Source organism: Henckelia pumila, unplaced genomic scaffold (assembly GCF_033568475.1).
Source record: "Henckelia pumila isolate YLH828 unplaced genomic scaffold, ASM3356847v2 CTG_525:::fragment_1, whole genome shotgun sequence".
In the NCBI taxonomy this organism is placed as follows: Eukaryota; Viridiplantae; Streptophyta; class Magnoliopsida; order Lamiales; family Gesneriaceae; genus Henckelia; species Henckelia pumila.
This window is the reverse complement of record NW_027331855.1, coordinates 85461-156909: the sequence shown is the minus strand read 5'-3', so window position 1 is coordinate 156909 and position 71449 is coordinate 85461. Positions and strand designations below refer to the sequence as shown.

Genomic DNA, 71449 nt, shown 5'->3' with positions numbered 1-71449 from the left:
ATATTATTTCTATCATCCTACTGAAACAAAAGTGTTTGTTTCAAGGAATGTCACCTTCATGGAGAAGGAGTTCTTATTAAATAAGAAAGGCAAGATGATGGAACTCGAAGAAATTCGAGAAGAACCCAAGATACAAAATAACGATCCTACACCTCAGGAACCATTGATTGACACGCCTATATCTAGGAGATCCGAGAGGACTTCTAGACCTCCTATTCGATATGGTCTTCTTCTTGAAGGGGATCAAAGTGAACCCGACATCAAATGTGATCCAAGAAACTTCAAGGAAGCAATTACTGATGCGGATTCTAATTTATGGCTTGAAGCTATGCAGTCGGAAATAGACTCGATGCATACAAACCAAGTTTTGTCTTTAGTATATCCTCGCGATGGAATTGTTTCAATAGGGTGTAAATGGATCTACAAGAGAAAACTTGGGCCTGATGGTAAGGTACTTACCTACAAGGCACGATTGGTAGCAAAACGTGGTACTTGGCATCACAAATGCTAGTCTCAATCTCGAGCGATCCTTATCCTTCTTAGCGGACGGCTCAATTGACTAGAAACTGTTTAGAATATACAGTGACTATAAGATGTGTTTCATAATAGTGATCTCTCTTTATTCACTATCTCATCTTACTTACACTATAGTATATTCAAGGTCTTTATCAAAACATCAATAGTATATCACAATATAACAATATGAAGAAAGACAAAGAAAATGCCATTAATGAATGTAAATTATATTAAACAAAGATTGTTTATACATAGAGTCACAAAAACCCTTAGCCACAAGTTGGCTAACCGGGCACCCACTCTTTCACATATGATGAATGATCGAACTACCCTATTCGGACTTTCCAAGTGGTTATCACTTATCGAGTGGATAAAGTCCGCGGTTTTGGTTGTACACCATTAGTCCTTACTACTTGAAACATCATTGAGACTCTATATGCTAGTACTGTACTTTGACTCGTTTACCGACTCTATTGGGGTCATCAGGTGTTGGGATTGGGTACAGTTACGACACATATAGGAGTCGATGCTTTGTTGTCAAGGATTCACCACATACTTGCGAGTGTGGATATCCTATGCGATCTGAGGAGATATTAGTGTGACGAATCTCTGGCCAGAGTACATGATGTGTTTTAGGTTACTCGGTTTTCCTAGTAACACATGTGATGTCACTATTTGATATTCAAGATGTAATGCATAGTTATCGAATCTCGAACGACTCTCGATGCACCAATGGTTGTTGATTCGATCGGGATATATGGATGAAGGGACCGTACTGTACGCTAACCAAAATCTACTGGTTTTTCCAGGCACTATCAGTGATACCTAGGAAATCATGGGGCGATGTTGCTAGATGCTCTTACCATGATTCGTTGGGCAAGTCGGAAATTGTTGTTCCGAGTCACAAGGAGTTATGAGCCCACGGCTAGCTGTATCCCTGAACCATTGAGGGTCACACAAGTAATGGATTACTAAACCCCGTTGAGATAGTTAAATTTAAAGATTTAAATTTAATGAAAGAGAAGTTGGACTTCTTAACTAAAAGGGAGTGGAATTTCCTAAAATGACATAGGGATGGGCATTTTTGGAAATCACTGAATTCGGATTCAGAAAAATTATTTTGTCTTTAAAAGGTGCAGAAATGGTTTCTGTGCACATTGGTGAAATTTGTTTATCAATCGGAGTCATGATTTTGTATTAATTTCTATAATAACGGGCTTGGCTTGTTGGGCTTAAGTTATGGATTATGGGCCCTAAGGAGTTAGAGTCCTAACATAATTATAACTTAATCTAGTCTAGAAATTATATATATATACATATGAAGGGTTCGAAATTCTGACTGATTCCTCATTAGAAAATTCGAACACTGCATATTAATTCCAAGGGATTTTTCGAAAATTCCTTCTGTCCCTTTTGAGAAAATTCGGTCTGTGATTTTTGTGAAAAATTACATTCTGAATTAACAGATCAAATCTGTTTATTCTCTACGATAAACTTCTGATTGATTTCTAGTGCAATCAATCAGAGGGTTTCTGTTTTCTGTTCATGGACCTTATTCCAGAGATTGATCGTGAAGCCATCGGTTCCCGGGATATACAAGAAGAGCAGATTAAATTCTGTTGGTGTCCATAATCAAGCCGTTGCTTGAAGAGGTAAAATATTATTAATTGTGATTATTATTATTTTACTTGCATAATTTAATCGTAAAGTTTTGATACCCATGATATGGAATCGTTCCATATATAAAAATAAAATTTTTAAACTTTCGCTGCACCAAGTATCAATTCTTAATTGATCTGAACACGTTTTTTCCAACAGAGAGGACTATGAGGTTGATAACAATATCGAGTTGATAAATTTGATAAATCTTCTATATGAGAATAAATCAAGTGTGATTTTGAACTTTGGAGATCTCTGCATTGATTAGTCAGCGTATTATCTAGTGTAGTTGCAAAATGGGAAAATTGAACTTAGCTCCTATTGATTTGCTTCGTTGGCTAAACACTCTTAAGAACAGATATGCGACAATGTCAGGCAATACAATGAATGATTATGAATTTTGACTAGGGCATACAGATTGTGGATATTTGTCTGAGATTGACTGCAGGTTCAGCTCATGACAATGATGACGCATCGCCATAAACCTGAAGTATAAGCGGAAGAGCTTTTTGGCTATTGATGTCATGAGAATGAGATGACAAGGAGACCATCCTATATTGAGGGAGCTGCTCTATCAGCTTCGAGAATTTATTAAGGTAGGATTGAGGTAAGATTTAGTATTTTGCTGATTAGCAATACTTGACTTGATTTTGTCAGAAAACCTCGAATCTCTAGCAAAATAATGATAACTCCTCGATATGGATAATGTCAGAAATTTACAGTCCTTTAAGATATGGTACTACTCCGCCAGCTTTAAATGGAATTTCTATTCTTCTGAATTGATTAGTTCAGGTATAAGTTGTAGGTTTTGGAATAAGATGTAAAACACTCGGAGACCATAGCTAGCAATTTGCAACATTTTATCCTGAATAAATAAATTGACTTATCTCTCTTGCTCAACATTGAGATATACCCAGGTAAGGCATTGAATTTATGATGTCCTTGGGATTACACTAGATGTTTGTAGCAGTATGATGATGAAGATACGGATTTTGTTTAGCTACTTAGCTCTGAGATGAGTTGATTATACTAAGTTGATTGAATCTTGAGAAGTGATGTTAGTATGCAAACCAGGTGAAAGCTAGTTGAAATATCTTGAAATGTATTGAATGATGTGATATTGCTTTTACATGACGGATGCTAAGATTGGGTTTTACATGGACATGTATTAACTGAAATGACTCACAGAGATAGTGAATGAAATGGGAGAATGAATCTGACATGTTTCTCTTCTACTTCTCGAAAATAAGGAAATGAATTTTGATGTCCCTTGCTTAAGTGGTGACGATTGATGTGAAGAACAATAACGAATTCAATTTTAATTGAGCCTGCCTTTAATTATTTGACGATATTTGATGCAGGTACTTCTTGATTCGCATGCTATTGACTCATTGATGAATTGCATGATCTTAATTTTGAAGCTTCTTGCTATTCAGTATCGATTAATAAATCCTAATTCTGGAAGTTGATATGAAATGAGGTGAACTTTGAATAGTTGAATCCTTCAATTTGAATTCTTTCTGGTGATCTGGAGTTCCTGTTGTATTATCTGAATATGCCTTAGGACGGTGTCCTAATTGATTAGTGTGTGTAGATATCTCATCGTAAAACCACGCTGTCAACCTTGATTTGAGGTATATGGGGAATAGTACTGATATGGACTTGGATCACCGATGTGCTTATTTTTCCTTGCCTCGTATTCTTTGATTTCTCGAGTCTTGATTTGATTTTTTTCACCCTAAGTTTTGAAATGCAAGTGAGTTGTTTTCACTTAGCACAGATTGTCGTCTAGAATTTATTTGATTTGACGATCCAACTTTGGTCAATGTCCTTTGATGCTGTAACGCCCCGATTTTATCTTAATTGACTTTATTTGAGATAATCGGAGATTCCAGAGTTCAAGAGCCGACTTGATTTTGATCAGGGTCCTTTTTGCAAATTTTGGATTTTTGAGGGACTAAAATGCAAATATTGAGATTGTTAGATATTTAAGCTTGAGTTGACTTACCTTTTCACTTCATCCCCTTCCCCAACACGCCTCCTCCCTCCCTAGATGCCATGGACGTCTCCTTGAGCTCCCAGATTTCACCCCGAGCACGATCCGTCCGTTAGAAATTATTTCTGAAGGCAGATTAGCGATCACGGCTGAGAGAGCTTCGTTATGTTGTAAGTATTTCTCCGATCGGATATGTTTTGTTTTTCGGAGGTGGTTAGAATCGATTTAGATTCTAGTATGTTGTTCCTGGCGGAGTTCTGATCGTTTATTATCTGTCAGTTTTGAATTAGAGCGTCGTTGGAATTGTTATGAATTTTTAGGCTTTAATTCGAAAATGTGAGTTTTGGATTTGTTGGAATTGGATTGTTTTGGTTGAATGTTGGTTGATATGAGTTGCTTAGAGTGATATTATGCTGTTTGCATTTTCGGTTAGTTGAATTTATAGCCGTTATGCCGCCGGTTTGAGATTTTGGAAATTGGAGATTCGTTTGAGTTTTTGGGAGTTGCTCGTTTTGAATGGACTGATATTGGATTGATTTTATCTCCGCAGATTAGTTGAAGATCGTGGAGTTCCGAATTGGCAACTTTCGAATCGTTGAAGAGTTGATCGAGGTTTGGTATCGAGTTGATCCATCCTCGAAAGTTGAATTGAATTATCTTTATCGTTGAACTTGTTTTGGAATGGAATTTTGATTTGGAATTCTTGTATCGATGTTGTTTCCAGGTTTGGAGCATCGACGTTGTTGAAAAGAGGTATAAGATGACTTGGAATGGAATGGAACGAATGACTCGAATCCGACTTGATTCGAGTGTTCCGGAAAAATCACATACTTTCATGTTAATTGATTATTTGAGTTATGTTGCATTGCATTCATATTGAGCATATGAACCCTGATTTGAATAGCGGGCAGGACGGCCCTTTTGATGATAGACGTTTTGGGAATTATATTGTGAGTGGCCTGGGTGTAGCTGTTTCACCTAGTGCTAGCATACTCCTTATAGTTGCACCAAAGTCTAGAGGATGGAGATACGTAGCACCACCTCGATCGGGAGAGTCGGTGAGTTGTTTACGTGATCTCGTCCTCGGGATCCCAAAAGCAAAAGCTGAAATATTTTGATTATCCGACTTGATAATCTCAGATTTAAAGACATGCATTGCATTTATGCATATGAATTGAGTTTTAGACATGCTTGTGGAATTGCATGGTTGTTATTTGAATATGTAGAAGATGATGCATTTCGTTTGAGATGTTTTTATGATATTGCATGTTTGTCTCTTTTACTGGGAATATTATTCTCACCGGATTATCCGGCTGTTGTCTTGTCTTTGTATGTGTGCTTGGCAACAGGTGGGGCAGGACCGAGTCAGAGATCGCATGGCTAGGTGGTCGAGTTGATAGAGTGAGGCCTTGTTATTGTAGAAGTCGAATTTGAAATCTAACTTAGATTGTATTCGAACTCGATTTGTATTTTGGATTTTGGAACTTAGAATTGATGCATGTTCTACTCTTTCTTGTAATTGAATACTTCGTTGTTGGAAAAGTGTTAGTTGGATCATGTCGGAGCCTTTCCGGGTGTTAGATTGCACTTTTGGAGCCTTTTTTTGAGCTAAAACAGCAGGCCATGCGCGCCCGCGCCTGATGAGGAGCGCCCGCGCGTTCTGCTCCCTTTCTCGGAGGCCCGGGCAGGTCTGTATGCGCGCCCGCGCGTCACCCTGTGTAAAAAAAAAAAAAAAAAAAAAAAAACTTTGCTTTTAATCTTAGATCTTGTATGCGTAATTATTGTTTATGAGATTAGATGATTAGAATCAAGGTCTCACATTAAGTGGTATCAAAGCGATAAGATTCTTGGACTGAATTTAGAAGTGAGCGGGATAGATCGAGTCCGCTTGAATTGATTCTCGCATGTGATTGAGTTATTTAAATTGATTTATTTAAATACCATGCGAGCATGCTTTGTTGTTGAGAATTACATGATTTTGTGATTTGAAATATGAAGCATGAATTATTTGAGATATGAACTGTATTTCACCTGTATCCGGAATTCTGAGAGGTTGCAAGGGCACCGAATTGCAGCGATTGAGATATCTTGTGTCCTAACCTTTGATAATCAGATGGGTCCTCGACGAGTTATTAACAGGAACCCACCACCAGTTATTCCTGCTACTGAGCAAGCTAGTACTGAAACTGTTGAGATGGATGCTACAGCGACACCTATGGAAACCCTGCTGAAGAGGTTTCAGTCTTTTAATCCGCCGTTGTTGATGGGCACTGAAAATCCAGTTGATTGTGAGAGTTGGTTGGATGATATCGATCAGCTGTTTGATTCTATCGATTACTCAAATGACCGTCGAATCAGGTTAGTCATTCATCAGCTCCGTGGGGTTGCTAAGAACTGGTGGATTATGACGAAGAAAGCAATGGAGAGTAGAGGTATGGAAATTACTTGGGCTCTTTTCAAGTCTGAGTTCTATAAGCGGTTTTTCCCCGTGTCGTACCGAAAGGACAAGGGAGCCGAGTTTGCAAATCTGAAGCAGGGGAATTTGAATATTGAAGAGTATGTAGTCAAGTTTGATAGTCTGTTACGTTTTGCACCGCTGATTGCCAGCGATGAGGAAGCTAAGGCAGATCAGTTCATCAATGGTTTGAACCCTGACGTCTTCACGTTGGTAAATACCAACAGGCCTAATAACTTTGCGGATGCCATGAATCACGCAAAAGGTGCTGAAGCAGGTTTATGGAGACAGAGAGGAGGTCAGTTTGTGCCGCAGCAGCAGCAAGAACAGTTTCAGGCACAACCTTTTCAATTTCAGAATCAACCATCGAGTTTTGAAGGTGGTAGCAGTGGAGGTAATAGGAAGGAATACTATCTCCCGAAGGGAAAGCAGTTTAAGAAGCACGGAACCAGTTCTTCGAGCTCTAGTGGTTCGAGACAGTATGGATCGGGACAGAGTTCGGGACAGTCAGGCATGTCTTGTGCAAATTGCGGAGGTCGTCACTCCAGTGATCAGTGTAGAGGTATTTTTGGAAGCTGTCATATTTGTAACCAGGCGGGGCACTTTGCAAGAACGTGTCCTCAGCGTGTCCCTGAGCAAGCACAGAGTGGAAAATTCTTGAGACAGACAGCTCAGCCTCAGCAGCAAGCACCTTCTGTTCACTCTTTCCAACCTCAGCAGCAGAATAGGCAGGAAGGTAATCAGTATGGAAGCCAGCCTCCCAGACAGCAGGCACGAGTCTTTGCTTTGTTTGAGGATCAGCAGACTCAGGCTGCAGCCGATAATGACAGATCAGGTAACGTTCGATATTGAGTTCCCTATTCTTATTGGAATGTTAGATTCTGGCGAGTCTCTTGCCTTCTTATTGAAGAATCTGTTTATGTTTAACGTGCCTCTATTAAATTGTTGAATTGTCGAATTGATGAATACTCCAGTAGTGTTGTTCTATTAACCGGATCTTTCAGAAGAATTAGTAGAGGTTATGAATTCTTATCGTTGATTTCTTATCTTTGTGGAATGAGAATTATACTGATCTTTCGGAGCTTTTGAGAATTGGATAGCAGATTGTGGTACCAAGCAGTTGTACGTTATTCTTCGATATCTGAATTCTTTCGGATTGAATGGTCTTCTTCGATTGTATGATTTGATGATGGAATTTCTGTCGATCAGCGATCTCTTCTTATCGAAATTTACGGGATGTATTCTTGTTCAGAAGAATCACTTATTAGCTTGATACATCGAGACAGCTGAAGACACTCGAGACTCAATGTCTGAATCTGGACTTCGAGCTCACAGCGATCTTATTGATTTGAAGATCTGTTATCTTTTGTCTTATGAGGAAATTTACGTGATCTGTTATAATATTTGGAGTTGGAGAAATTGTTTTCACAGATGAAATTGATTTGGAGACAGAAAAGAAGATTAGATTGTTTGAGATTCTGACTGCGAATCTTTATCTGAGGAATTTTATGCAGCAACCGATGTTTTGAACTGTTCTTATTTTATCTACTATCTGAATTAGAGTGACCTATTGCTGGAATCTGCTATTATTTTCTGTACTGGATGACTTTCAGTCAAGATTAGAAGATTGATATATTGTCAGAGGTAGTCAGATGTCTTGTTTTTGCCGAAGTCTGTCATTTTAGACAGAGATTTTTGATGCACTCGTTCTTTCGGCATAGATTTCGATGAGATTTTGTTGTCTGAATTCAAATTTTTCAGTTCGATACCCTCAGAGCTACGGACAGCCAGAGCAGATGAGTTGAACTTTTGAAGTTATGCCATGACCTGTAGTGCTTGACTTAGCACTAGTTGACAGAATTCTTTATTCTTGGAGATTTGAACTGTTTTGGAGTATTGAACTTGAAAATTGAGTTGATCGCTATGTTGATCAGTTATTGTCTCCTTACAGATTTGTTTGGAGTTGTCGAGCCCGAAGTTAGCAGCAATTGTTCGTTTCAGAGATTTGGACAAAGAACGATATAGAAAATCAACCTAGTGACGTTGTTGTTGTTTAGATTGTATAGCTTTTGATACAATCTTTTGTTGTAGCTTATCCAGAGTTGGAGCTACTGCCTTGAAAGGTAAAAGCAGTCATCGTAGCGGGATAGCATACTCGGGACAGTTGGTTCTCGAGTTTCCCTTTCAAATCACATATCGCATCGATACTTGTTCTAGCTTGTGGAACTCGTATTTGGTTGATGGATTGAGTTTTGTTATGTTTTATTATGATTTCATCTTGAGCCTATCTTTGATTCAGCGGGCAGAATCGCCTTTTTTGTTTAGACGTTTAAAAACTATGGTTGTAAGATGGAAATTTCTTATCGAGATAGAAGATGAATCGAATTGTGACTAAGCAGAGGAAGATTATTCTGACGAGAATGAGTCGACTTTTGATTGACGGACTTGAAGGAATAAGTTGAGAGATACAGTTCGTGTTAGAACCGTGTTTGATTTCGAGGACGAAATCTTTTCTTAGAGGGGGAGAATTGTAACGCCCCGATTTTATCTTAATTGACTTTATTTGAGATAATCGGAGATTCCAGAGTTCAAGAGCCGACTTGATTTTGATCAGGGTCCTTTTTGCAAATTTTGGATTTTTGAGGGACTAAAATGCAAATATTGGATTTGTTAGATATTTATAGGAGCTTTTACTATTATTTTCACTCCATCACCTTCCTCTTCACGCCTCCCTCCTCCATTGTTGAAGAAATCGATTCTTCAAGCTTCCAGATTTCATCCCGAGCTCGATCCGTCCGTTGGAAATTATTTCTGAAGGCAGATTAGCGATCACGGCTGAGAGAGCTTCGTTATGTTGTAAGTTTTTCTTCGATCAGGTTCATTCTAATTTTGGGATGTCGTTAGAATCGATTGAGTTGCTAGTATGTTGTTCTTGGCAGAGTTCTGATCGTTTATTCTCTGTCGGTTTCGAAATAGAGCGTCGTTTGGAATTGTTATGAATTTTTAGGCTTTAATTCGAAAATGGGACTTTTGGATTTGTTGGAATTGGATTGTTTTGGTTGAATGTTGATTGATATGAGTTGCTTAGAGTGATATTATGCTGTTTGCATTTTCGGTTAGTTGAATTTATAGCCGTTATGCCGCCGGTTTGAGATTTTGGAAATTGGAGATTCGTTTGAGTTTTTGGGAGTTGCTCGTTTTGAATGGATTGATATTGGATTGATTTTATCTCCGCAGATTAGTTGAAGATCGTGGAGTTCCGAATTGGCAACTTTCGAATCGTTGAAGAGTTGATCGAGGTTTGGTATCGAGTTGATCCATCCTCGAAAGTTGAATTGAATTATCTTTATCGTTGAACTTGATTTGGAATGGAATTTTGATTTGGAATTCTTGTATCGATGTTGTTTCCAGGTTTGGAGCATCGACGTTGTTGAAAAGAGGTATAAGATGACTTGGAATGGAATGGAACGAATGACTCGAATCCGACTTGATTCGAGTGTTCCGGAAAAATCACATACTTGCATGTTAATTGATTATTTGAGTTATGTTGCATTGCATTCATATTGAGCATATGAACCCTGATTTGAATAGCGGGCAGGACGGCCCTTTTGATGATAGACGTTTTGGGAATTATATTGTGAGTGGCCTGGGTGTAGCTGTTTCACCTAGTGCTAGCATACTCCTTATAGTTGCACCAAAGTCTAGAGGATGGAGATACGTAGCACCACCTCGATCGGGAGAGTCGGTGAGTTGTTTACGTGATCTCGTCCTCGGGATCCCAAAAGCAAAAGCTGAAATGTTTTGATTATCCGACTTGATAATCTCAGATTTAAAGACATGCATTGCATTTATGCATATGAATTGAGTTTTAGACATGCTTGTGGAATTGCATGGTTGTTATTTGAATATGTAGAAGATGATGCATTTCGTTTGAGATGTTTTTATGATATTGCATGTTTGTCTCTTTTACTGGGAATATTATTCTCACCGGATTATCCGGCTGTTGTCTTGTCTTTGTATGTGTGCTTGGCAACAGGTGGGGCAGGACCGAGTCAGAGATCGCATGGCTAGGTGGTCGAGTTGATAGAGTGAGGCCTTGTTATTGTAGAAGACGAATTTGAAATCGAACTTAGATTGTATTCGAACTCGATTTGTATTTTGGATTTTGGAACTTAGAATTGATGCATGTTCTACTCTTTCTTGTAATTGAATACTTCGTTGTTGGAAAAGTGTTAGTTGGATCATGTCGGAGCCTTTCCGGGTGTTAGATTGCACTTTTGGAGCCTTTTTTTGAGCTAAAACAGCAGGCCATGCGCGCCCGCGCCTGATGAGGAGCGCCCGCGCGTTCTGCTCCCTTTCTCGAAGGCCCGGGCAGGCGCGCCACCCTGTGTAAAAAAAAAAAAAAAAAAAACTTTGCTTTTAATCTTAGATCTTGTATGCGTAATTATTGTTTATTCTGAGATTAGATGATTAGAATCGAGGTCTCACAACATGCGATGTCACTATTTGATCTTCAAGATTCATTGCATAGTTATCGAATCTCGAACGACTCTCGATTTACCAATAGTTGTTGATTCGATCGGGATATATGGATGAAGGGACCGTACTGTACGCTAACCAAAATCTATTGGTTCTTGCAGGCACTATCAGTAATACCTAGGGAATCATGGGGCGATGTTGCTAGGCGCTCTTACCATGATTCGATGGGCAAGTCGGAAATTGTTGTTCCGAGTCACAAGGAGTTGTGAGCCCACGGCTAGCTGTATCCCTGAACCATTGAGGGTCACACAAGTAATGGATTTTTAATCCCCGTTGAGATAATTAAATTTAAAGAGTTAAATTTAGTGAATAAAGAAGTGGGACTTCTTATTTAAGAGTAGAGGGAATAAGATTTCCTAAAATGACATAGTGATGGACATTTTTGGAAACCACTGAATTCGGATTCATAAAATTTATCTTGACTTTAAAAAATGCAGAAATGGTTTCTGTGCACATTGGTGAAATTGGTTTATCAATCTGAGTCACGATGAATTTTATATTAATTTCTGAACATGCGGGCTTTGCTTGTCAGGCTTGAACTTAGGACTAATGGGCCCTAAGCTGTTAGCAGCCCACATTATAAATAAGTTATTGCAGTACAGAAATTGCATACAACTTACACTCAGATTTTCGAAAACCCTAGCCTCCAGTCTAGGAATTTCGGCCGCCCCCCCCCCCCCCCCCTCTCTGTCTTAGAGAATTTTCAGTCTGTGAATTTCGAATTTGCAGTCTGAATTAGCAGATCATATATGTTCTATCTCTTCGCAGAAACTTCTGATAGACTTTCTAGTGCAGTCTATTAGAGGGATTAAACTTCTGTTCGTGGACCTGATTGAAGAATTGTTCGTTCATCAGTTCCTGGGATATACAACAAGAGCAGTTTAATCTGTTGGTGTCCATAATCTCGTTTCGAGATTTTAAGGTAAAATTTATATTGTTTAAATTTTATATTATCAATTTTAATCGTAGGAATTTGATACCCATATGGAATCGTTCCATATAAAATTTTAAAACTTTCGCTGCACCAGGTATCACTTTCTTTTTCGATCCGGAGAACGACCGTGTTCCAACAGACTGACCACGTAACGCTTTTTAGAACATTGTAATAAAATGAAAATATTTAATTCATCACAAAAACTCCTATATATGATATTATATGACATGTCGATTTTGAATAATTAAGATGTGTCCTATTTTAGGAAAAATGTATTATTTTTTATGTTAAAAATATTAATTCTTACTTCAATATGACCGGATCGGCCCATCTCATTGTTATAGATCCGTGAGATCGTCTCACTGAAGACGTAGAACTACTCATAATTTATAATCATCTTTAAAAGCATTGAAGTTATTTCACAGATAAGTAATAATTTGAAATAAATTCTATTTAAAATCGTTTGCTAACTCTGTAATCGAATTGTCAATTGTAAACATAGTTTCATTATGGGAAAATTATAATTTTGGTGATGTTGCCTATCAAATTTCATTTTTAGTCCTTTAAAATTTCAAGTTAATAAGTTTTTTTTTGGTAAAAAAAAAACTAAATAAGTTTTTGGTCATCTCACTAACAAGAATATATTTGGCCGTAATGTGATAAATTGAATTTAGTTACACGTTTAATTATTCCAATATTTACTGGAGCTGAAATTATTGACATCATGATTCTAGATATTCTGATTCGTCAGATTAAATCTAAAAAAACAAAAAAACAAAAACAAAATTAAAACAAAATTAAAACAAAATTTATTGCACTTAACCTAAATTTCGATCATTTAGTGTGCCAAAAGTTTATTATATAGGTCAATCTACATATATTAAACATGCAATATCTGTCTCTCATATATATCAGTGAGTACTCGTGCGAAAATTGAATTAAATATAGTGAATTAAACTAATTTATTGTATAAACTAAACTATACGTACTTATGCCCTTTATAAGCTGGAGGTATATGTACAACATCATGGTTAACAGAAATTTATACGCATCAAAGCGGGCAAAAAATTACACCGAATTTTTTTTAAAAAAAAACAACAACAACAATAACAAAAAAGAAACGCGAACGACTAAACATCTCCTCTCGTTCTCTAGTCTACAACCAAAATGTTGTTTATGTCGATTAAGTGTATGCAAATATTCGAGGATGGTCGAAGAGCTACAAATTGTTTTATATTTTCAAACTTTGGATAGAACTCTAACATCATGGTTATTCGATACTCTCAATTCCAAGTATAATCACAATTATATAATCCAATTTTTATATTTAATATTATTTTATCTTTTAATTTAACCATATATTCTCATCATTAAATACAATATTAATTACTTCAAGCCTTTTTTATCCTATATATTAAAACATTCGTTCAATAAAGATAAAATGAGACAACGTTTGATATTTCTTTGTAAAATTTATTTTTTAAATGAATTTCTTAATATACGAAAAGATATATACATAAATCTAAATATATGAGACGGATATATAGAATATCATATATTTGTCTCTTCAAATCCTGGATCCAAGCGCGTGCAGAAAGTTTCCATACATTCCATTCCGGATTCCGTCAGTTGAGTGGACTGTGGACTTTGATTTCCAATCCAAGCAAATAAAGGAAACATCAACGTGTGACATTTCAATTTGAGGTCTCGAAAAGCAAGGAATTTAATGCAAGGGCGTGTAACATTAATTAACGTTGCCATCTAATTAATTACTTTTTGCTTACAAACTGAATATTCTCGGAGGTGGCCGGACTCATTTCATTTGCCCAAAAAAAAAAAAATTCTTGATTAGCAATATCAAATTAAACTTTTTAAAAAATAGACGAATATATATATTAATTGGTCGGTCTTTTGGGGTTAATCGTGTTTCATGGTGGGGTGGAGATTTGATAAGTTTTGTAAAGAAAAGAAACTTTTGGGCTTCTAAAATTAGGTGTATGAATGAAATGTTCGCAGCCTTGGTAGACTATGCGCTCTTTAGTTTAAATTTACCAAATGTTGAAAAGTGTCTCATGTACGTGTAACTCATCAAGTCAATTGCTAATTAATTTTGGGGATGAAAAATATACTAACATTGGAAAAACAATATTTCCGTTTCATCTTATTACTGTCAAATATACATTCATATATGTAACGGAACAAATCGTTATGAGAAACTATAATGATAAGTGTCATGTTTTTCAACTATAAAACATAAAATTATACGTCTTTTAGATACAACATTTCACTCCTTCAGCAGAGCCAACATTTTTGAATGTATATATAATTTATTTGTCGGTATAGCAAATTAATTCATATTTACACATGAATATAATTAGGAAAAGCTGCAAATTTGGTCATGTATGTTTGTCACTTTGCGATTTTGGTCCTCTATGTTTTCATATTTCAGTTTTAGTCCTGCATGTTTCGATTTTTGGCAATTTCGGTCCTTTTTATTCGAAAATGCTTACGTGGCACTGCACACGTCAGCTCCACATCAGCGCTGAATTGATGCCACGTCAGCGCCACGTCGGAAAAAGGACTAAAATTGCCAAAAAAATAAAAATAGCGGATTAAAACTGAAATCTAAAAATATAAAGGACTGAAATTCAAAGTGACAAATATATAAAACCAAAAAAAAACAATTTTACCAAATAATTACGAGCTACCATTCACTTTCTTAATATTCTCATGGACTGTCCCGACCAAAATCAGCCACGCATTATTTTGCGCCATCTTAATTCATCCGAAGTTTCAGACCAATTTCCCCGCGGCTGATTCCAAAAACCAAAGTCTCGTTGACCATATCACTTGCAAATGGTCATTCATTCAACCCCACAACAAACACAGCGTTGCAAATTGCGGCCCACTCGAACCCAACCAAGACTTCACATTTCTTTAATGCCACCCTTTTTTATGCACCAATCCAAGAACTTAATTCTGCCAATCAAATCTCATCTTGATCGAAGAGAGAAATAACTGTACGCACAGTTAGTTAAGATCATCGATGGCTAGTAATCTAACTCTAGCATATGAAGAACGCCTGCCGGCGGTTCCGGGTTGGCTGAACAAAGGAGACAACGCGTGGCAGCTGACGGCGGCGACGCTGGTCGGGCTCCAGTCCATGCCGGGGCTGGTCATCCTCTACGCCAGCATCGTGAAGAAGAAATGGGCTGTTAATTCAGCTTTCATGGCGCTGTATGCCTTCGCCGCTGTCTTGATCTGTTGGGTTCTTCTCTGTTATCGTCAAGCTTTTGGTGACGAGCTCTTACCCTTCTGGGGGAAAGGCGCCCCGGCTCTTGATCAAAAGTACAGTTAGATCAAAATCTTCGATTCTTTAATTAATCTTCAGTTCAAGATATCGATTTTCACCCATTTTTGATGATGAGATATTGTTTAATGTTTGAATTATCGCAGGTATCTGACAAGGCGAGCGGCAGTGCCGGAAAGCACGCATCTTTATTCAAATGGCACCATTGAAACGAAAATGAACGAGCCGTTCATTCCAATGGCTTCGCTTGTTTACTTTCAGTTCACTTTTGCTGCAATCACGACGATTTTGGTGGCGGGGTCGGTGTTGGGGAGGATGAATATTAAGGCGTGGATGGCTTTTGTGCCTTTGTGGCTGACTTTTTGTTACACGGTGGGTGCGTACAGCCTGTGGGGTGGTGGCTTTTTGTATCATTGGGGTGTGATTGATTATTCCGGTGGCTATGTTATTCATCTTGCTTCTGGGATTTCTGGTTTCACGGCGGCTTATTGGGTACAATTTTCTTTCTTGAAAAGCTTGTTTAGCTGCTTGCTATTCTAAGTTACTAAATTCCATTTCAAAATAAGTAGCTTTTCAACTAAAGAATGGCTAAATTTTGCCTAGATTTCATCTGAATGAGTCAATTGTTCATGGGTTCGCAATATCTTGTTTTCTCCCCTCTTGCAAAGCTTTCAAGTTCTTTTCGTTGCATTTTGATTGACAGCAGCTTCATGAATTTAAAATCCTTCGTCAAACATTTCTTTATCGATGGGAATAATATTGAAGAATATCTTAATATTTTTTTATAATAGTTTATCATTTTAACATGACTCGTGAATATGTTCCAAAAGATCATACCCTTCGTAACTCATTTGTAGAGAAGCTATATATTCATAGCTAGAACATATGCGCCACATATGATAGTTGTGAATTCCAATCAACTAAGGTTGTGTTTTGGAGAACATTTGTTAAGAAAAAACTCAGAAATATTTTCCACAAGTTCCCCCAAACGCTATTCAAGTCGCACAATCTCCTATCTGACTGGCAACATCATCCAATATTAATGTGAATTTGTGACCCCTAGCTAGTGGGGTCGATCGTCAAAAAATAAATCAAATTAAAGTACACTCATTGAATAGTATAACATGGTGAGAATTGATTGTGCATAACTACAACTGATCAAATTTTTTATTCAGTTAACTAGCTGAGTACCAAATAATACAGTCTCGATTATGTTATCATTAGTGAGTTTTTCACTAACTGTCTTTTTTTCTTTTTGTTTTCCCCCTTGAAATAGGTAGGGCCGCGGTTGAAAGTAGATAGGGATCGGTATGTACCAAACAATGTGTTGTTGATGCTTGCCGGAGCGGGGTTGCTGTGGATGGGGTGGTCCGGGTTCAACGGCGGGGCACCATACGCCGCGAATTTAGTATCTTCAGTGGCAGTGCTGAATACAAATATTTCAGCAGCCACTAGCCTTCTTGTTTGGACAACACTCGATGTATACTACTTTGGGAAGCCTTCGGTTATAGGCGCTGTTCAGGGGATGATTACTGGTTTGGCTTGCATTACTCCTGGTGCAGGTATACTCGACAATTTATCATATGGGCATTTTTTAAGATTTATATTTATCAATTTCTCGATATTATGTCTCAAATACACGAAAGAAAAAAGAATGAGATTTAGTGCATTAATCGGGTTCATATCTCACTAGAAATTTTGAAGTTATATAATAGTTTTAAGGGTAATAAAATGTTAGCCTTTATAAGGTAATAATCACACGAGCATTTTTCTTTTCTCGCCCTAAGTTATAGGTTATATTCCATCTAGCAATTTTAGTTTTCTATGTTTTCGTTATAGTCTCCTATCTTTGTGTCTTCTAATTCCGACATAGCATCAATGCTATGTTAACGTGTTTAGTGTCACATAATTATACATTTCAGATGAAAAATGATTAAAATTGTGAAAAATCAGAAAATATATGATCAAGACTAAAATGAGATAACATAAATTATCAAAATAATTTGAAAAAAAGCACACATACATACATATTTAAGTAAAAAATACAATGTTGTCTAATAAAAAGTTGGGGTAAGTTAGATCCTATCTATATAGGCATTGCCTTAACATGCATCTAATGGTTGATATTTATCAATAAATGCGGGTCCATTATTTTTTAGTGAACCCCGCATATATTGATAAATGATGACCTTAGATCGATAGATTTCAACCTAGCATATGGGTAATACCCCAATGGTAGATCTAATGTCTCATGATTTGCCACGTCAACAATATATAATTAATTACACCTATATGTAAAAATACGAACCGTTGGATCCATGATTGGGGTATTACTCATATGCTAGGATCTCATCTACCCCTTAGATCTATCATGAAGTAGTGCCTATAATTGTAGGTTGAAATGAACCAAAAGTTGACTATATAGATGGCTTCGTCATTCAATTGATAACATTGAGGTTCTAGGTCATTAATTAATAATTGATTATAGTTAGCTAGGTAGCTGATTATTAATAAATAATATACGTAAAACTATATTTCTTACAAAGAAAATTATCAAATTAATTTTTTTTTATCACCTTCTCTTGACCATTTAATTAATCAAGCCCTCTTTTTTAGCACAACTTTCAAAATAAAATAATTGCGGTATATGTTACTTTTGGAATTATTGAATAGTCAAGTAGAAATTAAGCTAAATTTCTTGTTACTGACTGTATAAATTATTGAAAGAACAGGAGTGGTGCAATCGTGGGCGGCTATAATTTATGGTGTGCTTTCTGGAAGCATCCCATGGTTCTCTATGATCATTCTTCACAAGAAGTCAACTTTGCTACAAAAGGTAACCATTAATCCCTCTACTTTACAATAAAGTCTTAATTTTTATATTTTATTATTACAAATTATTTTTTGAATCTTCGGTTCTCGATCTTTTCGCTTCTGCCCCTAAATATTTCTAGGATATTTGAAGAAATTCATGCAAGTGGTTATTAGTTTACATACAAGAAAATGAAATGTGTTTATTAATTTACATTTTTGATGTAGTATATACGATCCAACGATGCATGCTTCCAACTACTAAAGATTCCTCAAAACACTTGGCCTCTGTAATAATGGATGCCAAGCTGACATTTTGGAATTTTTAAATGGAATATAACTGTTTTTACTTTTCTAAAATATCGATAGACAGATTTTAGAAAGATAACAAAAAATGAAAATTATATTTTTCCTCCTATATTTTTAAAGTTTTTATCGACTACATTTTTCTCTTAGAAATGTTGAACGTATATTGTTAATTTCTTTGTAAAAGTGAAAACATAGAAAATTTGTTTGAAGGTATCTGTCTCTGGAAATTAATAAAAAAAAATATCGTATTCCCTTTTTCTATTTTTATATATCTTTAAGGCCATTTATTATTTTTAATTAAAATCCTAATCAATTCGATCCATTTTAGATTTATTTTTTTTTCTAGAAAAAAATGTCGTACGTAGTTCGATCAGACAGTACTAATGCTAAAATTGGGAAACTTGGTTTTAAAATTTTATATTTTTATTAAAATTCAATAATTGTAAGATGAGAAACCGAAATCTTTTCTCTTTGCAGATAGCTAGGATATGGATTATCATGCTTGTTTACCAAAATTATATATAATTGCTAGGTTGCAAAATCAAATGATATTAAAAAATATATATATGTGTTTACATAATTATCATGTCCCATAATGTTACAGGTGGATGATACATTAGCTGTGTTCTACACACATGCGGTGGCCGGAATTTTGGGTGGGGGGTTAACCGGACTCCTGGCGGAACCCACCCTCTGCAGCATGCTGCTGCCGGTCAAAAACACCAAGGGTGCTTTTTACGGTGGCGGAATACTGTTCGTCAAGCAAATAGTTGCAGCTCTGTTTATAATTGGCTGGAATTTCACTGCCACAACAATCATCCTTCTATTAATCAAGATATTTATACCGCTTAGAATGCCGGACGAGGAGCTCGTGATCGGAGACGACGCGGTGCATGGCGAGGAAGCGTACGCCCTGTGGGGCGACGGGGAGAAATACGAACCGGCTAAACACGGGTGGCATAACCCGGCTCATGCGATGGAAATGGGCGCAGGTGGGCATTTGAATGGTGCTAGAGGAGTGACCATAAATGTATAAATTAACTTGGAATCTAAGGTACGTAGAAGATGAAGAAAAAGAAAGGATAATGTGTGAAACTAGTGGGTATATATATATATATATCATTTGTTGATTGAGTTTTGAGATTTTTGTAACAATATCATATTAATTAGTAGTGTTACACAGCAGGATCTAAGCTAGAAAGTCGTCCGATTGAGTTATCTGAATTTTGCGAGTTATCCTCTCAACGGCCTAGCTCGAGTTCTCTCAAGTTTCTACATTTTCTTCAGCTAGCAGAGGCTCCTCGCATAGTACTGTTTGTCTTGTGTTGGCCTTTGGGAATGTATGATTTTTTTTTGCACGTAACGTACTAATGGTGTACAAATTCATGGTAATTATATATAACAAGGATATATCTCCATTTTGTACATTTTCTTCGGTTACAATTGTTTTTTTTTAAAAAAAATATTAATAAAAGATGATTTTCAATTGTATTTTCGATATGATTATCTTACCATTGTAATTTAGATTCTTCGGAGACGGTAAGAGCAATCACTATTCGATTGTAATTTTCAATCTTGGGAGACACCAGACAGTGAAAGTAATCACCATGTCTATTGAGAATTTGAGAGTTGACGGTGACTTGGACGGATATTCAATTAATTACTCACGGGATCATCAACCCTTCTTGTACGTTTATCAAGCATGTGCTCAGAAGTGGTAATGACGTCGGTTTCAACAAAAAAAAAAAAAAAAAAAAAAAAGAAGTGGTAATGACGTGGCTCATTATTTAGCCTCTTATTTCGTTATTTTATTGTGTAAATATTCCTTTATAGCCTATTAACTTTGCAACATCGGAGTTCAATACGTAATAATATATTGATGTTAGCTTTAAAGTAATACACATATTGATGTTTAGCTTTTAAAAAAACTATATTATCTACAATCCGCATCTACATCAAATAAAATCTAGGTCAAAGTAAAATTACATTCTAAATTTTGCAAGTTCACGGTAAGGTGGATGCTAGTACCCACATGCCAGATCCAATGATCCATTTTTCAATGCAAGTGAAATATTCGCGCGAACATTTCACTTGCATTGAATCTGTAAAAGGGTCGTGTCCTGATTTAATATTTAATCATCAAACATTTAGGATTAATTAATGTAAACAACGAAAACGAGTTAAAATTTGTGTTTTGGGCCTACAGAAAATTCGGCATGACCTATTCGTAAATAGGACATCCCAAAAATATATACAACACAACTAACATAATATACTCGAAAATAGAGTCACATCACCAATTTACAAACATATAGCCGCACTGGCCAGGACTAATCACATGCAGAGCCGGCAAGGCTCAATCACACAAACAACAATCCAAAATAAAGTAAAAACTATCAATACAGATACACAGGGTATGTCTCCGAAAAATATAAAACTCGCTAATATGATATATATACAAATATATCGCAACTCGACTCCACGCTCAACTCACTGGGTATCACTAGATGACGCTCCACCAGATGCGTCAAATCCCCCTGGATAACCTGCTATGGAATCACAAACAATCACAGCATAAAAGAAACAGAGGTTGGACCCCGATGAACTAGAAAAATTACGAAAAATATAACTTACATGAATAAAATCAAGTAAAATGCAATGAAATGCAATGCAATGCTTGACAGGTATCAATGGAATAAAGGATACCAAATGGAGTCCAAATAATCGTATCACAATAATCTCAGTGGTCACCCGTGCCAGGAACGCAGCAGACCTCGAATCATCACTGCTCAACCACGCACGTAGCATCGAGGGCGACGGGAGCTACCCGGCCTGCCTTATGCTGTCATCAGGAGCCCGAGGGCGACAGAAGAGACCCGGCCTGCCTCGTGCCCACATCTGGAGTGTGCTAAATCCTATATCACTAGCTCCAGAGATGACTCAATACATCTCAAGAGATCAATATAAATAGCAGTCAAAGGAGTCAAGGCTCAACGTGCTATGAAAAATTATCAACGTGCTTATTTGACCAATATCCCTTAATATTTTTCAATAAAAATGTATTTGAAAATATATTTTATTTTAGTAAAAGAAAATATAGATTATTCTCAAATCGACACATTAACAATAAATGTAAATGAGTGAATGCAATCATATAATCCACATAAGCACATAAAACACGTTATCACTCATTACAAAATACTTAATATCATTACATGTCATTACAGACGTCGTAATATAAACAGCTCATATGTACCTCAACCAACACTTAATTTACCACAGAAATATCTCAAGTATTTTTCAAATAGTCCAATCCTGTGAAAAAACCATTTGTTTCAAATTAATTCATATTCCCTTGTACAAATCTGAGAATTATCTGAATAATTCTAAAAATCAACTAATATTTCCAAATATTCATATTTCATATTAAATCATCATATCAATGTCCAAACAGTGAATAAACGACTCCTGAATGTCGAAATACCCAAATTAGAACAATATGAAAAAATTCCATTTGATACCTCGAATCCACGAAAATGTTGTTCCTACATCCAAAACACAAGAATTATCAATTACTTGAATCAAAATCGAACCGAAACTCGCATAACTTGAATTAAAAATCTGCTCACACTTATACAGCTTCTGACTATCAAGCTAAACTAATGATTCGAACTCCCGACGTCCCAAGAACTCAAGTACAAGTAACGGCGCTGGTTCGGTGCGACAGATGGCCGCGAACAGCGGCGACTGGCCGGAGGTAGGTTTCAGGTGATGCGATAAAACCTTACAAAATTGGTATCACTAGCTAGCTATCTCTCGTCGAGAGGATTCCGAATCTATATTTACTTTTGAAATCCGACCAAAAACGAAGAAGATACGAGCATTTAAAGTGACGGAAAAATTTTTGAAAAGAAAAGAACAAGGATCGGGAAACCATAGAAGATGACGATGATGAATAACGAGGAGAGAGGTTATATATATCATATAGCTATTAGATATATATTGGTTTAAATGTGTCTCTTATTTTATTAATTCGGGGTTGGATCTTGATCCGTTTTGAGTTATTTCAACTCTTGTGTGCTCTATAAATAAAATATGCATTTTAATATCGTCTATAAACCGATATTTATTAATACATATTTTAACACACAAATTATTTATTTGGCTTAATTATTTTAATTTTGCACTTTAAAATAATTAACACTAGATCTTGCCAAATTAATTCACAAATTAATATCGGATCCTTACATTTCTCCCCCTCTAAAAAAAAAATTTCGTCCTCGAAATTAACACACATCAAACTTATATACAAAGGGATCAAACATCTACCACTGATAGTACATAGGAAAATCAGAGTACATGGCATAATTCATAACATTGTCAAACAAATGAGGTCATTCTTGACGCATTCTAGACTCTAATTACCATGTAGCTTCTTCTCTCCCATGTCTACTCCATTCGACCATAACCAAAGGAATCGTCTTGTTCCTAAGTTGCTTTTCTTTACGATCAAAAATCTGCACTGGATATTCAATATAGCTAAGGGAACTATCCAATTCCACATCATCAGCCCTCAAAATATGAGAAGGATATAGTTCATACTTTCGCAGCATATATACATGAAATATATCATGTATCGCAGACAAACTCTGCGGCAAGTTCAAACGATATGCCAAAATACCAATCTTTTCAATAATCTCGTACGGACCGATATAACGAGGAGCTAATTTCCCTTTACGCCCAAATCTCATAGTACCACGAAATGGTGATACATTCAAGAAAACAAAATCGCCAACCTGAAATTCTAAATGTCTACGTCTGTTATTAGCATAGCTGGCTTGACGATCCTGGGCTGATTTCATCATTTTCCTGATCATTTCAACCTTTTCTTTCATCTCTTGGATAAATTCTGGTCCTGACAACTGGAATTCTCCTAATTTTTCTCAACATATCGGAGATCTACATTTTCTGTCATACAAGGCTTCAAATGATGTCATCCCGATAGATACTTGATAACTATTATTGTAAGAAAATTCCACCAAAGATAATGATTCTTGCCAACCACCACTGAAATCCATCACAACAGCTCGTAATAAATCTTCAAGCGTCTGAATAGTTCTTTTAGATTGACGATTTGTCTATGGATGATAAGCAGTGCTCATGGACAATTTAGAACCCAAAACTGATTGCAAACTAGCCCAAAACTTAGAAGTAAATCTGGGATCACGGTCTGATACTATGGTAACTGGCACACCATGCAATCTCACTATCTGATCAATGTACAGTGTTGCCATTTTCTTATATGTACAAGTACAATCATAAGGAATAAAATGGGAAGATTTAGACTATCTATCCACAATAACCCAAATGGCATCACAACCGCGATTAGAACGAGGTAAATGTGTCACGAAATCCATAGTAATGTGTTCCCAATTCCACTGTGGTACTTCAAGACTAAGTAACATACCACCTGGTCTCATTCTTTCAACCTTCACTTGTTGACACGTCAGACACTTGGCCACAAAGTCATAAATATCTTTCTTTATACCTTCCTACCAGTAATGGGCTTTCAAGATATGATGCATCTTTCTAATTTCAGGATGTACACTATGCCGACTACAATGAGCTTCTCGTAATATATCTTCTTTCAAATCTATCAAATTCGTAACCACAAGTCTACCATTATAACGCAGACATCCATCAGAAGCAACAATGAATTTATCAGACTGACCTGCTGTAAGGACCCGATTTTAATATGTTAATTAATTTGTATGTTAAAATATGTATTGATAAATATCGGTTTATGGACGATATTAAAATGCATATTTTATTTATAGAGCACACAAAAGTTGAAATAACTCCAACCGGGTCAAGTTTTAACCCCGAATGAATAAAATACGACACATATTAAACTGAAACATATTTTAATGGATATATATCTATATATAGATTTATAAATATAAGATATATATCATCACCTTTCTCTTTCTTCTGAAGTCGCGTCCGTTCTATGTTTTTTACTTTCAAATTTCTTCATCGCTTCAAATCGCCGTAACTTTCCCGTCGGTTATCAATTTTCAAAAGTAAATATAGATTCAGAATCCTCTCGACGAGAGCTAGATAGTGATACCGATTTCATAAGGTTTCTCGCAATCTGTTCAAATGCGATTTCCGGCAACCGCGCCGTTCGCCGCTCTTTGCTGCCGCCAGTCGCCGTTTAGACTAGGAAGAAGGTGGTTTATGTTGTTTAAAGCTCAAATTCGAATCTTTGAGGTAAATTTCGAGAGTAGGGTTTCGGAAATTTGGGAATTTCGATTCAATTGATGTTCAATAATTGATATTTGATTTATTCTTCATTGTAAGTATTAGACTGAAGCCGATTGACGGTATCGGTTAATTTTCAGAATTTATTTGGAATTATTTCGAATTTCCAGATTATTTTAGTTGGGATTTTTGAATTTTAGGGTTATTTAAATCAATGTTTAGATGTTTCGATGCGTTAAAATTGTCCTATATTAATTTTAGGATTTATTAAAAATTTTATGGAAAATTTCAGATTCTGAAAAGTTGAGTTTTTTTACTTTTAGCGTCGTATATTCGATATTTGGTCATTGATAGGATGTTTTGATATTAACGATGACTTTTTTGGAATGTTAATTTGATTTTTAAATTAGTTCCGTAATTCTTAGATTTGTAAAAAAAATAGGAATTGATATGAAAAAAATGATTTTTCCACAGGATTGGATTATTCAAAAAATACTTGAGATATTTCTGTGGTAAATTAAGTGATGGTTGAGGTACGTATGAACTGCTTATATTACGACGCCTATAATGACATGTAATGATATTAAATATTTTGTAATGAGTGATAACGTGTTTTATGTGCTTATGTGAATTATATGATTGCATTCACTCATGTACATTGATTGTTAATGTGTATAATTGAGAATAATCCCTATTTTCTATTAATAAAATAAAATAAATTTCAAATATATTTTTATTATAAAATATTAAGGGATATTCGTCAAATAAGCACATTGACAATTTTTCATAGCACGTTGAACCTTGACTCCTTTGACTGCTATTTATATTGATCTTTTGAGATGTATTGAGTCATCATGGAGCGAGTGACATTGTTTAGTGTACTCCTGAGATAGCATGAGGCACAGACAGGTCGCTCCTGTCGCCCTCCGATGCTACGTACCACACTCCTGATGACAACATGAGGCTGGACGAAGTCGCTCCTGTCAACCTCCGATGCTACGTGTATGGATTAGCAGTGATGATTCGAGGTTTGCTGCGTTCCTGGCACGGGTGGCCACTGAGATTATTGTGATACGATTATTTGAACTCCATTTTGTATCTCTTATTCCATTGATACCTGTCACGCATTACATTGCATCTCATTGCATTGCATTTTACTTGATTGTATTCATGTCAGTTATATTTATCGTAATTTTTCTAGTTCGTCGTACTGGGGTCCAACCCCTGTTTTCTTTTTATGTTGTGGTTGTTTGTGATTCCATAGCAGGTTATCCAGGGGGATTTGACGCATCTGGTGGAGCGTCATCTAGTGGTACCCAGTGAGTAGAGCGTGGAGTCGAGTTCCCAGATATATGTATATATCAGATTAGCGAGTTTTATATTTTTCGGGGAATGCCCTGTGTATCTGTATTGATAGTTTTTCCTTTGTTGGTGTGATTGAGCCTTGCCGGTTCTGTATGTGTTTAGTCCTGAACAGTGCGGTTATAGGTTTGTAAATTGATGGTGTGACTCTATTTCGAGTATATATTGTTTTGTACAGGTTTTTGGGATGTCATGTTTACGAATAGGTCATGCCGAAATTTCTGTAGGCCCAAAACGCAAAATTTTAACTCGTTTTCGTTGTTTACATTAATTAATCCTGATTTTTTGATCATTAAATATTAAATCAGGACATGGGCGGGCCCTTTCATTTGGTATCAAAGCATAAACTGGGATATGCTCGAATTAGAGTCTAGGACACTCTAGTTTAGACACTAACAAAATGGTTGCGTATGTGTGTGACTACTTGTTCTTACGTGACTTTTTTTGTTTGATTTGAACTTATCTCATAAAACTAGTAGTACTTGGCTTTGGAACTTAGTTTATGAATTTTTATTAGAACTCTGAGTTCGTATAATAGTTCTGTATTCGTTAAGATATTTCTGCCTGTATTTAAATCCTTGTGTCTTGTAGAATGACACCGGGAGGAAGAGGTAGAAAAGGAAAGGAAGTTGTAGAAGAGTCTGCAGCAGAAAATATTAGAAATCTTGATTATATTGGCAGAGGAAGACATGGTCGACCAGCTGTCCAGCCTCGAAAGGATGTGGAATTAGAGGTGGAACAGTAGCCACAGGTAAATCCTGACAAGGGAAAAGCTGTTCAGGCTGAGGCTGAACCAGAAATGGCCAAATTGATTGAGAAAATGGGAGGAATACGATTAATAATTTTTCAATTTCAGGAGTTGCGTCCTCAAAAGTTCTTTGGCAATAAGGAAGTGAAAAAGCTGCAAGCTGGTTAAAAAGTCTCAACACTATGTTTAATGGACTAGAGTATCCAGATGAAATTCGACTAAAATTAGTTCCTTTTCAACTTAAATACCGAGCGCAACTTTGGTGGGAAACGACGACAGAAACATTTTCTACTTCTGATGAAAAGATCACATGTGAAGTATTTCGTACTCAGTTTGCACAAGAATATGCACCACCATCCTATTATTCTGCTAAAGAAGATGAATTTAATCTGTTGGTGCAAGACAATAAATATGTTGTTGAATATGCTTCTCAGTTTTCTGCTCTTTTGCCTTATGTCCCACACGTTGCAAAGAATGATCGGTCAAAGCTTTCATACTTTCTAAAGGGGCTTATACTAACGATCCACATTTTGTGACTACTGGAACTCCCTCTACTTATATGAAAGCAGTAGAAAAGGCAAAGAAGATTGAAGCGAGTTTACTCAGGGGTGAACCACAACCAATCCCAGCATCTGTTCCTCAAGGAGCTGGAAGCAATTCGCAAACACCGGTGGGTTTAACTTCATATCAGCCTACGCAATCTGCTCAGCAAGCGAAAAGGACTTGGTTTAAAGCTAGGGGGAAGCCATTTAAAAAGAAGCCACAGTCCAGTTCCTCCATTTCCAGTGGTAATCGTGGTGGAAGTTCAGTTGGATCGTCTGGTAGGGTGTACTGTGACATATGTGGTGGTAATCATTTGAGTGCACATTGTACAGGATTTCTAGGGACTTGTTATACTTGTGGGCAGGCTGGACATTCATCTAGAGTATGTCCAAATGCTGGAAGACAGCAAGTGCAGCCACAACAATTTGGCCAATTTCCTGGAAGACCATCGTTCAGGCCATATGCTCCTGTACCGCAGTTTGCTCCTACACAGTCTTATGTTCCGGTACAGCCAACGCAGTAACCTAGGTATCCATCTCCTCAGAGTCAGCAGTGTTTTCCAGGGCCACAGCAGGCTCAAGTGCATGCCATGACTCAAGATCATGCACAAGATGCACCTGGGGGAGTCATTGCAGGTATTTGTTATATTTTTGAGTATCCTGCACGTATTTTTATAGACATAGGAGCATCTCATTCATTTTTATCTGTTACATTTGCTAATGAGCATGAGATTGTTTTTACTCCGTTGTTGGATATTGTGTCTGTAGCTACTACTGCTGGTGTTTTCTTGATGTCTAATGAGATAGTTTTGAATTGTGTGATTAGATTTGAGGATAAAATCATGATAACCAATCTAATCAAACTAGCTATGTCTGATTTTGACTGTATTTTGGGTATGGATACACTGATGAATTGTAGAGCTACTGTTGATTGTTTTTTTTTTTATGATGTGGTTGTTTGTGATTCCATAGCAGGTTATCCAGGGGGATTTGACGCATCTGGTGGAGCGTCATCTAGTGGTACCCAATGAGTCGAGCATGGAGTCGAGTTCCCAGATATATGTATACATCAGATTAGCGAGTTTTATATTTTCCGGGGAATGCCCTGTGTATCTGTATTGATAGTGTTTACTTTGTTGGTGTGATTGAGTCTTGCCGGATCTGCATGTGTTTAGTCATGGCCAGTGCGGCTATAGGTTTGTAAATTGATGGTGTGACTCTATTTTCGAGTATATATTGTTTTGTACAGGTTTTTTGGGATGTCTTGTTTACGAATAGGTCATGCCAAAATTTTTGTAGGCCCAAAATGCAAAAATTTAACTCGTTTTTGCTGTTTACATTAATTAATCATGATTGTTTGATCATTAAATATTAAATCAGGACACGGGCCCTTTCATTTTGCCGCCGATCGGCGAACGGCGCGGTTGCCGGAAATCGCGTTCGAACAGTTTGCGAGAAACCTTATGAAATCGGTATCACTATCTAGCTCTCGTCGAGAGGATTCTGAATCTATATTTACTTTTGAAAATCGATAACCGACGGAAAAGTTACAGCGATTTGAAGCGATGAAGAAATCTGAAAAGTAAAAAACAGAGAACGGACGCGACCTCAGAAGAAAGAGAAAGGTGATGATATATATCTTATATTTATAAATCTATATATAGATATATATCCATTAAAATATGTTTCAGTTTAATGTGTGTTTTATTTTATTCATTCGAGGTTACAACTTGACCCGGTTCGAGTTATTTCAATTTTTGTGTACTCTATAAATAAAATATGTATTTTAATATCGTCTATAAACCGATATTTATTAATACATATTTTTAACACACAAATTACTTATCATATTAAAATCGGGTCCTTACACGGGGTGGACTTATCGAGCTAAAGGTAAACCCATTGGTATATGTGAAGGTAAATTCATTGGTGTCTGTGAACTACTTCCAGCTCCTTGAGAAACAGATGCTGGGATTGATCACCCCTGAGTAGACTTGCTTCAATATTCTTTGCCTTTTCTACTGCTTTCATATAAGTCGATGGAGTTCCAGTAGTTACCAACGTGTGGATCATTCGTGTAAGCCCCTTTATAAAATGTGAAAACTTTGACCGATCACTTTTTGCAACATATGGGACATAAGGCAGAAGAGCAGAAAACTGAGAAGCATATTCAAAAACAGATTTATTGCCTAGCACCAACATATTAAATTCATCATCTTCAGCAGAATAATAGGATGGTGGTGCATATTCCTGTACAAATTGAGTACGAAATACTTCCCATGTGATCTTTTCATCAGAATCAAAAAGTGTTTTTGCTGTCGTTTCCCACCAAAGTTGCGCACGTTCTTTAAGCTGAAACGGAACCAACTTCAATCGAATTTCATCTTGATACTCTAGTCCATTAAACATAGTGTTGAGACTTTTCAACCAGTTTGCAGTTTTTTCACTTCCTTCATTGCCAAAGTACTTTTGAGGACGCAACTCTTGAAATTGAGAAATAACTAGGCGTATTCCTCCCATCTTCTCAATCAATTTAGCCATTTCTGGATCAGCCTCAGCCTGGACAACTTTTCCCTTGTCAGGATTTACCCGTGGCTGTTGTTCCACCTCTAATTCCACATCTTTCGGAGGCTGGACAGCTGGTCGACCACGTTTTCTTCTGACAATATCATCAAGATTTCTAATATTTTCTGCTGCAGACTCTTCTACAACTTCCTTTTCTTTTTTACCTCTTCCTCCCGGTGCCATTCTACAAGACACAAGGATTTAAATACAGATAAAAATATCGTAACTAACATATGACTATTAGAGGAACTCAGAGTTCTAAAGATAATTCATAAACTAAGTTCCAAATCCAATAATGACTAGTTCTATCAAATAAGTTCAAATAATAAACACAACAAGTAAGTCACGTAAGAACAAGTGGTCACACACATACGCAAACATTTTGTTAGTGTCTAAACTCGAGTGTCCTATACTCTAATTCGAGCATATCCCAGTTTATCTCTGATACCAAGTGAAAGGGCCCGTGTCCTGATTTAATATTTAATTATCAAACATTCAGTATTAATTAATGTAAACATCGTAAACAAGTTAAAAATTTGCGTTTTGGGCCTACAAAAAATTCGGCATGACCAATTCGTAAATAGGACATCCCAAAAACATATACAACACAACTAACATAATATACTCGAAAATAGAGTCACATCACCAATTTACAAACTTATAGCCGCACTGGCCAGGACTAAACACATACAGAGCCGGCAAGGCTCAACACACAAACAACAATCCAAAATAAAGTAAAAACTATCAATACAGATACACAGGGTATGTACCCGAAAAATATAAAACTCGCTAATATGATATATATATATATATATATATATATATATATATGGGAACTCGAATCCACACTCAACTTACTGTGTACCACTAGATGACGCTCCACCAGATGCGTCAAATTCCCCCGAATAACCCGATATGGAATCACAAACAACCACAGCATAAAAGAAAACAGAGGTCGGACCCCGATGAACTAGGAAAATTACGACAAATATAACTTACATGAATAAAATCAAGTAAAATGCAATGAAATGCAATGCGTGCCAGGTATCAATGTAATAAAGGATACCAAATGGAGTCCAAATAATCATATCACAATAATCGCAGTGGCCACCCGTGCCAGGAACGCAGCAGACCTCGAATCATCACTGCTCAACCACGCACATAGCATCGAGGGCGACGGGAGCTACCCAGCCTGCCTCATGTTGTCATCAGGAGCCCGAGGGCGACGGGAGCGATTTGGCCTGCCTCGTGCCCACATCTGAAGTGTGCTAAATCCTATATCACTAGCTCCAGAGATGACTCAATACATCTCAAGATATCAATATAAATAGCATTCAACGGAGTCAAGGCTCAACGTGCTATGAAAAATTGTCAACGTGCTTATTTGACGAATATCCCTTAATATTTTCCAATAAAAATGTATTTGAAATTTATTTTATTTTAGAAAAAAAAAATAGGGATTATTCTCTATTCGGCACATTAACAATCAATGTAAACGAGTGAATGCAATCATATAATCCAGATAAGCACATAAAACATGTTATCACTCATTACAAAATATTTAATATCATTACATGTCATTATAGGCATCGTAATATAAACAACTCATATGTACCTCAACCAACACTTAATTTATCACATAAATATCTCAAGTATTTTTTGAATAGTCCAATTTTTGTGAAAAAACATTTGTTTCATATTAATTCCTATTCCTTTGTATAAATCTGAGAATTATCGGAATAAGTCTATAAATCAACTAATATTTTCAAATATTCATATTTCATATTAAATATCTTATCCAAACAATGAATAAACGACTCCTGAATGTCGAAATACCCAAATTAGAACAATCCGAAAATTCCATTCGATACCTCGAATCCACAAAAATGTTGTTCCTACATCCAAAACACAACAATTATCAATTACTTGAATCAAAATCAAACCGAAACTCGCATAACTTGAATTAAAAATCTGCTCACACTTATACAGCTTCTGACTATCAAGCTAAACTAATGATTCGAACTCCCGACGTCCCAAGAACTCAAGTACAAGTAACGGCGGTGGTTCGGTGCGGCGAACGACGGCAACTGATCGGAGATAGGTTTTAGGTGATGTGATAAAACCTTACGAAATTGGTATCACTATCTAGCTCTCGTCAAAGAGGATTTCGAATCTACATTTATCTTTAAAATCCGGCCAAAAACAAAAAAGACATGAGCGTTTAAAGTGAAAGAAAAAATTTTTGAAAAGAAAAGAATGAGGATCGGGAAAGCAGAGAAGATAACGATGATGTTAACGAGAAGAGAGGTTATATATATCATATAGCTATTAGATAAATATTGGTTTAAATGTGCGTTTTATTTTATTAATTTGAAATTGGATTTTGACCTCAGCTTGAGTTATTTTAATTTTTTTGTGTTTTATAAATAAAATATATATTTTAATATCCTTTATAAATCGATATTTATTAATATATATTTTTAACATAAATAATTTATTTGGCTTAATTATTTTTGCAAAAAATATATATTTTTAGCACACAAATAATTTATTTGACTTTATTATTTAAATTTTGCACTTTAAAATAATTAACACTAGATCTTGCCAATTTAATTTACAAATTAATATCGAATCCTTACAATATGAACCATTGACTACACCATTGGCAATCGACAAAATCCAAGTTCACATTCAAAGCCGACTCCTCCCGTGTCCAATAAAATCTCGGTCAAAAGTGTTACGCTGACTATAGTCTTCCTCATGGGTCATGACAGTTCATCTATAGCTATTTTTCGATTCATCATTGATACGACAAATGTAATGGATCGTGCTTGTGAATATGCACCACATAATTGAAAAAAGAATATAATTTGAGCTATGTATTTACCGATGATGATATTATAATACGATTTGAAAATTCAGTTTCATAATAAATTGAAAGCGCTAGCTGTTACCGAATGTACAACATAAGCATTTTGAACCACTGTTGAGAGAAATAGCTTAAAATCGGTGAAAAAAAAAAAAATGTGCGAAAAGGTATATAACCTATTTTAATTTTTTGACTCTCGTATTATTATTCTTTAATTACAGCGAGAAAAACTCAAAAGAACAACAAACAAATACAAAAGGGAAGAAAATTAGAAGAAAGCAGTCAAGACAGCCTCCCCAAGGACATGCCCTTCAATGGCCTCCACCACCTTATCCTTTGTTACCTGCAAATTCAAAACAAATACAACTAATGAAGCAACCAAATCGCAAAATACATATGTTAGCTAGTCTAATTATATTTATTTCGTATTTCTCTGATTTTTTATTTTTTTTTTTAAAAAAAATTAAAATGCGGATTAAATTTCTTCTGACCTTATTACCAAGGTGCAATTCATCATCTAAAGCATATATCTTGAACTCGAACCGATGACCATGGTTAGGCATCTTAGGCCCATTCCAACCGGGCTTCTTCAAATCACTATACCCTTCTGTTATCTGAGCATAATCTCCCGACTCCTCTTTCTTGCCGGAGAATCCCTCCGGCAGCCCCTTCAGCGACGGAGGGATGTTCACCACCACCCAAACGGTCCACGGCACGATCGGCCCGGCGGGGTCCGGCGCATCAACGTCCAGCACGATCAGGGCCAGGCTTTTTGTCCCGTCGGGCACATTGTACCATTGCAGCGGCGGAGATATGTTTTTCTTGGCGCCTTGGCCCTCTTCCGTGTACTGCCTCGGTAGCCTCCCCTCGTCGTTTATGTTGGGCGACACCAGCCTGAATTCATCTGCCATTCTTTCGATTGAAAATATATGGTCTTGTTGATGTAGATGGGATTCAATTTCTTGATTAATTAAACCAAACTTCGGTAACTAGCTATTCTGGTCCGATTCAAGAAAAATATATATAGACGTTCAATTTTATTATAATTAGTTGAGGCGAATGGATATGTATAATCTGAATAAGTGACATCTGTGTTTTACGAGAAGGTTCGTTTTTGAAAAGCCAAGAACACGTGGTGCAGCTTGATGACACTGCTTCATAGATGTCTAATTAACATAACATATTATAGCTCCGACTAAAAATGATTAATTAAAATTGCTTGCACATGCTCTTGCTAATAATAATAATAATAGACTTCACATAACCCAAAATATATATAATATGCTTTTCCTTGTAGATAAATCATTTAAGAATTTTATTAATCAAAGTTTTCGCTGAGTTAAATTAATTACGTTTGAAGTTTATATGATTTTTTTTTGGGACTCTATATGATATATTTTTAGATGGATTGGTTTTCAATTTATTATTGATGAAGGTGGAAGGACTCGACCCAAAGCTAAAAAGAGCAAAACTTTGCGTTGAATTTTAATAGTGGGCTAGACTAAGATGAAGCCCGGTCCAACTCACTACCCTTGTACAAAAGACCATGTTCTAAGTTACTATTACTATCTCTAAATATGAAATGGAATACAGAGAGAAAAGTACTTTTAATCATTGTACATATGTAATTGTTATAATTTTCTATAGGCAACAAATTGTTAAGATTTTTTCAAACTAAAGAAATCCAAGAAAAATCGAAGTATTCGCTAGCTTACGCTTGGTGATCAAGAGAGACAGATACGGAGTCAAAGAAGGTCAGTGAGTTTGATCGCCTCCATCATGGAAACTTCGATCCTACCTCATGGGGTAGGTGAAACTTTTTCACTAGTCCAAATCATGTGGGTCATACATCAATTATATTGATCCCACATAATTTGAACCAATGATGTTCTTCCATCCACCCGATGGGATAGGACCGAATTTTTCCACCCTCATTTCCTTCGAGCCTCTTCTAGTCATTCATCTTTCATTGATAAATATTTGTTCTTTAAAAATATTTTAGCACATTGTCCCCTTTTAATTTATTCAAACTACAACTCTTAAATACGGATTTTTTTAATTTAATAATTATTTTTTTAAAAAAAGACTATTAATCCAAATGATGCAAAGACACAATTGTTCAATAAAAGTTCTTATAAAATTGTTATTTATTTTAATAGTGTTTTGGAAAATAAGAATAATGAAATTTCCACCTCTAATAAAATTTTCCTACTTCGTCACTGGCTCGATCCATAACCATTGGTTCCCTCACCAATATGAATATAAATTTTTATTATATACTTGTATCATTTATTTAATAAAATAAAATATGGTAAATGTCTAACTCATATTAATATTATATATTTAAAAATAAAAATATTTAGCGACTTATCAAATAATTATATAATAAATTATTATGAATTGAAGACAATGTTTAACTTTTTTGCTCGTCTTTTAGTGATATAAATTATGTATTTGTGATTTTTTATTAATTGTATTTACTAACAGAGTCAGATTTTTATTTTTATCCAAATTAAAATTTTCTAACCTCTCAATTTTTTAATGTGTTTAACTTGTATCTTTTTATTTTTAAAATTGTTCACAGTCACATTGTTTGGTATGAAGGATAATACATTGATTGATTAATCATTCTTGCTTTGTCCAATGCTTGGCTCAAGTTCTTCCAAGGATTAGTGTCATTCACCATTGTCTAATCCGAGTATATTGATTAAAAATCCTTATATTATTAATCCCTCATCATCCAATATATGAACCAAACGGTGTCCCGACTGAACAAAATTTAATGTATAAAAAATAAAAAAAAAACTGGACACCCAAGCTACCACCGGGCGGAGCAAAACATGGCTCTTCTCTTCAGTGCGCCCCCTGAACAAATTTTTGGGTCCGGCCCTGCCCCTGCCCTCACCACAACAAAACAGATGAACGAAATCGACCCGGCTGCCATAGCATGAAGAAGGGCTCGATAAATACTTAATCACATGGTTAATTCATATTGTACACTCTCCTATCCGTCATATTTCATATATATATATATATATATATATATATATATATATATATCTTCTGACTTCATTAAATTTAATTAAACGTTAAAATACTTAAAATAATCTCAGAACATTTTTTGTATTACTGTCTATATATCGAATATATGAAATGCAAAGAGTTTATTATCCTCATGAATTAAAAAAAAAATTGTATATTTCTGTAAAAGAACCCCAACTACCATGCATAATCGATCGGAATGTTAAAGAGGCTGAGAGATTTTGCGTACTTAATTGATTTAAAGAATCATGAAACTTTGCAGTGTCACATAACATCCATCCAACCTATATCTTAAAATTTTTAATCATTAAATAAATAAAATAATGATAATAATTTTTACACTTCCAAGAAACAGAAATTTAGGTGACTAAAAAGTAAACCCTACATAGCTAGTGTTTGAAAAGATTAACTGTTTAACTCATCATGCATGCTTTCTTCATTTACTGCTTTTAACAAGGGTTTAGTTAAACTGTCTATTCTAAATAGTTCAAATAATAATAGCTCAAATATATATATATATATATATATCAATTATTATTAAGAAATTTGTTAATTGATAGCTCAAATATTCGAAAATCTACGCGCTTTCCTCGGAAAAAAATATATTTTATAATTTGATCTACATTGAATTATGATTTTTTTAATTGGTAAATATAGTCATATAGATCTTTGTGTATAAGTTTCTATACGGCGTTGAATATCGTAATTTAGGCCAATTTATAAGATCAATTTATTGCAATGATATTAAGAGATGAAATTCACATCTTTATAAAATCTAATAATTAAATATATTTTTTTTTTAAAAAAAACAAATTTTTTACCCGACCTCTCTAGCTCGATCGCCCATATATGATATATGTCTATATATATAAACTGGATCTGCCTAAGTACGTGTACGTATATATTGATTATATATATATAGATATATAGTACATGCATGCATGCATGGATGTACTTACAAAAGGTCATTACATACGGTGTTGCTTGGGATTGAGAAGACAGTTAAAAGACAGGCAGGGGAATTAAATATTCAGTTGAACAAGTAATAATTATTAGGATTCTACCCACCCCTGCCCTGCACGAGAAACCCGGAAACTCATGTGATTTTCACTGCTCCCCCCTCTTTTTATTTCATGACTAAGTTTTTTGTTAGTTGCTATATAAATTCATCTAATCTGTATGATAAAAATATTATTTTTTTAATAAATCGAATCGAGTTAAAATTTTATCTTAAAAATTAATTTGTAACACGATCTTATGAGAGTTTTGTGCAAGTTTTTATGAATAGCTAGTATAAATATCTGTTTTGTTTTTCTTAATATATTTGTGAATACTAATAAATTCCAAAATAATAAAATTTGATCGAGACATGAACTTTGTGTCACGAACATTAGTTAACGAAGATTAATCTTCATTTATTTTACAAAAAAAATAATATAATAAATAATGTACATGGATTGAAGTTTTTTTAAGGAAAAAAAAAAAGAAAAAAAAACTATACGATGAAAGTGGTTGATTAAATCAGCGAAATTTACAACATTTATTCGTTATATTTTTATGTCGTTATGATTTTGATAATGCTATTCACAAAACTAAATCCGACTTTTAATTTCAAATTAATAAATTTTGAGATAAATTTGTGTTATGAAACATTAACGAAGAGTACTATAATGTAAATTTATTTTAGAAAGTACATTCGTAAAATATATAGAGCGTAAATTAATAGCACAATCCATTTACCATACAACATACAAGATACAATGGAAAATCTTTTGTTCTAACAACTGTTGCACTTTGGTTTAGCTCCAATCAGTGGTGAAGATATATACAAATCTAAAATTATGTACAGGGATGAAACTATGCTCTCTCTTTTTTCCCTTTTCCAACAACTATGAGTACGTTTTTTGTTTTAATGAAAATTGCAACATTCCTTCGAGATATATATATATATATATATTTAAATTTTGGACATCTATATTTCAAATCAGATCATAATTAATAATATTGTATCTTTCAGTTATTTGTAATTTTAATAATTTGTTTCCAATTTAGTTGATCTGAAGTGACGGCAAACAATTAATAATATATATATATATATATATATATACTCATATTAAAACTTCCACAAAAATAAACTAAACCTACAAGAACGAGCTAAAATTGAATTTTTACGATCTAAAAGGCCAAAATCATAACGTTACTAACACATGTTACCAATACTGAAATTTATAAATATTTTCAATGTATATATATTTCTCACTACGTACATAACTGAAATTCATGCTTGTTAGTCCATGGTAGATATGATTCGGACGATAGTGCAATATTGCATCTAGGAAATCTTGAGGGCTCCCCAAAATATCACTTTAATTTACTTTCCTTCAAACGTTGTAATTATGGTCGGAAAAAAGCCCCTTAGAAAGAAGTGCTAATTGGTGTAATACTTTACTCTCCTACGAGAAAGCAACCATTGAAAAATTATATATTAAAATTTTTTTACTTTCTTTAATTTCCTGGTGTAAAAAAGATAGTTTACGTATACGAATTTCCGGGGAGGCGCCAGATCGCCTCACTTTCAATATTGGGATTCACTAAATTTAATTGGGATTTGTCCCCCCAGCTACCTCGTTTAAATATAGGACTAGGTGATGTCATGTGCCAAATTAAAAATAATAATAATAATAATTTCATAATTTGTTTGTTGTGGATGTAGGATTTTGTTGATTTTGGAATTGAGTTATATATTTTTTAATATTAATATTTTATGTTAACACAGTCGAATTCACCATTTTTTTGGTCAATCCATGTCAGGGGTTGTAAAATCAAGAAAATTACATGGCCAATTTTAGTCAACTATGAAGTGGATTTTGTGATAATTTGGTGAGTGGATTGCTACTCGTACGTATGTGAGATATCTATTTTTGGTAGATGAGATCCAAGCATATGAGTAACACTCAAATCATGCATTCAGGTAGTGAGACTCTAGCATATGAGTAATACTCAAACCATGCATCCAACGGTTTGTATTTTTACACATAGACGTAATTAATTATATATTGTTGATGTGACAAATCATGAGATATTAGATCAATCATTGAGATATTTTTCATATGCTAAGTTGAAATTTACCTTATTTATGATGGATTTGTTAAAATGGTAATGTAATACACTTGGAAAATCGCCACTTTTTTTAATCAATTAATCAAATGAGAAATTGGTTTATTTTACTTCTTTGGATCGGAGCTAGCTAGTGGTATTTCTTTATAAGATAGCGGTAATTTATTCTTACTTTATCGTGATTGTTATTGGATGAAAATTGGCCTCACCCGATCCTCTTCAACATATTATTAGTTTCTTTTTCTACCAGATTTGTGTGAGCGTGACTACACATACAAGCCCGAAAATCTAGATATAGTTCCTATATATGTTCAAGAAATTACTCTCGTAAGTGATCCACTTTGTCTAGAATAATTAAGAGTTTTTCTCATATACACAACATTGTTCGAATGACACTTATCTAGAAACTCTTTCAAACACTATCTTATACCGTATAGCAGAATCCATGTTCAAGTAAGCATGACTGCATAAATGATCAACTCAATTTCTCATAGAAGTCCAATATAACATTACATAAATATTAATTCACACATTTCATGCACCAAACAACGTGGAACTGGAATTATATTATGCAAAGCTAGACTCTTAAACTTGATTTTAAAAAAATAATTATATAACATGCACCTGTTATTAACGGATAACTAATGATATCATTATATTAACACTCCACTATATGTTATCTACGTACACTTCACTCTATGCATAAAATTTACTTAGAAGTGGAGTGCAAATCTCCTAAAAAAAGAACAAAACAAAGCCGTGACAAAAACCATGTATGTGTGTCTATATATATATATATAAATATAAAATTGAAAATATGAGAATTTTGTTATTAGTAGCTTCATCGCACCTAACGCAGTACCATCAATCTCTCGCGCGATATAGCCTATATATATGGCGCATATAGACTACTTGATCTCCAAACTTCACAACCCTTAGTTCGAAGAGAAATTAGAAGCCAATGGAATACACTACAATATTTCCAAACCCAAGCACTCCCACCGAATCCACTTCCCTTAAAAATGACAAGGAAGAGCATATCAGAAAAAATAACAAGAAGAAGCCCAACGGTGGTGCCACCATGAAGTTGTCCACAGACCCACAAAGCGTGGCGGCAAGACGGCGGCGCCACCGCATCAGCAACAGGTTCAAGATTTTGCAGAGCCTGGTACCCGGCGGCTCGAAAATGGACACGGTTTCCATGCTAGAGGAAGCCATACAGTACGTGAAGTTTCTCAAGGACCAGATTTCATGGCTCCACCAGCAGGCCATGGTTTCAGAATCAGTTCTTCCAATTCATCACCATCAGGAGTTCGACTTGTTTAATGATTACGCAGAGGATCAAGTTCACGTAGTGAACGAGGATTCTTGGTTTCAGTATGAAGAGAATGTTGCTTTTAATGCGTAGTATACGCATGCAGTGGTAGCTTCTGAGTGATTAGTTTCGTAGATACTTTGATGTGTTAATTAAGAGTGTTCGTGCAAATTTTATATGATTATATATTAGCTCAAGTACTATTTTAAATTTAGCCAGTGTTAGTTTCGTGTGGTAATGTTTAAATCTTCTATGGGTGGTTGTGCATTTTGTTATGATAAATTAAGGAACCCTGGGTTGCACAGCCAGTTTGGGTGTACTACATTGGATATGACTTATTTGACTTTTTTCTGGGGAAATTCTATGCCACCCCAAGGACCGTGCCCAGATGATGTGACAACCCGTGATTGATTAAAACTGTGGGCCCCATATTCTGCCATGCCACCCCAGGGCAGTGCCCTTTGGGTAACATAGAACTTACCCTTTTTCTGTAGTTTCTGTGCTTTAACTTTATAGAGCGAGGAGAAGTGGAGAACTACGCGACATAGTATTAGAGACCTTCGTCCTATCTTGTTATTTTATTTGCTTCGATAACAACTTTTTATGCTGCAATTAGCTGCTTAGAATACGGTGGTCGGTGTAGCTACATATTAGTCATTCAGATTTCAGACAGAAACTTTAAAACAAATTATCTCAATAATTTAAAATAACAGTTGAGATGCAATATTTAATCCACCATAAAGTGGAACATGTTGATATGTCAAAACGCCTTACTTCAATATAACGATATTTTCGACCTTTAACTGTGTATATACAACGGGACCAAATAACCGAGGAAGCAGCAACCACGTTCTGCGTTGGGCTCAAGATGGTGAGGTGATCCAATCGACAGCAACGAAGGTATTGTATCGTGTGTATGTTCCCATATGGTGCAACAAGCGTCGACTCGTGAATTCCAATGTGCCGCTTGTTTAGACAGGGTATCAGAGGAAAAATCAAGGGATAAGCCAAGAGTGGCATTTTTAAGCAACGTTTTCTGTAAAAAACATACTTTTTTCTTATAACTTTTCTAAGTCGCTTCAGCTTGTCTGCCATTCAAAATAAGACGACTTAACACATACAAACAGATAAGTGTGTATGCGCGCACGAAGATGCCATAATATTTCAAGGACCACCAGCACTATGCAAGGATTTTGTAAATAAGCTGGTACACAATCACTGGCTAGATAGTGAGAATGCTCTTCCTGATATAGGAATAGATGCAATTACCCAAATCACCTCTGGAAGATCTTAAAATAATGGCACAAAGGAAGTGCCATTATTGACATTGTTGAGAAGGTGAAAGTTGTTGATTTACTTCCTTTGTGGTGTGAAGTAGGAGGAGAGGTCTCACTTTAGAGTCCATTGTAGAATGTTACACAAAAGCTTAACCCTAACCTTAGGGGATCACACCAGGATTCGGGGTGGAAGACAGGGCTTCATACATGCTAGCCTAACACCCCCGGGAAGAACAGGAACTGGTAATTTGGTTCTATATATATATATATAGTTCAACACAACAAGGGCTTGCATTGATGTTAATTTGACATGGAACCGAACTTGAAGGGCTGAATTACATTCATGTTCCTACTTCCTATATTGAAGGGCATCGAGACAATGTAGAGTTAAAGGAGGAGCTACACACTATAAAGAACAGGATGCGATTTTTACAATTATTACACTATATTTACATTTAAAGAAATTAATTGGTTATGTCATCAAGCAGTAAATAACTCTCCATGCTGGCCTTCTGAAACATGCTAGTAGACCGGCAAATACATAACTAGAGAAAATCAAAGCATAAAGCAATTTCAAAATCTCATCCTCAGGATAATCGTGGATACCAAAAACATAGAACTCGGATAAAAAACGAAATCGATGAAATCTCATGAGATTGATTAGTTGATTGGTCTACCAAGTCTCGCGCATAAAGCGTAAGGAGCACTATTACAGATTCAAAACCATAAAACTGAAAGCTTGAAAACGAAACCCTAGAAACGCCATCAGAAAGGGGGGTTTACTTAGATCTCTGCCTCATCTTTCGGCGCTTCCTCTTCAACCTCCTCATGCGCTTCTTCTTCCACTGTTAACAATCAATCGCAAAACAAAAAAGAAATATGACATAAACTGTAAATCGATGGAGGAAATTCATTAATTCTTTCAAAAAAAATAGTGCTTGATTAGATACCTTGGCTCTCATATCGAACGAGAAGATGCAATCAAAAGCTCCGAACGCCTCTCTTTGTCACAGACGATGATAAAAAGGTGGGTGGCTGCAGAATATCGTATTAGGGTTTTGCTGCTTAATATATAAGAGGTCTTGAAATTTGGATGGGCCTTTTAATCTTTAGGCCCATCCATATTGGTAATGGGCCCGGCCCCACCCATTTCTTTCCACAATATTTATAAGTTCTAGGTCGTAACCAATACATCGGATTTCTCTTTTCTGGGCATCATCTTTATCATGTTTTTATTTGATTTGATCTCATGTCTTCCTATCCGGCCTGGTTGTTAATGGTTGAAGTGTTAAAATGTGATAGATATATATCCAAGAAACTTCGTTGCAAATGAAATACGATGAGATGAGATTACGATTTACAACGGATCTAGAAACTTTTTGTAAACGAAATAAGATATTCATTTAAAACATATTCGTTCATTTCATATAATATTTCAAAGTATATTGTTGATATTTATTTTTTTCGACACAACGACAAACCTGCAACAATTTTAACACAGGTTATATATATCCAAGCAAATCAATCAGTGTTTTGATTTCATTACAACCAAGCAAATATGAAACAAAAAGAAAATGAGTGTTATAAACAACGACGAAAGAGGATGAGTTTGAAGCATATATTGAAAATCGTAACAGTCAGGATCGGGAGGAGGATGATGATGATAATCAAATGTACAGATAATCAATATTTTCGTTAAATCTCATAAACTAATCCTCCGGCTCAACAAACTGGTATATATTTGTTATTTTTTTTTTTTTTGATTGGATATATTTCCTTAACTTGATAGTTATAAGTTGAATAAAATAAATATAGATATTTCATACTATCCAAAAATAATAGTGACATTATAATCACGTGAAAAAAAAAGAAGAAAACTCGTCTATATTTTAAAAATTACAGAAGTTTAACCGTATTATTTTCGAACATTGTCTTATATTTATTTGTCACACACACCCCGCATATTGCAATTTTGAAAATATTTTGATTATTTGGGGAATAGTTTAAGTTTTTGCCAATTATATTTGGAATTATAATATAATATAAAATAACTTTCCATGAAGGAAAACAAGGAAAAACGATATTAAATTGCAATTTAAATCAAAGTGACACGAGACCCAGTTCCAGCTCAGAAACTCTGCGCCGGAGGCTTTCCCTTTTCTCCGCCTCCGACTACCGCCGCTGCTAACCCTTCGTCGGAATCCTACTATCCACTCCACCCCCGGTTCTTTAAATTCTCCGCTCCGATATTGGAAATCATATCTCTTCCAGTTACCCTTCGGAAAGTATCACAATTCGAATCTTTTGGTCAACACATCGATCAAGAACAACTCCGCATTTTCTCCGTTTATGCAGACAGTGTGCATTTTGCGATACGCTTGATATATTGGTTGATTTTTTCTTTATAGAAAAGAAATGGCTCTCTCAATCTCCGACTTGCCTGCGATGTATACACTGCTCACCAATTCGTTGAGTGGTGACATAAGCATACGCAAGCCTGCCGAAGATGCTCTGGCGCAGTTCGAGAGCAGACCTGGTTTCTGCTCTTGTCTAATGGTACAGGAGTGTTTGTGTTTGTACGCGTTGTTTATGTTTGTGTTAATGCACGTGAGAAGTGATGTGTTGCTAAGATGTCGGACTTTTTTTATGAGGTTTTTTTGTATCGTACAGGAAGTTATAGCAGCTAAAGATTTAGTGCCACAGGCTGATGTGAGATTATTGGCGTCAGTGTATTTCAAGAACAGCATCAATCGGTATTGGAGACATAGGCGTGATTCCACGTATGCCATTCGTATTTTTTGAGTATCTGTGTTTATCTCGGTGCTTGTGTTCTTTGTTTTTCGATATCTACTCGTGTTGTTTTATCTGAATGTGACAAAAAGGAGAAATGGGTTGGAAATGGTCTAAAATTGTCTTTGGTTAAACAGCTTGTACTTTTCGTTAGTCACTTTGGTTTTGGTGACAATATATAATTCCATGATTGATGAATTACATCTTGTTATTGAATGTGTAGTTTGATCATTATTCATTTTGATTTCATCTCGAAGATAACTTAAATAAAATGCTATAGCCCCTGTATTTCTGGTGGATATTGATGAAAGTATGTGTGGGTGTCAACCCTGACCAAGGGAGTATGCAAAGGTTTTGAGAGCAGTTTTGTTTTAACCTTATATTATCCCTCCCTTTAGTCGGGCTGTGTTTATTTCGTTTCTTTATTTTATTGGAGTAGATTGATGTTCAGGTTTTGTGCTGCATCTGATTATAAAATGCCTTCACAGGGGAATGAGCAATGAAGAAAAAATACATCTGAGGCAAAAGCTGCTGTCACACTTAAGAGAAGAGAATTATCAGGTGATACATATATTGATCGCTGGTAATCCACTTTGAATTTTATCTGTTTGCTTACAGTTCCCTAAAACTAGTTGTGTAGTAGTCTGTGCCAAAGCTTAAACTACAGCATATTTATTGCTGTTGATATTGCTGCCGATACTACCCGCACGGAATTGGAAGTTTTTTCTAATTTGTCTTCTCAAGCAGTAGTCATGTTTCATATGTTTTCTTCTTTTGGTTGTGTTACAGATTGCTGTGACATTGTCCGTTTTGATCTCGAAAATTGCTCGCATTGACTACCCAAGAGAATGGTATGACTCTCACCTGCTTTGTCTGCTAGCGCCTAGTAACTAATGCAGAGAATTTAGTTGGAGAAATTTTGTGATACCAGTATCACTGTTTTTTAACTTCTCAGTTCTTGGAGGAAAGAAATAGTCAGATATTTTTTCTTTCCTTAAATAAACAAACAAACTGTATGTGATGCTGTGCTGAATCCTACAGTATGGTCTAGGCGGGATTGGCTTTTTCAATACTTTAATCAGTTGGCACTTGTAGATATCTTTATTTGTCCATGGTCAGCATCTTAGAATTGTGATAGAAACTCACAGACACTATAAAAGAGGAGTCAAAAGGTTTTGTTGTGGATTTGAAATGAAAAGCTTTAATAGTGGGGGGAGCAGATTTCTTATTATATTTATAATTTATTTATCCCATCTTTTCATTCTTGAAAATATGGTATGATATTGATGAAACTGGCCGCAGCCCAGATTAAGGAACTGATATTATTTTTCTCAAATTTGCTGGTTAATTATTCCTTCTTATAATGTAATATCTTGTTTTGTATTTCCAATCTTCAGTCATATCTCAGTGAAGCTTTTATAACATTTGTATAGTGCCTTGTGTAATATTGTTGATTTTTTGCAAAACTGCTCTCTGTTTATTCCTCCTGTGTATTATGCCTACTGATTCAAGTTTGGATACAGGCCAGACTTGTTTTCTGTGTTAGCTCAACAGCTTCAATCAGCGGATTTATTAACTTCTCATAGAATACTTATGATTCTTTTCCGGACATTGAAGGAGTTGTCGACGAAACGACTAACGTCTGATCTGAGGACCTTTGCTGAGGTGCACTAGTTTAATTTTGTTTATTATTTTTGGAAATGCCTGTGTGTGCGCATTTCATGATTTGCATTTTGATAAAGTTGCATTAATTTAAAATTTGGATGCTGGGGCATTAATATCAAATGTGCTAAGATTGTTGCAAAAACAGAGTCCATATGGTGATTAAAGATCATCAAAGAAGCTCCATTTATCATGTAAAAGTATATTCACGTCTGCTTTTGTCATTTGATTTTTTTACTGGAGTCTTGATTTATGGATTTGTTGTGGAGTTATTATGTTGACAATACCCTGGTGAAATTGTGTTCCTTAATGTAGAAGAACCTTTATAATTTATAGTCATATTATTTCCAATCTACTTCTTTTCTTCTTATTTCGTCGGAAATCAGATAAAGACAATTCCTATTTGATATAGCTATTTGTGCTAGTATTTTACGAAAGCTGATGTGAGCTGAATTGATCTTAAAGATTTGAATGTAAATTTTTGCACTTTATTTTCTAATTTCTATAAACGGTCTCACTGTAATACTGTATGCAAAATTGGGTGGACTGATTAAGTGCTATCCTTGTCATGCCGAATAATTTTTTATAAAGGATGGGGCAAGTGTCACTGAATATTTCAACTTTTTCATTTGTCAGATAGCATCCCAGTTCTTTGATTACAGTTGGCACCTTTGGCAGACTGACGTGCAGAATATATTGTCTGGTTTTTCATTGCTTGCTCAAAATGCTTCTGAGTTGAATCAGGATGATATTTACTTAACCTGTGAAAGATGGTTCCTGTGTTCAAAGATTATACGGCAACTTATAATTTCGGGGTTCCCAAGTGATGCAAAGTCTATGCAGGTGAGGTCTTATCAATCCAGCTCTCTTCTTCTTCACTGTCTGTATTGTTTTTTTGTCTCTGATCACTGATGATCAAAACAAGTTTACTTCATTTATGAAATTGTTGCCTTACAGGAGGTGCAACCTGTCAAGAAGGTTGGTCCTGTTGTGTTAAATGCTGTCCAATCATTTCTGCCATACTGTAAGATCTCAGCTCTTGAATTAAGTCTTATCAATTGTTCCTTGCTAGATATTCAAAGCCTCTTCTAAATAAATTCAAGGGCTGTAAATGTTAAAATTGTTCCGATTTATAATTCATATGCAGATTCATCTTTTCAAGAGAAGCATCCCAAATTCTGGGATTTCCTGAAGAAGGCATGTACAAAGTTGATGAAGGTTTTAATTGCAATTCAGCACAGGCATCCTTACTCATTTGGTGACAAAAGTGTCCTTTGGCCTGTTGTTGACTTTTGCTTGAATAAGATCACAAACCCTGAGCCAGATAATGTCTCGTTTCAAGATTTTTTGATTCAGTGTATGTCAATGATGAAATCTATTCTTGAATGTAAAGATTACAAGCCAGTCATGACTGGTCGTGTGATGGATGACAATCGAATGACCTTTCAAGAGATGAAGAAAAATGTATCTAGTACAGTTGCTGGTGTCTTGGCTTCTCTTCTGCCTAGTGAGCGTGTGGTTCTATTGTGTAACATACTGATAAGGAGGTAACAACGAAGACATGTAAATATGCTTTATGTTTTTGTGACCTCTGCATTCTTTAGGCATTTATCATCTCTATCAGATCAAATATGTGCCATGTCATCTTTAATTTGGTTCTTTCTTTGCTTCATTTTTCTCAGTCCTCCGTTATTTCTTAGCAGGTACTTTGTTTTAACCGTCAGTGATATGGAAGAATGGTACCAGAATCCCGAGTCTTTTCACCATGAGCAGGATTCTGTCTTGTGGTCAGAGAGATTAAGACCATGCGCAGAAGCATTATACATTGTTTTGTTTGAGAATCACAGCCAAGTGGGTCTTTGTGACACTTTTAAGTTTATTTTCTTTTGTGTTGACATGTCTGGAAGTGTTGTGCATGCTCATGGTCATTTTTCACCGTTTCAGCTCCTGGGTCCTGTCGTGGTTTCCATTCTTCAAGAAGCAATGAATGAATGCCCTTCTTCTGGTAATGAAATAACTCCATCCTTGCTTCTGAAGGATGCTGCTTATGGTGCTGCTGCATATGTCTACTATGAGCTTTCGAATTATTTGAGCTTCAAAGACTGGTAAGTCGTTAAATTATTGGTGTCAAGTAGATTCCAGTTACACAAATTGGTCAATGTTGTCTTCTGGTCACTCTTTTTACAATGGAGAACTCTGATTTTTTTCCAATGGCATCTTGGATCTGTGAATACAGATGAGTGCTAATTACTTGATGCATATTTTTGTACAAATATAATGCTCCTTCAACGTATGCTTTTGAAGTTGGGGTTACTTGGGACAAGCAGTTAATAGACATGATTTTTTTTTCCTGGAAATTTTATTGTAAAAGATACATATAAGTCAGTAGCTTCCGCCCACTGCTTCCACACAAGACAGGAGTAGATGTGAGTGTTTGGTCCAGTTGCCGGCTGGAATTTATATAGATGACCGTCACATGATGCTAGCTAAATTTAAACCTAGCAAGTTTCAGTCCTAATTTTCCTTTGTTGATTTATGGACAATTACTTCATTGATATACCCTAGCTTGACTGATTCAGATTCCTACCGACTTCTAATGTTTATTTCGACCATTGTATCTCTGTTCTTAACTGCTTTTTTGAATCCATGTTTGTATTCTTTTATTAAGCTGTACAATTACCAAAGATCTTTTTACGGCAGTTTCTATTGTCTGTGTCTACATTATTTACTCAATCAATGCTTATTACATTCTACTCCATATCCTACTTATTTATTTATTTGTTTCATGACTTAATGAGAATTCCATCACCCTCTTATGCAGGTTCAATAGTGCATTATCTGCTGAACTCACAAATGACCATCCGAATATGCGAATTATACATAGAAAAGTTGCATTAATTTTGGGGCAATGGGTTTCAGAGGTAATAAAACTTCTTGATATATTTGCATTTATCATCACTTTTTCTTATTTCTTGCACTTATACTTTTGTTGGTTGCCTCTGCTTTTGAATGGATAATTTTCTTATTTTAGTTTATTTAAACGAGGTTGGTACAAAAGTTAAAATGCTCGTTGATCAGTTATCTGTTTAGATGAACTATCAGATATTGAGAGTATTCATGTATGGAAAAAGTTGAATTTAAGCACTGTTGGTCAGAAAATCTGTGCATTCATGTGTCTGAGATAGCAGTTGGTTCTTAATTATGGTGACCTCGAAATCTCAGTCTCTAGTTTAGTCATAGTATGTTTTGTATTCTGGCTTGCCAATTCCCAAAGGATTAGGTTTCTTTTTTTCCTTTTTTTTAAAGAACTAGGATCAGGTATTCTTGAATTATATCAAATTAAATTAGTTGTGTTTTGACTCTGAAGCTCTGGAGCTGGTGCAGACCCAAAGAAGGGTCTAGACTAGTCTAGCCTTTCTATGTGGTCCAGCCCGATGGTTCAATACCAATTATGAAATTCTTATGGTTCAGAAGTCACGTTTAGGTTTTCTTTACCCCAATCGTTGCATCGTTTGACTGATCGCCTCTCATTGTTTCGTGCCTTGGTTATTTTCCTTCGCTCCGTCTAGTTTTTATTTTGCTGGATAGTTAAAAAGAGGGAGAAAATGTTCTGAAAATCATAAGGCTTGAGAATTGAAATATATGATAACTCAATTACCGAAGAGGCAGTCGCAGCTTTACGTAAATCTTGATCTAAATCCTAATTTCTCATGCTTTTTATACAGTGTGTGATTTCTTTCTCCTTTTTGTTTGATTCTGTTAGTGAAAAATAGTTTTTCCACTCATTTGATTCTGCTTGAGTTTTGGTTTGTTTATTTAAGCATGTGATTTGTGAATTAAGAATCGTGATACAGGTTAATTATGGCGATTCTGTTTTTGGGTTTCTTTTATTTTTCTAAGCATTGTGATTTGAGAGTTATATGTTCAAGATTGTTATGTAAGTAAGTTGAATCAAAGAAGTAAAGTCCTTCCAGTTTTGCTTTTAACCTTATCGATAAATCTTGAAGGAAAAAAGTAAAACTATGATGCAATATACGGGTTAAATGATAGAATAATTGTTGATTTGATTATTTTGTACAGGATCTTTGTTAGATATTACTTAGGTGATTTAGATGTACAAAACTAAAGTTAAAAATAGTACTTTGCATAAGATGGGTTAATTATTTCATTGTAGATTGTATTATTACTTGTTTTGACTAGAACAATTCAATAAATGATGAATTCGTAACCAAACAGAATATCCTTGTTTCGCCCTGGAGTCTTGGTAAAAGGAATGAATAACTAGAAATTTGTAGGATTTTTGCGGATTAGAATTAAATTATTAAATGGGTGTCCCTGTTGTGAAAAGTTTGAAATAAATTTCGTTTGTATCTTACTCGATTATGTCATTCACTTTAAGCTGTCAGCTATATCAAATTGATTCCGTGTCCTCGTGTTTCAGATTCCTGGTGACATGTCTAAGTTTGAGATGTTGCTAGATTGGCATTAAATCACTTGATAATATCACACAGACATCTATCGAAAACAATTCTGATCCCATTTTCAAAAGTTTTCGACAATTCAAACTTTTTTGTTGATCGACTGCACGAATCCAATTAAATATATGGTAAGATATGTAAAAATAAAGGACTGCCCAATAAGATTGGCCATCTGAAAGTTTTATCTGAGAGGTAAATAAATTTTTCGAATGAATAATCAGCTTGACTTTCTGATGTTCAATGTTGCATGACATATGACATGGTTTGAGTGAGTTGTATCATCCTCTTAGATGATTTTATTGCAGCTTGTCGTCACCTTTATTGCAGTTGCAACTGAGAATTGGCTCCTGAGTTTTTTTTTCTCTACAGATTAAAGACGATACTAGAAGACCAGTATATTGTGCTTTAATAAAATTACTTCAGGAGAAAGACCTGTGTGTTAGGGTATGATGCATTTTGAAAAATCCTCTGCAGTTTCTTGTTATAAAAAATTGTTTCATTTCGCAGATTTGATTATTTTTTGGCTTTTTTTTCAGCTGGCAGCATCACGATCCTTGTATTTTCATATTGAAGATGCCAATTTCTCAGAGCAGGAATTCTCTGATCTTCTTCCAATGTGCTGGGACTCCTGTTTCAAATTGGTGGATGAAGTCCAAGAGTTTGATTCAAAAGTTAGTTACTCTCTCATTGTTTCAGGTTTTTCAAGAAGTTCAACTTGATATATGATGACAAAGATACCGTGCACTAATTTTCTTCGGCAGTCTCTCAATCTTATTTTAACTAGGGATTTAGGTTTCTTTCAAATTTCTTGTTGGGTCATTCAGCCTTCCACCATACAGGTCAATTTTCTAATTACAATTTTATTCAAATTATGTATCAGGTTCAAGTGTTAAATACGATTTCTTGTCTTATTGCACGGGTGACTGAAGTCTTTCCTCACTCAAACAAGTTGATGCAGTTTTTCCAGAAGGTACCGTGTTTGCACTTGTGTGCATTTTTTCCAAAATGACACGTTCTTCTTTTGTACAGTTGAGTGGACTTGACCGAAAAATCTTGTTATTAACTTACATTGCCTTCAGTTTTGCAGCATCCTTGTTTATTTCTGTAAAGCTTGAGTAAGTTTCATTGAGGCGCTGACCTGCTGTTGTAATGAATTTCTGGTTGGTTTTATTTGAGTTGAATGTTGTCACAGGGAATATATGACTTCATCTTAATCACATTCATTTGGCCTACACTCTCTAGTAGACTGCATTAGCTTGTGCAGATATTGTTTTCCTGTTGTGTTGTAATGAAATATAAAGAGTGGTTTGCTTCTTGAAATATGCACAAACCCATTTGAGCATACAATTTTTCTCCCTTTTTGGTTCATTATTCCCATCATTTCATATTGCTTTGTATTGACTTAGTTTTCCATAGGTCTGGGAAGAATCTTCTGGTGAAAGCCTGCTGCAAATTCAGCTTCTCACGGCTCTGAAAAACTTTGTCGTTGCACTTGGTTATCAGTCGTCTTTATGTTACAACATGCTACTGCCCATTTTACAAAGTGTAATCAATGCAAATAGCCCTGATGAACTTTTGGAAGATAGCATGCAGGTCAGTTTAGAGCAAGCATTTTTTAATGAATTTTAAGAGAATTCCTTAAAAGCAAAAATGTCAAACTTCGCTTCCTTTTGTTCTGTATCATTATCATGCAGTTATGGGAAGCCACTCTTTCTCATGCCACCTCAATGGTTCCTCAGCTGTTGGGGTATTTCCCGTGTCTGGTGGAGATCTTGGACCGAAGTTTTGATCACTTAAAGGTATGCATGGAAATTCCTTTTGCTCTTTCATCTTTTTTAAAGAATAATGTCCTGAAGTCTTAACTCAATTTACAGGTGGCTGCCAGCATCATTGAAGCCTACATACTTCTTGGTGGAATAGAATTCCTCAATATGCATGCACCAACTCTTGCTAAACTTCTTGATTTAGTTGTTGGTAACGTCAATGACAGAGGGTTGCTTTCAATTGTTCCACTTGTGGATATTTTAGTTCAGGTAGTTGATTCCTGACACAATGCTGCGAAATTTGTTTCTCTTGACAAAGCATCATATTACCGGTGAAAGCTGGTCCTTATATGCTAAAATAGCATCTTTTAATTTTCACAAGTGGTTTTCTTTTTTTTTTTTTTTTTTTGAAAGTGTATGGTATATGTAAATCTTCTTGGAGTGTCTAGCAAGGCTTGGGTATCATCAACTATCTTACCCCTTGCCTGTGAATATTATCATAACTGAAACTGGATTCATAAAGTGCTATACTCAGTCAAACAAATATAAACGATTAATTGTCGCTCGCTCAGTGCATTTTCATCGGTCATCAGTTGATACAGTGAATGACTTTCATCTGATTCTTGTATCTGCAGTGTTTTCCTTCTGACGTGCCCCGATTAATCAGTACCACTATATTGGTAAAAAGAGTTCATCTCTTTCTTCGATATTAGTGCTTATTCTTCATATCTGGAATTCAGATTTTGCTGATTTTTGTCTAGAAATTAATTGTCATATGCCTGACTGGAGGAGATGATCATGAACCTTTGAAGACAGCCGTGAAAGCATCTTCAGCAGCCATACTTGCAAGGATTTTGGTCATGAATACTAATTATCTAGCACAATTAACATCAGAACCATCACTGTTAGCACATCTCAAGGAAGCTGGATTTTCGAATGACGAAAACATATTGCTTTGCCTGGCTGATGTATGGCTGGACAAGGTGAGTGTATAGATTCTATCATTTTGATTTTGATGATTTTGAACTCACCTCTGAATTGTCTTTGTTTTCCGTATGTTTATAAATATGATTACCATTATTACATGCTATATTTCAATCATCTTTTCATTTTTCAGAAATGGTACTTATCGCAGTGGCTATATTTTTTCTGTTGCTTGTGCGATACTTTCTGTTGAATGAAGATTCTGTTCTGGTACAAATGGTGTTCTGATAGTCATTGCTTAAGATCATAATAGTTGTCGTCGTGACGTCACTTGGTTGCACTCTGGGTACATGGACCACAGTTATATGCTGTTTACTGGCCATTTATGATTTCTCTTTTGTGGGTTTGCAGGTTGATAATGTTGTGTCCACTCAAAGAAAGACCTTTGCCCTAGCACTTTCTATAATTTTAACTTTGAGAATGCCTCAAGTACTTGAAAAACTTGATCAAATCCTAAGGTATTCATCTTCTTCATTGTTAATGATGAAAAATTCTGCTGAAAAATGTGTTGATATTATGGGGTTTTTTGGTTCTGGATGTAGTGTATGTGCCAGTGTCATACTGGGTGGAAGTGAGGATTTAACTGAAGAAGAATCAAGGTTTGATCTGATGTTTTGGTTTTCTTCTCAGTATACTTTTTGACATCTCTTGAATAAAGCCTTGATATACCTTTTCTAGTTTGGTAATCAAATTCACTTTTGGTACTATAGTAGCGATAATATGCAATCTAGCAAGCTGCAGCTCCCCAGTAAAGAGGTTAGGAAGAGACAGGTATACTGTTTTTCTCAAGATGCAGTGTTGGTTTGATTAATAATTTTTTACTGAATCATGTTTCATGTCAGATCAAATTCTCTGACCCGATAAACCAAATGTCGTTGGAGAACTCTGTGAGGGACAATCTTCAGACTTGTGCTGCTCTTCACGGAGAATCATTTAACACCGCCGTGTCTAAGATTCATCCTGCCGCATTTGCACAACTGAAGCAGGCTTTGAACATGACATAAAGTTTGCTCGAAGCTTTTACAGGAAAATCAGGGCTTGCTTAATTTCGTGAGAGCTTGTGAAAATTGAAAGAATATGGGTAAGCAGCTTGTTTCCCTAAATTCTGCTCCTGTGAAAAGAGAATGTCACATATGTATACATGAGTGCTGTAAGCATTTGATCTTTTAAGAAGATACACTAATCAAAGGATTTTGCTCGAGTACTATCTTAAAGACGTAGTTTGTCAAAGACACATGCATGTGCAGCAATATCTACATACCATTCCTTTTTTATGTAGTTTTTACTCTGTTCGACAGGTGAGGTTGACGCTTCAATTTTGGGACGGATAAAGTACTTCATCGCACACTCTATTGGTTTCTTTTTGTTTGGTTCGCTTCCATTGAGCAGAATTTTTGTAGGTATATTGTCAAAAGGGCACACCTTTGTGCATGGTATATAGTGTGATCCCTGCATGTCAGTTTTTTAGGCATAAGGGTGAGTTTTGAGCTGTTAGGGTCCGTATCAAATACTGCAGAGGAATGAGTGGACAAATTGTATCGCATCGATGTCACCTCGGATCTGGAAAGTACCAATTATTGTTGTTTTTTCCTCCTTTTTCTTTTCGAAGGTTGGTTTTGTTGATTGTAATGCAATTGGTGTAACATTTTACTCTATTGAGACTTGAGAGTTTAAAAAGAAATGTCAAAACAAAAGGAAACGTTCAATCAAAGAAAATGCGTTTATTTTTTGTTGAAATGACATGCACGATAGGATATTGTCCACAAATTCACTCCAGATTTCAATTGGAAATGCTCATATTATTATTATGATTATTTTTATAATGAAATACTTATTTCTTTGCCGGCAAAACATATTTTACAGAAATTTCAACCAACTGAAAAGGGGATGATTGGAATTACATTGCTCAGAATTACAAAGAAAGGTTTACTTCAGACCTTTCGGTAGATCGATATTTTCTTGTTCTTCCCTCCGCCATACTTTTCTGATTTCAGGGCTAAAGATGCTCAGGCATTTGATCTCAAGATCAGCTACCGTCTTTGTGTGTGTATAAAGCACAAGCAAATAATCTACATTAGATGTCACAACCACAAGAGTTACAAGTAGTTCAATCCAAAGCAAACATTTATCCAGATTACCAATCCACCAAGTCCCAAAATTCTACCAGTTAAATTTTATGCATGCCAAGAATGATAAATTAATTGTAATTTAAGGCTTAATGGATTTCGAACTGACTCCCAAGTAAATCAGCCCCATAAACCAGCCATGCAGCCTAAAGCAATATTGGCAACAGGGAAAAGAGGAAATCAATAGCAGTATCGATCACCTCGGCAAAGTTGCCCTTTCCAAATACAATTAGGAAAATCAAAGAACCAAAGACAAAAAAAATTATCCAACTAGAAAAATCCCTTCCCATGATTTTTAAAAAAAATCCAAAAATTTAGCAAAATATAAGAAAAAGAAATTCAAAACCAAAAATACCAAACAAAAAAAAAAATTTAATCTCTATCAGAGTAACTATGACTAGAAAGAGCAGCATCGGATGCAAGATCCATAGCCCATGAATAATAGCATCATCATGTAGAGTATCGTTCTCAATTCCCAAAAAAAGGGTTAAAAGTAAAACAAAAATGACTCAGAATCGACTGAAAATTTCAAATACAGGACCGAGGAATGTAATAGATTTATGAAAAAATTGAAGATTTTAAAGCTACCATACTCAACGTCGGCTCCGCAGAGAATAGTGGTGAGGTTTGCGTCGTTGGCCGCTAGATTTATATAGTGTCATCCTGGCATTACGAATCCAAAATCTCGAATTAGGGTTTCACCAATATATGAGCCCTAATTGCATTGATTTACAGGTTTGGTTGATTTGGGCCAATTTAGAGATACACAACCCATGGACATAATATAGGGCCAGACTGAAGCCTCAAAATCAAAAAAATATGTGGCTTGCCACTAAAGTAATAATATTTATTATTATTATTTTGAAAATATAAAATATATAAAGTAGAAAAATTGTTTTTTTTTTTACATGTATATTTGTTTTTTTGGGATTTCGGTATTTTATGTTGTTATATTTCAATTTTAGTTTTTTATTTTTTTTTTCGACAATTTTAGTCTTTTTCAGACATGACGCTGATATTAGGGGGGGCAATCGGGTCGGGTAGTTCGGGTCCCGACCCGAACCGAATCCGATCGGGTGAACATTTCAGGTAGTTCGGTTTTTAAATCGAGTTCGGGTACGATATATACTTAGTCGGTTCGGGTTTGGGTAGTATTTTACTACCCGATCGGGTACCCGTTTACTATTCATATATATATTTTGAAAAAAATGATATGGGCTAGTAATATTTGTTTTGGACTTTACAAATTACAATTACATAGCCCATTAGTTTTGTAAGTTGTGACCCAAAGAGGCAGCAAATTGAGAAGGCAGGCAGAGCCCCAAGTCACACTCGCCGACTCGCCATCCTTGTTCTTCCAATTTCCATGGGAGTGTTCACTTGTCAATTCATCGATATCACACACACACCATCGATTCACAGTAGAAACTTGATTCTTGCTATGGTAAGTGCTCGATACTCCATGGTTTCGAAAATTAGAGAGCATTTTGCTCTGTTGTGTTTTGATTGTGAAAGAGGTCTAACAGTGTGTGTTGTGTGTATGAGATGAAGATGAAGAGGAAGAGGAGTGCTTTCTTTTCTTCTGGATGGATCACACAACATGGATGAATTTGTACCTGAGAATTGTGAGAATTGTCTTCGTGTGTGTGTGTTGTGAGGGGAAGAGGAGTGCAGGTTGAGTGCGTGACTTTGAAGTTGACTTGTATCATTTTTCTACCGGATACCCGAAACCGAACATACTCGAAACCGATTTAATTGGATATCCAACTAATCGGGTATCCGACCCGAATAATCCGAAATTCGAATAACTCGACCCGTGCCCATCTCAAGCTGATATGACATCAATAAAGAGTTGACGTTTAAAGTGGTACATTAGCATTTTTTTTTTATAAAAAATAACTAAAATTGACAAAAAGCAAAAGATGTGAAATAAATTAAAATTTAAAAACATAGATTACCTAAATTACAAAGTTACAAAATTATAAGATTACAATTGCAGTTTTATTTTGGCAAAAATTCAAATACTTTGGGTCCACGATGATACATAGACAAGAATATAAAAGTAGATTAACATCATCGGTAGACTTTTCAAAGCGAAAAGGCTGGTAGGTTGGGAAGAACCGAAGAAGCAAGGTTGCCGTCTTCTGCAATAAAAGTTATTATGCTAGTTTTTTATTTTATTTATTTATTTTTATTATTATGCTAGTTCTCCCCGTAAATAATGCATATCTTTTTTATATATATAAGAAAATTATTATTTTATTTCCAATATTTTATAAATTGAAGTTAGTTTTAAGATTTCGAAGTTAGAAATGTTCAATTCTATCTCCTTATATTTTGAAATTAATAAAAAAAAATGATATCTTTAAGACCATATATAGCATGATAAGATAATTCGTCCAGGAGCTCACAATTTACGTACACAGTATAGTTTCACAAAAATTAAACGAGCATAGAGATATGTTTGGAATAAGTAAATTTTAATCCGGATTTAACTTAATTTTGATTGTATTCTAAATTCATCATGGTTGGTTAGATTTTTTTAAGAAAAAAAAATACAAAGGGACGTTAAATTAATTCATATTCTCTTAATTTGCGTTTAGATTTATGAATGGATTTCAAATCAAAGCATAGATTTGAAATGATTAAATTGAGGCATGGACTTGAAAATTGAAGCAAAAAATATACTTAGCTAGCATAATGTTGTGTTTGGATGTAAGAATTTGATTTGTGACGAAAATTTGATTTGGTAAGAGATATGAAGAGTTAATTTGAAATAACAAAAATCTTGGGTGAATTCAAATCAATCATATAATCACTATTAATCACTATTGCATTTACACAAGTTAAATCGGGGTAGATTTGATATTTATCTGACATAAATTCATTTAAACAATCAAATGATTTGAAATTCATATATGATGGCTAAATTTCTAATTCTAAAGCCCACAGATGACCTCATAGTTTAATTTGTTCTATTCTTAAGTTTAATTAGTTGCAAGGTCAACTTCTTAAAAGTCATTAGATCTAAATTTCTACGGAGTTTGATCTTTTCCTTCATTGGAAAATATTTATTTAAATATTATATATGAAGGTCATATTGTTAGGGAGAACGTCTCAACAAATACTTCACTTCAGAGACGGCCATCACGATAACTGCCACAAGCAAATTATGTGAAATCTTGATTGGGAAAATTGTTATTTTTTATTGTGAAAGTTTGTTTTTTGTGATTTCGATTATTTATATTATAAAATTTTAGTTTTACAGGGTGTTTGACTAAGTTTATTAAAAATAACGTATAAGCTCTAGGAGTTTATAAGCTGTTAAAGTATTTGGATGAACTTATTTAAACAACTTAAAGATGTTAATGTGTTTGATATTATAAAATCTTTTAATTTTCAAAATTACCAAAAATGATATAATACTATAAAAGTAATGTAAATAGTAATATATATACAAAAATAATTTAAATTTATCATAAATTTTAAACATATATTAAAAAATAAAACTATTTTTAATTTTAATTAAGAATTTTTTTGATAAATTATGTAAAAAAAATAAGCAAATAGCATTGTGTAAATTTAATAAAATATATGAGGATAATATAAAGAAATCATATATTAAAATAAGATATTTTTTAAAAAAAGTAAGGGTGATTTCACTTTTTGAAAAATAACTTATAAGGTGTTTGAAAAAAAAATTGTTAAACAAATTGAAAAAATTTATAAGCTCTGAAACATCATATGAAACATCATAAGTTGTTTTCAAGAGTTTATAAGCTCTGTCAAACATGCTTTTAGTCATGCATCTTTCTATTTTTGACAATTTTATTCATTTTTTCATTTGAAATACTGGTGTGGTGTTACATATGTCAGTGTCGTGTTATTGCCACAACAATGCCAAGTTGATAAAAAAACTATTTAAAAAAAAAGAAAAAAAAATAGCGAACTCAGAATAAAATTTTACAATATAATAGATCAAAAATTACAAAATAAAAAACATATCGGATCAAAAATGTAATTTTTTCATTTTGATTTATTCTTTCTACTATGATAATTTTTCTTTTAAAAAAATGTTCGACTTATTACTCGATCACTTTCTCAATGCAATCACAAGTTACCATATAATATTCACACTGGGAAAAAAATAATGCAACTTAAAAAAAAAAACATGGACAGCAAATTAAACATATATTGAATACAATATAGTCCATGTAAGTTGATTTTAATATTTAGTCATAAAAGAAAATATCACAAGCTAGGTACAAAAGGTCTCTCGATTATTCAACCATATCGTGTCATTTGATTGAAATTCAAATAATTAATTGCAGTGTTTTATAATTAATTAGTTCATCTTGTCACTTACTTTATTGGTGGATTTGTCGACGGTTTCGTCAGCAGATTGGTACCTCGACCGTAGTACTGTATCGTTATCGAGCGGGCCGGGTCAACTTTATGAAAAAGTACAGATTCTGTTAAAAAATAATAATAACTACTGTTCAATTTGTAATGTTATTGTAATTTAGGGGTTGAATTTAGGGGTTGAATTTAGGGGTGGGATAGGGTTGGGACCCGTTCCGTAAACCCCTACCCAACTCTCGTTCCAAAAAGAATCGGAAAACTTTTTTTTTTCTTTCGATCCCGTATCAGAAACATTTTGAAACCCGACTATTCGGGATCCCGTAGGATAGGGAGAGAAAATCCCGAATTTTTTTTCATGTTCAAGATTTCGTTCAAAAATAAAAAAAAAAAAGTGATAATTTTATTAAATATACTATTTAGAAACTTATATTTATAAATAAAAATAAATATTCAACTTGAAACATATAATATTAAAATATTTCGGATAATGTTTCAAAGTTTTGTTAGGAGAAAAAATGTATCGGATAATTATTAATAAAATGTTCGGATACAGTTACTAAATAAATTTTGTTAAATAGATTGTCAAATTAATATCTTGAGTCTTGTTCTACATATTTGTTCTAATTAGATACTTATAAATATGAATTAATTAAATTATTAATTTAAATTTTAAAAAAAATACACAAAAATAAAATGACATTTCGTGATTTTATAATTTGATCGTCTCAATAATAAAAATTATGTGAATTAATTCCATAATTAAGTGTTATATGAGTTGAAACCTAATAATATTTAGCTTATTATATTAATAAAGTTATTAATAAAATATATTATTATATTATTTCGGGACGGTTCGGAAATCCCGTCGGGATAAGGTATTATTTTCGATCTCATTCCCGATATTAATCGGGATGAAAAAAATCCTGAAAGTTTGGGTCGAAAAATTTCGAGTTGAGATTTTTTCGGGACGAGAATGAGATGAGATTTGGGAAGAGTCGGGATTTCGGGAATTTTTGCCACCCCTAGTTGAATTAACTTATTGGCTTGAATTAACTTATTGGCTCATTGCCTTCATGTTATTAAAAAAAAAAAAAAAAAAATTTATTGCCTTCATGCATACATCATATTAATATTAATTTATAAAAGTTACATCATGTTACAAAATAATCAAAACTTTTTTCCATATGAAAAGATCAAAGTTTAAAAACGATAATCCAATCAAGTCAAAAGAAACCGAACCTAAATTAAAGTTTAAAAAATCATTCAAACAAAATAAAATCAAACCAAAACGAAACGAAAATTGCAATTTTGATATGATAGTTTTGTCACATTCAGATTTTGGTTCGATTTTTGGCAATTTTAGTTTATTTTCGTCAAAACTATTGATATGACACTATACACATAAGCTCCAGATAAGCGCTGCATTGGTTCTACATCAATTTACATCAATGATTAAAAAAAAACAAATTAACAAATTAAAATCAAAATATGATAATATAAAGTACCAAAATTTCAAAAGATATAAATATTAAATACCAAAAAGCAATTTTCTTTTTTAAAAAATAAAATAATTGAACCTATGTAGATTTATGGTACTTGTCCGTACTCGATTAGAACACACATTTTTGGTTTTCCATTTTCAGCGTTCCTTCTCACAAGCATGTCTCTACGTTCTCTTTTCTTGAACTTAATCATCTTCTTCAATCTTCTCCCATTTGCACACAGCGACATCATCAGCAAGCCGAATTGCCCCAGCAACTGCGGCAACTTAACAGTTCCATATCCATTCGGACTCGGCCAAGGAACAGCCTGTTCCTTCGATTCTTCGTTCGACATAATCTGCAACACTTCATTCAATCCCCCGAGACCCTTTTTTCCTAGCCTCGATCTTGAGATTCTCGACATCAAAGACGACAAGATACGGATCAAGAATCGAGTAGCAGCAAACTGTTTCGACGAATCAGGCAATCAAACGACTTCTTTTTTCGCCTCGTTCAATCTAGCCAACACTTCTTTTGCCTTTTCTGTTGATAACATGTTTACAGTATTGGGGTGCGACGAGTTTGCGCTGATAAACGGTACCGAAAGGCGTAACTTCACTAATGGATGCGTCTCATTGTGTTCCAGCAGGGACGATGTGATCGAGCATGAATGTACTGGGCTTGGATGCTGTCAAACTGTGATCCCAAAAGGTTTACAGAGATTTCGTTTAAGACTACGTTCGTTTTTTAATCACATGGATACAGTAGAGTTCAATCCTTGTGGTTATGCATTTCTTGGAGATCCTGATAGGTTCAATTTTAGTTCGTTTGACCTCTCCGACCTGAGTTTTCGAAACCGGGCTATGGATGATGTTCCTGTGATTCTTGAGTGGGCGATTGGGAGTCAGAATTGTAGTGAAGTTCGGAAATCCGGTAATTTTGCGTGTCTCGAAAATAGTATCTGTGTTGATTCTGAAGCCGGGATCGGAGGGTATCTGTGTGAATGCGCAGAAGGGTATCAGGGGAATCCATATCTCAGTCCAGGCTGCACAGGTACTTAGTTTCTAGAGGATCCATTTTGCTGATTATACTATGTTAATTAATTAATCTTATGTATTTTCCCCAGATATTAATGAATGCGAGAGTAATCCATGTGATGAACATGGGATTTGTGCAAATACACCTGGAAGTTTTACATGTTCTTGCAAGAAAGGATTTTCGGGAAATGGAACAAAACAGGGGCGTGGATGCGTAGCTGAGGACTCCAAGTTTCCAGTTATGAGGTTTTCATTAGGTACTATTTTTCTGCTGGAAACTGATCAAGCACATAATTTTATGCTTCCATAGTTTTCATTGGCCTTAAATAGTATCATTAAATCTTGGATTACCTTTGACTCATCTTTGTTTGTATGTGGATTTTCAGGCATGAGTTTCGGTTTCTTGGGCTTGATTTTCACAGCCACTTTCATATATTTTACCATAACAAAACGGAGGATGATGAGACTAAGAGAGAAATTCTTTCAGCAAAATGGAGGGTTGCTGTTAAAGCAGCAACTTTCTTTAAACGAAAACAATGTGAAATCAACGAGAATCTTCACAGCTGAAGAGCTCGAAAAGGCCACCAACAAGTATGCAGAAGAGCGAATACTAGGCCGAGGTGGCTATGGTATTGTGTACAAAGGAATCCTCAAAGACCAACAAGTGGTAGCCATTAAAAAATCACGAGTAATGGATCAGAATCAGATGGAGCAGTTCATAAACGAGGTGATCATTCTGACTCAAATCAATCATCGAAACGTGGTTAAGCTTCTAGGATGTTGTCTGGAAACAGAAGTACCTCTATTAGTCTACGAATATATTTCAAACGGTACACTCTTTCAACACATCCAAAACAGCGGAGGAGTGACATGGTTTTCGTGGGATAATCGTTTAAGAATCGCAGCAGAATCAGCCGGGGCGTTATCCTATCTCCATTCTGCTGCAGCAATGCCCATCATACATAGAGATGTCAAGTCCCCAAACATATTACTAGATGAATATTACACCGCGAAAATATCAGATTTCGGGGCTTCAAGATTAGTCCCCATTGATCAAACACAAGTCTCTACTCTAGTCCAAGGTACAATAGGGTACTTGGACCCCGAGTACTTCCACACAGGCCAGTTGACAGAAAAGAGCGATGTTTACAGTTTTGGGGTCGTTCTTGCGGAACTAATGACGGGCAGGAAGCCTCTTGCGAACACAAGGGTTGAGGAAGAGAAGTGTTTGACCACATTACTCATCCTGTCAATGAAAGAAAACCGCTTGTTCCAAATCGTGGATCCTCGGGTTCGAAGAGAGGGGAGCATGGAGCAAATCCAGCGTGTTGCGGAGCTGGTGAAACAGTGCCTTAGGTTGCACGGTGAGCAGAGGCCAACGATGAGAGAAGTGGCGAACGAACTCGAGCATTTGAGGAGGTTGGCTAATCATCCCTGGATTCAGCATGAAGCTCAAGAAGAAGAAGCCGTGGGATTGATGAGTGAGCAAGAATCAGATTTGTATGCAGTATCAATCCATCCTGGGGAGTACTCAGGGGAACCTAATACAGGATCTATTCCTCTGCTGAATCCTGTCACTTATCCCAGGTGATAAGTTCATTCCTTGTATGAAACTCAATTTTTTTGGTGTAAAAAAAAATTGATGGTTTTGTCAAAGTCATTTCTTTCAATTTGCATAAATAATGTTCGTTTTGATAATAATTTATTATTGGGGAAATGACATATATCACCCCTGTGAAATCCCGGATTTGCTGATAACTCCTTATGAAAGTTTTTTGAGCTAGTAGCCTCCAGTGATTCTAGGGCTTATTCTATGCTGCACAGGGTGAAATTCATCCGGTGCAGCATCTACCGTCCAAACAGCCCGGGCCCCACATAATTATGTGGGGCCCGGGCTCCTATTCATGGGGCCCGGCCCCCATGAACGGCCCAGATCCACCGGGTGAAATTCACCCTGTGGATCATAGCACTTCCCTGATTCTAGATATGTAAGCATACACACCTCTTCTGGCTAAAAAATGACGAAAATGCTCTTAACTTTTTTGAACTATTTAATTTATCACATTTTATTGAAGATTTAAATGAAACATCAATACATTAACTTATATTTTCAATTTAGTTTATTTATACAATTACTTTAATTAATTTAAATATTAAATTATATTTAAAAATAATTAAAATTATTACATAATTTAATGTAATAAGAGCAATTTGCTCAAAAATTCCCAAATGCAAACATGTTTTGCTTTGGGGTCCCTAGTCATAAAATATGGTACAAAATAATACAATATGTGGTACAAAACCATACAAGATGTGGTACAAATTAACAAAAAATGTGGTACAAAAAAGTGGCTAGGGAGTGCAGAGCAAAACATGTTTGCATTGGAGATTTTTGAGCAATTTGCACATGTAATAATACATATTACTATTAAAAAATATTTTGTGTATAACAAATATTAATATAAAATAATTATATATAATTTTCATAGTTATTTAACTAAAATTTGATTATTTTATTCAATTAAATTTATAATTATAAAACAAAATTAATTTAATTATTTATTTAAGTAGGGGTATTTTCGTCATTTTTTAGCTGAAAAGGGTGTGTATGCTACAAATCTTGAGTCACAGGGGGTTATTAGCTTAAAAAAATTTCATAGGGGATTATCAGCAAACTCGGGATTTCACAAGGGTAATGTATGCAATTTCTCCTTTATTATTCTGTCTATGAGAGCAAGAAAAGTTGTGTGTGTGTGTGTGTGATTTTTTTTTTTTAACATCTCGATCGAGCCACTTTGGATTTTAATTTCGCCAATTAATGAGAATAAAAATGATTATCATGCCAGACTTAAATGTTGAAGTTTTATTTATTTTCGAAAATTTTTTAATCCCTATACAGGCTATACTTTCATGTTTTTCTTTTCTATAACTTATAAAGTAATTTTAATTAGACATGTCGTATGTAGTTTAAAAATAATATAATAAAAGTTGTAACTCAAATTTAAACACATATAGTCACAATGTTATAATTTAGATACATTGCTTGAAAAATTAAAAGGAAAATCCTATACGTAGAATTTTCTACTTCAACAATAAAATAAAAATAAATTTATATTAAATAGAGAGAGAATAATAAGAATTTACTTGTACAAACACGCAAGAATTGAGTAATGGTTTGAAAAATTATATGTTTTCCTTGATAATTTAAAGAAATAGCACGATAGATGTATTCAATTTTTTTTTTAAGAAAACATGTAATTTTATTCGTCAGTAGTTCAAATTACACTGTTTTCCATTCACGTGAAAAAATTTCTCAATCTCCCTAACAACTAACAAGAAGAAAAAAGGGCAGAAGAAGTGAAACATGCTAAATTACGAGCTACTAAATATTTCGTTCATCAAGAATCGGAAATGAAATATATCAATGGCTTGGCACTTCCATCAGCCTACGAATCTCTAGTGTAGTTTAGATCCTCGTCCTTCCCAGTCACGGTAGATGTATTTAATTTTTTCAATTCACTTATATTGGATTATTAATTTATTATAATTAATTATTAATTTTTAAAATGTTTAATTATAACTATTATTATTAATTTTTTTGATATGATTTATTATTATTATTATTATTATATCAATATCATTAGGTTTTTTTATTTAAATAATGAAAAATAAATAAATAAATATATATATCAATTTTTTGTTTAAAAAAACAAAATGGAATTTCGGCCCGTCGGCCGCTTCAATAAGAAGCCGGTGCAAACCCAAATTTTTAACTTGAATGATATCTAAGGGCCGAGGTTAGGAATCTCGGCCCCTTTAGAAGTTAAAATAATTTAGTAGGAGCCCGGGTTCGATCTAAATTTTTAATAGGACCAAAACTTTTAAGGGCCCAGCGTTTGAAATCCCGGCTCATGACCCAATGTTACAAGACGAAGATTTAAGCGGCTGGATTTTGAGATCCCGGCCCATGAATAATGAAAAGCATAAGCCCGATTTTTTTAAAATAAAAAGCAGGAGTCGTTGCTGGAGCCGAAAGTTTCTCAAAAATTTGTTCGTTTTCGCATATAAGGTTTGTTCGAGTTTTTTGAAGACTTCAGGTGATTATCCGATGGTGCATTCATAGGTGTTGAATTTCAAGTAGGCTGGTTCCAAAATATGTTGTGATTTCTTTGGATATAATAAGAATGAATGGATGAACTTCTCAGAAACTTAAGTCAGTCAACTCCCAACTCGATCTTGAAGCCAAACTCCTTCCACGACGCACCAACCTATTCTTTTACTATTGATCCAAGTGATAACGGCATATTGTATTCTTGGATCAACCTGCAGTACGTGTAGTGTGTATCAATCGTGTCTCTAATAAGATCCTTATGGTTTCGTTTGGACATGTATTTATAAAATGCTTTTATAAAGTATTTTTTAAAAACTGTTTATAAAATGTTCTTAAAGTTGTTTTAAGAATAAATATGTGTTGGGACAAACTATTCTATAAAAACATTTTAACATTTCAAAAGTCATTTTGTTCATCTTTGTTTTTCATGATTCCATGTTAGAAACATTTTTTTTCACTTATAAATCACTATAAACGTTTTTAAAGTACACGTTCAAACAGAACCAACCTTATAAATCTCTAGAATCATGTTTCTGGGCAGCTTATCAATTTGTTTCATCTGAGAGGGACCTTTGCTTAATGTTATATCTTTTTGAATTATGATGGTGTCCTCATCAATAGTACAGCTAGCGCTTCAAAGTGAAAAGTAATAACATCGAGTTACGTACAATATAACATTTATACTTTAGAACTATATATAAAACGACAATGATGTTTAAGGCGTGTTGATGAGCCTAATTACAAGTGAACTACCGATGGGGTTTCATGGCCAAAGGGCTACATATTAGCTTGTATCAAGATGCACTGAGTCTTAAGTTTGTTTTGATTATACACCGATCGAGTTTGCCTGCCTCTTAGTAGCAAAGAATGGAAAATATTTATTTAGTTGACGTTGAAAAGGACAATGCATATAGTGGCGTGTTTGTGCAGTACTAAACTTCTGCTATATATATATATCTGGTGATTAGCATGAGGAATATTATTATTATTATTATTGTGAATGTAGTTGCTGAATATGATCAGCTAGCAAATTAAGATGCTGATAAACCTTCGTCTGTGTGCTTTTTTCCTAATTCATGATGTACCAATTATGCTGAAATTTGCGGTGGCTGGTTCTGACAACCAACGCAACCCGAATCAATATTACAAGTGGTGCCAATATCACCATGCCTGGTTGCCAACGCAAGTGCGGGAATTTAACTGTTCCATATCCTTTTGGCATTGGTTTAGGCTCAGGTTGTTCAGTGAACCCATCATTTGATATCAACTGCAATACTTCTTTCAACCCTCCCAAGCCCTATATAATGCGAAATCTTGAGGTCACCAATATATCAGGCTCCCAAATTCAAGTCAAGAACTTGGTAGCAACTCAATGTTTCAACAACCGTGGCAACCGGACCTTTAATAACCTGCTTTCTATTCATCTAGCCCCATATTTTAGCTTCTCTGATGTAAACAAGTTCACAATAGTCGGATGTGATGATTACGCTATCATGAATGGAGCAAAATTTTCAACTGGGTGTGGGTCCATATGTTCTGCAAAAGAGTCTCTTCTTGATGGGTATTGCACTGGAGTTGGTTGCTGTCAGACCTCAATACCCAAGGGGCTGCAGGTATTTTATGCGGAGTTGGACACCTTTAATGTGTTGGTGTGTTTAGTTTGTCCCACATCGGTTGGATGAATTGCCTGAGAGTTTAATATATAGGCTTCGACAAACCTCCCCTTTTGAGCTAGCTTTTGAGGTGAGTTAGGTCCAAATTTCATTTCTAACATGGTATCAGAGCCAGTTCATCGTTATGTGTTGGACGGCCCATAGTTGGCCTCACCCATCCCATAATTGGCGTGTGTTTAGTTTGTCCCACATCGGTTGGATGAATTGCCTGGGAGTTTAATATATAGGCTTCGACAAACCTTCCCTCTTGAGCTAGCTTTTGAGGTGAGTTAGGTCCAAGTTTCATTTCTAACGTAATGGTCACATTTATGCGTGGTCCTTTGACCCTTGCGGTTATGCCTTTCTAGGCGATCAAGACAGCTTCACCTTCCGAGAATCTGATATTTCTGACCCAACATTCCAAAATCGAATCATACAAAACGTCCCGTTAGTCCTGGACTGGGTGATTGGGATCAATCAAACTTGCCATCCAATGATTTTTCTTGCCACCACAACAGTAATTGCATTGATTCGGATGCCCAACGCGGAGGATATAGCTGCAGATGCTTCGATGGATACGAGGGAAATCCATATTTGGAGCCAGGGTGCAAAGGTAATTGGTTTTTTTTATCTTCTACACCATATATATTTGGAAGAAAGAAATTAATTTGCTTTCACTTTCATGTCTCATGTGTCTGCTTACCACGCGCGGCACATATATATTGTGATTTAATTTCCTTCTGGTTATCAGATATAGATGAATGCGAGAATAGCCCATGCCATCCAATTACCCAAATCTGCATCAATACTCCAGGTGGTTATAACTGTACATGTCGACATGGACTCTATCCAGATACAGCTAATCATGAACTTAGCTGCATTAGTCCTCCAGGAGACCGTACAAGGGGCCTCTTATTAGGTACGTACTTAATATTATATGTCTCACGTCGACCGGATTAAGTGTTTGTGAGTTGTATATATGGACTTGGTGGAGTTAGAGTACTCGAGTTAATTATCATGATCTTCAAATGATATGAGAGCCCAGACTCGGCCTTGATGTGTTGGACAAGTGCCCTAATGGAACACCCGTTAATGTCTTGTAAACGGGTGAGACTATGCTTAACACACCGGGTGAAGCTGAGCCCTTGGATCATTGGGGGGCCCACATGAAAACATGTGCGACACATATGTCTTCATGTAATACATTTCAACATGAAAGCAGTTTGCAAACTTTCTAGTCATAAAGATCAAATACAATTTATTTCACTGCATCCACCCTTGTTTCGAATTAAGAACTGGCATTGATGCTAATCGTCGTTTAATTGCATACAGTTCATGTGATTCTCACGGACCCAAACCATCGTGTGTAAAGTACAAGAGTCAGTAGCTATGTGATTAGAATTAACTTGTGTGTCATTTCTGATCTCCTCAAAAGTTTCAATCTGCAAATAGAAGTTTGATATTTATTGTGACAAAAATACAGCTTGTCATGCAAATGAACTTTGTAAAACTTCTATAAATTAGCATTGAATACCGCAGAGTGAAGCTATTGTTGAGATAAAAATTTGTGACTTAGCTTTGTCCGATCCCAGGAGTATTCATTGTGTTTGACTATTCTTATAAAGAAGCATAGAAACATGTCATCATGAATCATAAGTCTGTATGTATCTTGAATGGATTCAGTACTTGACATCAAGTTGTAAATTTGCTTCAACGTCTCTATCTTAATTTGGATTCAGTGTGCTGAAATGTATATTTTTTCAGGTCTGGGCTTTGGCTTAATGTTCTTGTTAATTGGCATTACTTCTTCATGCTTCATTATCCAGAAGAGGAAACTAACCAAACTGAGACAGAAATTCTTCCTCCAAAATGGTGGTTTGCTACTAAAGCAGCAGCTATCTTCAAACAAAGGTATGATGGAATCAGCTAAAATCTTTTCAGCTGGAGAACTCGAAAAGGCCACCAACAATTATGCTGAAGATCGTATTCTTGGTCAAGGTGGTTATGGAACAGTTTACAAAGGGATCCTCGGTGATAACCTTATAGTCGCAGTAAAGAAGTCAAGAATGATGGATCAGAGCCAAATAGAGCTATTTATCAATGAGGTGGTTATTTTGACTCAGATTAACCATAGAAATGTGGTAAAACTTTTGGGTTGCTGTTTGGAGACCGAGGTACCTTTGCTTGTGTATGAATATGTTTCAAATGGGACAATCTTTCACCACATCCATAACAGTGGAGGAATGCCTTGGTTTACATGGGAGAATAGGCTGAGGATTGCCGCAGAGTCTGCTGGTGCTCTCTCCTATCTTCATTCTGCAGCAGCAATGCCGATTATTCATAGAGACGTAAAATCTCCCAATATACTATTAGATGATAACTACACTGCCAAAATATCAGATTTTGGAGCATCAAGATTAGTGCCAATTGATCAAACAGAAGTGACCACTCTTGTACAGGGAACATTGGGTTATCTGGATCCAGAGTACTTCCATACAAGCCAATTGACAGAAAAAAAGCGACGTTTACAGCTTCGGAGTCGTCTTAGCCGAGCTCATGACAGGGAGAAAACCTCTTTCCCCTGAAAATCTTGAAGGAGAAAGGAACCTGTCCACTTTCTTTGTCACGTCCATCAAGGAAATTAATCGCCTGTTCCAAATACTCGATCCCCGAGTACTGAAAGAAGGGAGTTTGGAACAACTTCAGGCAGTCGCCGAGCTTGTTAGACGATGCCTCAAGTTAAATGGCGACGAAAGGCCGACCATGAAAGAAGTGACGATGGAATTAGAGAGGTTGAGAAAGTACAGTGAAACCTTCAATCAACAAGATATGATCATTGAAACAGGCATAAGTTTGAAAGCCGATCAAGCGGTGTCGTTGGCTCCAAAAATTTTCAGTGGTGAGTACTCAGGACAGTATTGTTTGGACAGCCAAATGTTTCCTGTCAGCAATCTACCTCGTTAAGACACCAAAGGTTAAAGGATTTCACCGAGGGGTACTTATTCTGCATTCTTGCTTTGGTTTCTCTATTAATGTCAATTACTCAATTCCTCTCCATTCTATGCACGATACATTATGGCGTTGTTTCGTTACATTTCTATTGTAAAAAATTAAAGTATGTTTTGCTTTTGTTCTTATCATGTAATTAATGCGCAATGATTCTTGATAGAGTTCAACCTATATATGAATTAAGTTAAGTAAATGCACTAATGATTATCAGCATGGATCGATTAACAGATCGATGCTCGGAAGATAGCCCAATTTGATGTTAAATATGTTTATAAAATATTAATTAATGTACTAAACTTCCGGAGGTGCTTGAATAAAAATAATTTTGGCTTTGCTACGTACGACTTGTTATATTTTGGAGGAT

The 71449-nt window shown here is 35.2% G+C and overlaps 5 protein-coding genes, 1 long non-coding RNA gene and 1 pseudogene across 11 annotated transcripts; 4 read left to right on the top strand and 3 right to left on the bottom strand.

Annotated features, from left to right (window-relative positions):
* The first annotated feature begins 14995 nt into the window (after positions 1-14995).
* On the top strand, positions 14996-19954 carry LOC140872981 (ammonium transporter 2-like). Of its 3 annotated transcripts, none has more exons than XM_073275926.1 (6): positions 14996-15447; positions 15556-15901; positions 16686-16971; positions 18142-18245; positions 19134-19583; positions 19716-19954. In XM_073275926.1, the coding sequence occupies exons 1-5, from the start codon at positions 15146-15148 to the stop codon at positions 19563-19565; spliced, it is 1470 nt and encodes a 489-aa protein (XP_073132027.1). In that variant the 5' UTR covers positions 14996-15145; the 3' UTR covers positions 19566-19583; positions 19716-19954. The 3 variants fall into 3 exon arrangements, with proteins under 3 accessions (XP_073132027.1, XP_073132028.1, XP_073132026.1); XM_073275927.1 differs by having other exon boundaries at positions 19713-19954; XM_073275925.1 differs by having other exon boundaries at positions 19134-19954.
* A 9338-nt stretch (positions 19955-29292) lies between these two features.
* LOC140872978 (uncharacterized) lies at positions 29293-32127 on the bottom strand. 4 transcript variants are annotated; one of them, XM_073275922.1, is made up of 3 exons: positions 31990-32127; positions 31882-31905; positions 29294-30194 (listed from the first exon to the last, which is right to left on the bottom strand). In XM_073275922.1, exon 3 carries the CDS (start codon positions 30191-30193, stop codon positions 29369-29371), a length of 825 nt encoding a protein of 274 aa, XP_073132023.1. In that variant the 5' UTR covers position 30194; positions 31882-31905; positions 31990-32127; the 3' UTR covers positions 29294-29368. The 4 variants fall into 4 exon arrangements, with proteins under 4 accessions (XP_073132019.1, XP_073132023.1, XP_073132020.1 ...); XM_073275918.1 differs by lacking the exons at positions 31882-31905; positions 31990-32127 and adding an exon at positions 31144-31270 and having other exon boundaries at positions 29293-30194; XM_073275919.1 differs by lacking the exons at positions 31882-31905; positions 31990-32127 and adding an exon at positions 30869-31685.
* Positions 32128-33049: 922 nt separating this feature from the next.
* Positions 33050-33914, bottom strand: LOC140872979 (uncharacterized). The gene is made up of 2 exons (XM_073275923.1): positions 33371-33914; positions 33050-33222 (listed from the first exon to the last, which is right to left on the bottom strand). Exons 1-2 carry the CDS (start codon positions 33788-33790, stop codon positions 33148-33150), a joined length of 495 nt encoding a protein of 164 aa, XP_073132024.1. The 5' UTR covers positions 33791-33914; the 3' UTR covers positions 33050-33147.
* An 8341-nt stretch (positions 33915-42255) lies between these two features.
* Positions 42256-42736, bottom strand: LOC140872985 (uncharacterized). Its single transcript, XR_012147953.1, has 2 exons — positions 42581-42736; positions 42256-42475 (listed from the first exon to the last, which is right to left on the bottom strand). It is a non-coding gene; the product is annotated as an uncharacterized lncRNA (long non-coding RNA).
* Positions 42737-43724: 988 nt separating this feature from the next.
* On the top strand, positions 43725-54899 carry LOC140872977 (uncharacterized). Its single transcript, XM_073275917.1, has 24 exons — positions 43725-44186; positions 44301-44410; positions 44909-44981; positions 45210-45271; positions 45944-46085; positions 46719-46925; positions 47040-47106; positions 47230-47629; positions 47786-47933; positions 48027-48187; positions 48904-49003; positions 50930-51004; positions 51097-51231; positions 51441-51530; positions 51977-52153; positions 52255-52359; positions 52435-52593; positions 52959-53003; positions 53085-53306; positions 53659-53765; positions 53850-53906; positions 54018-54078; positions 54150-54388; positions 54606-54899. Exons 1-23 carry the CDS (start codon positions 44046-44048, stop codon positions 54309-54311), a joined length of 3006 nt encoding a protein of 1001 aa, XP_073132018.1. The 5' UTR covers positions 43725-44045; the 3' UTR covers positions 54312-54388; positions 54606-54899.
* Positions 54900-61455: 6556 nt separating this feature from the next.
* On the top strand, positions 61456-63904 carry LOC140872975 (wall-associated receptor kinase 5-like). Its single transcript, XM_073275916.1, has 3 exons — positions 61456-62329; positions 62403-62570; positions 62700-63904. Exons 1-3 carry the CDS (start codon positions 61456-61458, stop codon positions 63902-63904), a joined length of 2247 nt encoding a protein of 748 aa, XP_073132017.1.
* Positions 63905-67569: 3665 nt separating this feature from the next.
* LOC140872974 (wall-associated receptor kinase 2-like) lies at positions 67570-71040 on the top strand (annotated as a pseudogene).
* Positions 71041-71449: the final 409 nt, after the last annotated feature.

What these genes read in the sequence shown, in the direction of transcription:
- LOC140872977 (XM_073275917.1), top strand. Translation starts at nt 44,046, where the DNA reads ATGGCTCTCTCAATCTCCGACTTGCCTGCGATGTATACACTGCTCACC. An exon ending in TATTTGAGCTTCAAAGACTG is followed by an intron (nt 48,188 to 48,903) that starts GTAAGTCGTTAA and finishes CCTCTTATGCAG; the next exon opens with GTTCAATAGTGCATTATCTG. An exon ending in TTTTGGAAGATAGCATGCAG is followed by an intron (nt 52,154 to 52,254) that starts GTCAGTTTAGAG and finishes ATTATCATGCAG; the next exon opens with TTATGGGAAGCCACTCTTTC.
- LOC140872981 (XM_073275926.1), top strand. Translation starts at nt 15,146, where the DNA reads ATGGCTAGTAATCTAACTCTAGCATATGAAGAACGCCTGCCGGCGGTT. An exon ending in TTGCATTACTCCTGGTGCAG is followed by an intron (nt 16,972 to 18,141) that starts GTATACTCGACA and finishes TTGAAAGAACAG; the next exon opens with GAGTGGTGCAATCGTGGGCG. An exon ending in AGTCAACTTTGCTACAAAAG is followed by an intron (nt 18,246 to 19,133) that starts GTAACCATTAAT and finishes ATAATGTTACAG; the next exon opens with GTGGATGATACATTAGCTGT.
- LOC140872975 (XM_073275916.1), top strand. Translation starts at nt 61,456, where the DNA reads ATGTCTCTACGTTCTCTTTTCTTGAACTTAATCATCTTCTTCAATCTT. An exon ending in TCTCAGTCCAGGCTGCACAG is followed by an intron (nt 62,330 to 62,402) that starts GTACTTAGTTTC and finishes TATTTTCCCCAG; the next exon opens with ATATTAATGAATGCGAGAGT. An exon ending in AGTTATGAGGTTTTCATTAG is followed by an intron (nt 62,571 to 62,699) that starts GTACTATTTTTC and finishes GTGGATTTTCAG; the next exon opens with GCATGAGTTTCGGTTTCTTG.
- LOC140872979 (XM_073275923.1), bottom strand. Translation starts at nt 33,790, where the DNA reads ATGGCAGATGAATTCAGGCTGGTGTCGCCCAACATAAACGACGAGGGG. An exon ending in AATTGCACCTTGGTAATAAG is followed by an intron (nt 33,223 to 33,370) that starts GTCAGAAGAAAT and finishes TTGAATTTGCAG; the next exon opens with GTAACAAAGGATAAGGTGGT.
- LOC140872978 (XM_073275918.1), bottom strand. Translation starts at nt 31,178, where the DNA reads ATGCTATGTGCGTGGTTGAGCAGTGATGATTCGAG. An exon ending in TTGAGCAGTGATGATTCGAG is followed by an intron (nt 30,195 to 31,143) that starts GTCTGCTGCGTT and finishes TGTGTCTTGTAG; the next exon opens with AATGGCACCGGGAGGAAGAG.